Raw genomic sequence first — 56,953 nt, 5'->3', positions numbered from 1 at the left:
GGCCACAGTTTATGAATAGGGGGTAACAAACCCCGCGTCGGGGCTGGTCGAACCTTCCGCGACATTGGAGCTCCTGAAATCCACGGTCTCTCCCGAGACTGCGAGCTCCCGATGTGAAATCTGCAGGCTTGAGCGTCGATCCCAGGCAAGGGATCGCAGGCTCCGATGGTAAGTCCACGTCTGCGCGGTGGGGCTCAAAGTCAGTCCCGAGTGAGGGCTCCAGCTCCACCATGTTAGGCTGCAGAGCGACCGGAGATACGATCCTGAAATTAATCGCATCTCCATCAAGGTAAGAGATTGAACCCCTCCCCTAAACCCCCCCCCACATAAAACAAAAAAACGTTTCCTTTTAAAACCACAAAAAAATAACGACTGACAGACAGACTGTTGGCGAGGCTGCCATCGTGCCTGGTGTTTAATACAGTCACACACTATGGAAACAGACCCTTCGGCCCAACTTGTCCACACTGTCCAACATGCCCCTGCTATACCAGTCCCACTTACCTGCATTTGGCGAATATCCCTCCAAACCTGTCCTATCCATGTACCTGTTTCTTAAATGTTGCGATAGTCCCTGCTTCAAATACAATAGACAACAGGTGCAGGAGGAGGCCATTTGGCCCTTCGAGCCAGCACCGCCATTCAATGTGATCATGGCTGATCATCCTCAATCAGCACCACGTTCCTGCCTTCTCCCCATATTCCCTGACTCCGCTGTCTTTAAGAGCCCTATCGAGCTCTCTCTTGAAAGTATCCAGAGAACCGGCCTCCACCGCCCTATGAGGCAGAGAATTCCACAGACTCACAACTCTCTGTGAGAAAAAGTGTTTCCTCATCTCCGTTCTAAATGGCTTACCCCTTATTCTTACACTGTGTGGCCCCTGGTTCTGGACTCCCCCAATATCGGGAACATGTTTCCTGCCTCTAGCGTGTCCAAACCCTTAATAATCTTATATGCTTCAATAAGATTCCCTCCCATCCTTCTAAACTCCAGAGTATATAAGCCCAGCTGCTCCATTCTCTCAGCAGATGACAGTCCCACCATCCCGGGAATTAACCTGGTGAACCTACGCTGCACTCCCTCAATAGCAAGAATGACCTCCTCTGGCAGCTCATTCCACACACCCTTTAGTTTAGTGAAGACAGACATCTTTGTCATCATGCATGATTGATTTTTAATTTGTAGACTTTAAACCACAGCAGGTATTTTCAGAAATGCCCATCTCACAGGTCAGTGAGTTGCTGGGCACGTCCTCACGTTTTGCTGTGGTCTCTCGTGTACTGTCGTGTCAGGAAATTATTCAAATACATCAAGTGCCCAAGACCAGAGGAGCAAAGGGAGTGCTAGGACATGATTCCCGTAAAGTTAATTTGCAAGTCGTATCAGTAGTAAGGGAGGCAAACGCAATGCCAGTATTAATTTCAAGAGGGTTTGCATACAGAAGCAGTGATGTCATCTTGATGGTAAGGTTGCATTTGGAATATTGTGAGCAATTTTGGGCCCCCTTATCTGAGGCAGGATGCACTGGCTCTGGAGCGGGTCCAGAGGAGATTTACAAGAATGACCCCAGGAATGAGTGGGTTAACCTACGATGAGCATTTGGCAGCGCTGGGCCTGTACTCGCTTGATTTCAGAAGGATGAGGGGAAGAGGGACCTCACTGAAATGTACCAAATAGTGTAAGGCTTGGATAAAGTGGATGTGGAGAGAAGTTTCCACTAGTGGGAGAGTCTAGGACCAGAGGTCGCGGCCTCGGAATAGAAGGATGCGCCTTTAGAAAGGAGATGAAGAGGAATTTATTTGGTCAGAGGGTGGTGAAACTGTGGAATTCTTTGCCACAGAAGGCTGTGGAGGCCGTCAATGGATATTTTTACGGCAGAGACAGATGTATTCTTGATTAGTACAGGTATCAGGTGTTATGAGGAGAAAGCAGGAGAATGGGTTGAGAGGGAAAGATAGATCAGCCATGATTGAATGGCAGATTAGACTTGATGGGCCGAATGGTCTGATTATACTACAACATGAACTTGTGAACTTTGAAACACAGCAGGTATATTCAGAAATGCTCATCTCACTGGGAAGGGAGTTGCTGGGCAAGTCTTCATGCTTTGCTGTGGTCTCACATATTCTGTTGTGTCAGGAACTATGCAAATGCACTGAATGCCAAGACAAGGCTGGTGCACCCTTTATCCTCAGGATCCACTCTGCTGGACCACGGCTCCCGATGTCGGTGGCTTTTCCGGGAAGAATCCCTCATCCTCCGATGTGTTTACCAGATTGTACTTTTCATCTGCAAGTGTAAAGGATGTTTTTATTCACGGTACATCCCGAAACACGACAGAAGAATTCTCACTTGCAGCATTGCAACGGGTAGGTGAACATATGTGGAGGAAGGTGGTCACAAAGGCCAGGAAGCGAGCGGGCAAGATCATCTCTGACCCCTCTCACCCTGGCCACTAACTCTTTGAATCACTTCCCTCTGGAAGGCGACTTCGGACCGTCAAAGCTGCCACAGCCAGACATAAAAACTGTTTTTATCCACGAGCAGTAGCTCTACCCAACAGCCAAAAATCTGTAGCCTCCCTTTAATCTGGATTTTGTTGGTTCATCAATGGTGTTTTATCATTAATGTTTTATTATTATTATTAATGTTTAGTGTTTACTGAGTCACTCGTAACTGTCACTGTATGTCATGTTGTTACTTGTAGGCGGAGCACCAAGGCAAATTCCTTGCATGTGAATACTTGGCAAATAAACTTACTTACTTGCTTACATGCTGGAGTAACTCAGCAGGTGAGGCAGTGTCTATGAAAAGAAATAATGGGCGACGTTTGGGGTCGAGACCCTTCTTCAGACTGATGTCGGGGGAGGGGGTGGGACAGAGATAGAAAGTAGGCGGAGACAGTAAGACTGGTGGGAGAACCGGGAAGGGGGAGGGGATGGAGAGAGAGGAAAATCAAGGGCTAACTGAAGTTAGAGAAGTCAATGTTCATACCACTGGGGTGTAAACTACCCAAGTGAAATATGAGGTGCTGTTCCTCCAATTTGCGCTGGGCCTCACTCTGACAATAGAGGAGGCCCAGGACAGAAAGGTCGGATTGGGAATGGGAGGGGGAGTTGAAGTGCTGAACCACCGGGAGATCAGGTAGATTAAGATGGACTGAGCGGAGGTGTTCAGCGAAACGATCAGTCTGGCCATTGCTGATGCTATCTGCAGTATGAGTGGACGAGTTGGGCCAAAGGGCCTGTTTCCATGCCACGTGACTTAATTCCAATAGACAATAGACAATAGGCGCAGGAGGAGGCCATTTGGCTCTTCGAGCTAGCACCGCCATTCAATGTGATCATGGCTGATCATCCCATATCAGTACCCCGTTCCTGCCTTCTCCCCGTGAAGACGATTGAAAACGATTGGGGAATTCTCTGCCTCAGAGGGCGGTGGAGGACGGTTCTCTGGATGCTTTCAAGAGAGAGCTAGATAGGGCTCTTTAAAATAGTGGAGTCAGGGGATATGGGGAGGAGGCAGGAACGGGGTACTGATTGGGGATGATCAGCCATGATCACATTGAATGGCGGTGCTGGCTTGAAGGGCCGAATGGCCTCCTCCTGCACCTATTGTCTATTGCCTATTGACTAGTGCATGGATAGAATAGGTTTAGTTTTGTTTAGAGATAAAGCGCAAAAACTGGCCCTTCGGCCCACTGGGTCTACGCCAATCTGCGATCCCCACATATTAACACTATCCTACACACACTAGGGATAATTTACAGAGACACCAAGCCAACTAACTTACAAACCTGTACGTCTTTGGAGTGTGGGGGGAAACCGAAGATCTCGGAGAAAACCCACGCAGGTTACAGGGAGAACTTAAAAAATCCGTAGAGACAGAACCTGTAGTCGGTATGGAACCCGGCCCTCCAGCACAGCATTCGCTGTAAGGCAGCGACTCTACCGCTGTGCCACCGTGACCAAGATTCTAGGTGTTTCATTGCAGGAGGGTTTGTTATGGAATTCAGACCGAGGGTTGATATTCGCAGTACCATTGTGGTCAGCAATAATTGATTAATTAATTAATTAATTAGTGGGATTCATTGCCACAGAAGACTGTGGAGGCCATGTCAATGGATGTTTTTGGGGGGCAGAGATAGATTCTTGATTGGTACGGGTGTCAGGGTTTATGGGGAGAAGGCAGGAGGATGGGGTTAGGAGGGAGAGATAGATCAGCTGTGATTGAATGGTGGAAAAGACTTGCTGGGCCGAATGGCCTAGTTTTGCTGCCATCACTTATGAACCCAGTAACAGGCAAATAATCAAATCTAAAACGAGTGCATAGAACCCCTGCAATGAAGTCAATAGACTATGGATAATAGGTGCAGTAGACCCTTTGAGCCAGCACCGTCATTCAATGTGATCATGGCTGATCATCCACAATCAGTACCCCGTTCCTGCCTTCTCCCCATATCCCTTGACTCCGCTATCTTTAAGAGCTCTATCTAGCTCTCTCTTGAAAGCATCTAGAGAATTGGCCTGAGGCAGAGAATTCCACAGATTCACAACTCTGGGTGAAAATGTTTTCCTCAACTCTGTTCTAAATGGCCTATCACTTATTCTTAAACTGTGTGGCCCCTAGTTCTGGACTCCCCCAACATCGGGAACATGTTTCCTGCCTCTAGCGAGTCCTATTCCTTCAAAATCTTATATGTTTCAATATAAGGGAGATACTGACCTTGGACCTGGCTGCTTTGTGGCTCGGACATGCCAGAAGGTGGGCCTTCCTTTTTGTGAATAACACTGCCGATCTTGCTTGCCACATAGCTGCAGGCTGCAAAATAATTACCATTCAGAACATGCAATGCTTCAATGGTTCTTTGTGTTAACACATGTACCCAGGTACAGTGAATTTATTTTTGGCATACACATCAACAAGATTAATGCCATACATATGTACAATCCCCGATTTAGTTCAGAATACATAGATACAATCCACAAGCCCATTCCAATACCAGGTTTTGGTAGCATTAGATAAGAGATGTTCTTGCCATCATGTTCGGCACTGACATTGTGGGCTGATGGGTGGCCGATTGGGAAAGGGGGAGATGCAACGAGACCTGGGTGTCATGGTACACCAGGTATTGAAAGTAGGCATGCAGGTGCAGCAGGCAGTGAAGAAAGCGAATGGTATTTTAGCATTCATAGCAAAAGGATTTGAGTATAGGAGCAGGGAGGTTCTACTGCAGATGTACAGGGTCTTGGTGAGACCACACCCGGAGTATTGCGTACAGTTTTGGTCTCCTAATCTGAGAAAAGGCATTCTTGACATAGAGGGAGCACAGAGAAGGTTCACCAGACTGATTCTTGGAATGTCAGGACTTTCATATGAAGAAAGACTGGATAGACTCGGCTTGTATTCGCTAGAATGTAGAAGATTGAGGGGGGATCTTATAGAAACTTACAAAATTCTTAAGGGGTTGGACAGGCTAGATGCAGGAAAATTGTTCCCGATGTTGGGAAAGTCCAGATCAAGGGGTCACTGTTTAAGGATAAGGGTGAAGTCTTTTAGGACCGAGATGAGGAAAACATTTTTCACACAGAGAGTGGTGAATATCTGGAATTCTCTGCCACAGAAGGTAGTTGAGGCCAGTTCATTGGCTATATTTAACCATATAACAATTACAGCACGGAAACAGGCCATCTCGGCCCTACAAGTCCATGCCGAATACGGACTTAAGAGGGAGTTAGATCTGGCCCTTGTGGCTAAAGGGATCAGGGGGTATGGAGCGAAGGCAGGTACAGGATACTGAGTTGGATGATCAGCCATGATCATATTGAATGGCGGTGCAATCTCGAAGGGCCAAATGGCCTACTCCTGCACCTATTTTCTATGTTTCTATTTTTCTATGGGACTTTATGTATTGTACTGTTCAATATTCAGAAACAATCTTCAATAGACAATACACAATAGACAATAGGTGCAGGAGTAGGCCATTCGGCCCTTCGAGCCTGTACCGCCATTCAATGTGATCATGGCTGATCATCCACAATCAGTGCCTCGTTCCTGCCTTCTCCCCATATCCCCTGGCAATCAGAGAACCTGCCTCCACCACCCGCTGAGGCAGAGAATTCCACAGACTCACAACTCTCTGTGTGAAAAACTATTTCCTCGTCTCCGTTCTAAATGGCTTACCCCATATTCTTAAACTGTGGCCCCTGGTTCTGGACACCCCCAACATCGGGAACATGTGTCCTGCCTCTAGCCTGTCCAAACCCTTAATAATCAGATTTCTGATGTAGGATTTTGACCGCCCAAAGAAAATGGATTTATCTTTAAGTATAAATTTGCTGAGTTCAATCCCACCATTTTGTGGTGGAGAAAATGTAAATAGGAATCTGCAGCCACGCCTTGCAATTTTAAAATTCTGGTTAAACTGGTTACTTTTTTGAATTTACGATTGCTACTCACCCTTAATGATTAGTCAGACCATGTTTTTATTCCTGCTTTGCGAATCCTTCTCTCCAGAAAGGACAAATTTACAAGAATCGTGTCTGTCCCGCTGAGTTACTCCAGCGTTGTTGTGGCTGTCGACAAGAATCTGGTGTTTCAGCCAACGCTTCCGCGTTGAGCAGCTGAAGCTCATTGTTCGCCCGGCCTGATGGGAATTGTAGTCATCTCTGGGTGAACGCCAGCCACCGAGGCTTGCAAAGAACAACAACCCAGTTGCAAATGTTCAGCGGGGCGGTCACGGTGGCGCAGCGGTAGAGTTGCAGCGCCGGTGAACCGGGTTCGATCCCGAACACGGGCGCTGTCTGTGCCGAGTTTGCACGTTCTCTCCGTGACCTGCGTGGGTTTTCTCCGAAATCGTCGGTTTCCAAAGATGTACAGGTTTGTGGGTGAATTGTGTAAATGTAAATTGTCCCCGGTGTGTGTGTGTGTGTGTAGGGTGATGATATTCTTATAGAAACTTACAAAATTCTTAAGGGGTTGGACAGGCTAGATGCAGGAAGATTGTTCCCGATGTTAGGGAAGTCCAGGACAAGGGGTCACAGCTTAAGGATAAGGGGGAAATCCTTTAAAACCGAGATGAGAAGAACTTTTTTCACACAGAGAGTGGTGAATCTCTGGAACTCTCTGCCACAGAGGGTAGTTGAGGCCAGTTCATTGGCTATATTTAAGAGGGAGTTAGATGTGGCCCTTGTGGCTAAGGGGATCAGAGGGTATGGAGAGAAGGCAGGTACGGGATACTGAGTTGGATGATCAGCCATGATCATATTGAATGGCGGTGCAGGCTCGAAGGGCCGAATGGCCTACTCCTGCACCTAATTTCTATGTTTCTATGTTTCTATAATGTGCGAATTCGGTGGTAGGGCATGTTTCCGCGCTGTATCTCTAAACTGAACCACTCTGCATGGCAGAAAGGTAGGTCATTCAACATGCGCTGCCTGACCCGCTGCGTTACTCCAGCACTCTGTGTCTTTTTATGTTGTAAACCAACATCTGCAGTTCCTTGTTTCTGGGATTTGGTGGTGGGTAGCCACCCGCAGTGCTCAAAAACAGGAGCAACTTGGACAAACAATTTTGCCACTACAGTGTCACACTTTTACCAAACCTGCAGCATTGCATTTTACGGGGGACATATGTTGCTTTGAACCCAAACGTTTGTTATGCGTAAGTACAGGAAGTCTTCAGTAAGCGGTGCTGTTGCATTGAAAAAAACCATGTCTGATTCTTATGCAAGATAAGACAGAGTGTTGAAGTAATTCAGTGGGTCAAGCGATACCTCTGGAGATAAAGGATAGGTGACGATTCGGGTCACTAGACAATAGGTGCAGGAGAAGGCCATTGGGCCCTTCGAGCCAGCACTGCCATGCACTGTGATCATGGCTGATCATCCACAATCAGTACCCCGTTCCTGCCTTCTCCCCATAATCCATTGACTTATCCAACTCTCTCTTGAAAGCATCCAGAGAATTGGCCTACACGCTCTACTGAGGCAGAGAATTCCTCAGACTCACAACTCTCTGGGTGAAAACGTTTTTCCTCATCTCCTTTCTGAATGACCTACCCCTTATTCTTAAATAGTGCCCCTAGTTCTGGACTCCCCAACATCGGGAACATGTTTCTTGCCTCTAGCGTGTCCAATCTCTTAATAATCTGATACGTTTCAATGAGATCTCCTCTCATCCTTCTAAACTCCAGAGTATACAAGCCCAGCCGCTCCATTCTCTCGGCATATGATAGTCCCGTCAGTCCGGGAATTAACCTTGTGAACCTACGCTGGGCTACCTCAATAGCAAGAATGTTTTTCCTCAAATTAGGGGACCAAAACTGCACACAATACTCCTGGTGCGGTCTCACTAGGGCCCTGTATAACTGCAGAAGGACCACTTTGCTCCTATACTCGGGCCCCTTCTTCAGACTGAAAGCAGGGGGGAGGGAACAGGAGGTAAGAAAAGGCCAGAACAAAGTAGAACTGGCAGCAGATGATGAAGGAGAGAAGTTCATAATGACCCAAATGTTGGCTGGGGAAGAGGTGATAATGAACGGAAGCATGGATGTGACCAGTTGAACTAGTAGGTAGACAAAAATGCTGGAGAAACTCAGCCGGTGAGGCAGCATCTATGGAACGAAGGAATAGGTAACGTTTCGGGTCAAGACCCTACTTCGTACTAGTAGAACTAGCAGGATGCCGAAAGAAATTCCTCCTTATCTAATTTCTAAAGGTAGGTCATGTTATTATGAGGCAATGGCCCCTGGTCCTAGACTCCCCCACCAGTGGAAACATCCTATCCACATATAAGGCGGCCACGGTGGCGCAGCGGTAGAGTTGCTGCCTTACAGAGTATACAGCGCCGGAGCCCCGGGTTCGATCCCAACTACGGGTACTGTCTGTACGGGGTTTGTACGTATGTGTGTGTTTTCTCCGAGATCTTCGGTTTCTTCCCACACTCCAAAGCCGTGCATGTATGTAGGCTAATTGGATTGGTGTATGTGTAAAATTGTCCCTAGTGTGTGTGGGATAGTGTTAATATGCGGGGATCACTGGTCGGCGCGGACTCAGTTGGCCGAAGGGCCTGATTCCCCGCTGTATTTCTAACCTAAGAAAAACCTAAACATCCACTCTCTCCAGGCCTGTCACTAACTCTGGTTCCTATTAAATATTTCCTCTCTCCTTAAATGTTACCTTTATTGTAATAAGCAACCCATTATCTCCCCTTGCTCCAATCTATTGAAAGTTGGGTTGCGGTAAGTGTGACTTGTGGAAGGATAGATGCATAGAGTGAACCATATTATGTATGCAGATGATCTTGTGGTCTTTAGTCCATCTAGCGCTGGTCTCCAGCAGCTCCTTACTATATGTTCCGTGTATGGTGTGGAACATGACATTAAATATAATGCTAGTAAGAGTGCTGTTATGATCTGTAGAACCAAAGAGGATAAATGCCTAAAATATCCTGTTTTTAAATTGTCAGACAATAATCTTAGTGTCTCTAATAAGATAAAATATCTAGGGCATATTATTACAGAACAAATGACAGATGATGAGGATATTTATAGGCAAGGACGCATGCTGTATGTACAGGCAAATACCCTCTTGCGTAAATTTGGTGCGTGTGCAGATGTGGTGAAGATGTCGCTATTTAGAGCATATTGCACACCCCTCTACACTGCGCACCTGTGGTCGAACTATTCAAAGACAAGTATGCAGAGACTAAAGGTGGCATATAATGATGCCATGAGAACACTGCTAAGGCAACCTAGATGGTGTAGTGCCAGTAATATGTTTGTGGCTGCAGGAGTCAGTACTTTAGAAGCTATCCTAAGACACCACGTGTATAAATTCATTTGCAGGATAAATGACTCTAAAAATGTGCCTATTGTGGCCTTGTCAAACATAAGGGTTAGCACTACATGCTACGTATCCCAGTTGTGGAGACACTGGTATCGTTGTCTCATTGTAGGACATTGATCATCTTTCAATCTGGATTTTTAACTTAAGTTTTGTGGGTTTTTGTTAAATATAAATTATGATGTTTTTATGTGATATACCATGATTTTATATATATTTATGATATTTAATATGCAATGCATTTTTTAATGTTATGTTGCCCCTTGTCTGGACCTTGAGTCCGAAATAAAGTTTATTATTGTTATTATTATTATTATTATTATTATAGTGATACAGTGTGGAAACACAGGTGGGCTCCTCGGCCCACCTTGCCCAACATGTCCCAGTTACACTAGTCACACCTGCCTGCATTTGGTCCATATCCCTCCAAACCTATCCTATCCATGTACCTGTCTAACTGTTTCTTAAGTGTTGCCTCAACTACCTCCTCTGGCAGCTTGTTCCATACACCCACCACCCTTTGTGTGAAAAAGTTATCCCTCAAGGGCCTGTCCCACTTGGCGATTTTTTCGGCGACTGCCGGCATCATATCAGTGTCGCCAAAAGATTTTGAACATTTCAAAATCCAGCGGCGACAAAAAAATGTTGCGCCACGTGAAAAAACACCGTGTGTCAATAGGTCATCACATCGAGACTTTTTCAGTGACCTGATACGTCAGTCAATGATGCCGGCAGTCGCCAAAAAAATCGCCATGTGGGACAGGCGTTTACGATTCCTATTAATTGTTTTCCCCCTTCACGTTAAACCTATGTCCTCTGGTCACCGATTCCCCAACTCTAGGCAAAAGACTCTGTGCATCTATCCGATTTATCCCTCGCATGATTTTATACACATCTACAAGATCATCCCTCATCCTCCTGCACTCCATGGAATATAGTCCCCAGCCAACTCAACCTCTCCCTGTAGTTCAGACCCTCTAGTCCCGGCAACATCCTCGTAAGATATGGTGATATTAAACAGAACACAGGACAGATGGCATCGCGATGGCATCCTTCCATTCTCTCGTGTCAAGTCATGTTCTTGTCAACAAACCACATTACTTCCAAAATGCCGGGATATCAAGTATCTGCTAAGTGATCCATCTGGTGAGAGCGCTCCCCTGCTGGACTAACACCTGGACAAAGGTATCACGCACAGTCTAGAAGGCCTTTGTACCAAATACACATACAGATCACAATGCTACCAGAGGTGGTGGCGGAGGCAGTAGCAAGAGTAGCATTTACTATAGATCCTAATGACAGGTGCTGTCTGTGTGGAGTTTGCACCTTCTCCCTGTAATCTGCCTGGGTGTTCACTGGTTTGCTCCCATACTCCAAAAGACCTACATGTTTGAAGGTTAATTAGTTTAGTTTTGAGATACAGCGTGGAAACAGGCCCTTCGGCCCACCGAGTCCGCACCGACCAGCGATCCCGCACACTAACACTATCTTAAACACAATAGACAATAGGTACAGGAGGAGGCCATTCGGCCCTTCCAGCCAGCACCGCCATTCACTGTGATCATGGCTGATCATCCCCAATCAGTACCCCGTTCCTGCCTTCTCCCCATATCCCCTGACCCCGCTATCTTTACGAGCTCTACCTAGCTCTCTCTTGAAAGTATCCAGAGAACCGGCCTCCAAAAGACCTGTTCCTATGTTGCATTATCATGTGTTCAATGGTCTATTTAAGCACCTCATTTAAGATTCTTAACCTTTTGTCCAAATCTTATCACACTCCCAGTTTCTGTAATCCCCTTTAGATCGGGAAATTCTCTCAGGTATTTGAGTTCCATTTTACTGGTTTCCTGATCATCACCAAGTCTACACACCAGTCCCACAGCATCCATCTTACAGCAAGACGTACAGGTTTGTAAGTGAATTGGCTTGGTTAAATTGTCCCTAGTGTGTGTAGAGGCTGGTGTTAGTGTGCGGGGAATCCCTGGTCAGCCCAGACCTGGTGGGCCGAAGGGCCTGTTCCCGATCTTTATCTCCAAACTAAACTGCAGGATTTAGCATTTGGTGATTAGCAGACTTGGGTCGGTGAATGGCCAGTTTCTGTGCTGTGTGAGTTTTGAGATTCAGTGATTCGTTTAGAGAAACAGTGCGGGAAACAGGCCCTTCGGCCCACCAGGTCTGAACTGACCAGTGATCCGTACACTAACACTATCCTACACACACTAGGGACAATTTTCATTTTAACCAAAGCCAATGAACCTACAAACCTGTACGTCTTTGGAGTGAGTGGGAGGAAACCGAGGATCCCGGAGAAAACCCACGCGGGTCACGGGGAGAACGGACAAACTCGGTTCAGACAGCACCCGTGGTCAGGATCGAACCCGGGTCTCCGGCGCTGTGAGGCAGCTACTCTCAGCTTCGTTGTGTATCCCGTGTTCTTGTGGTTTAATGAAGCCATCAATTGCTGGCCCTCACCTTGCACATCACGATGCACAGAGGGTGCTTCACGCCTTTAAAAGCTGCTTTCACCAACCTGGGTGAATCTAGGACATGGACATCAGCTTTGCACAGCGGCCGTGCGAGTATTTGGTTGGCAGTCCGATCGCCGACTGTGCGGCTTTCAACAGAGCCACATGCGAGCGGAATTTGGGCCATAGATAGTGTTGCCGTGGGAACAGAGACTGACCCGGCCTCTGTGGCAAACATCCTCTGCACCACCCCCGCATTAACCTGCGAGTGGGGGGTGGATGGGGGGGAGGTGTGTGAGTGAAGTGCGAACATTGTTGCCATGGTTACCCAGTGTAAGAACCTGATAACAACTCATGGCACCAAGGTTAAAGATTAAAAGGCGGCTCAGTGACATGGAGTCCCTCACTAATTGCACAGTGGGTGTGCAAAGCAGTTCTCTGTCCTCTTAAGGCTTAACCTAAAGTGAACCCAGCCAGGATATTGACTGTGAGGTTATCCACTTTGGTAGCAAAAACAGGCAGGCAGATTACTATCCAAATGGTGTCATGATCACATTGAATGGCGGTGCTGACTCGAAGGGCCGAATGGCCTACTCCTGCACCTACTCCAGCGCCTATTGTCAATTATCTATTGTCTATTGTCTATTGTGTAAAGTTGGAAAGGGGCAAGTACAACGGGATCTGGGGGTCCTTGTTTATCAGTCAATGAAAGTAAGCAGGCTGTGAAGAAAGCGAATGGCATGTTGGCCTTTATAACAAGAGGAGTCGAGTATAGGAGCAATGAGGTCCTTCTGCAGTTGTACAAGGCCCTAGTGAGACCACACCTGGAGTATTGTGTGCAGTTTTGGTCCCCTAATTTTAGGAAGGACATTCTTGCCATTGAGGGAGCCCAGCGCAGGTTTACAAGGTTAATTCTCGGGATGGTGGGACTGTCATATGCTGAGAGAATGGAGCGGCTGGGCTTGTATACTCTGGAGTTTAGAAGGATGAGAGATCTTATTGAAACATATAAGATTATTAAGGGTTTGGACACGCTAGAGGCAGGAGAAACATGTTGGGGGAGTCCAGAACCAGGGGGGCACAGTTTAAAAACAAGGGGTAGGCCACATAGAACGGAGATGAGGACGAACCTTTTCACCCAGAGAGTTGTGAGTCTGAGGAATTCTCTGCCTCAGAAAGCAGTGGAGGCTAATTCTCTGGATGCTTTCATAGAAACATAGAAACATAGAAATTAGGTGCAGGAGTAGGCCATTCGGCCCTTCGAGCCTGCACCGCCATTCAATATGATCATGGCTGATCATCCAACTCAGTATCCCGTACCTGCCTTCTCTCCATACCCCCTGATCCCCTTAGCCACAAGGGCCGTATCTAACTCCCTCTTAAATATAGCCAATGAACTGGCCTCAACTACGCTCTGTGGCAGAGAGTTCCAGAGATTCGCCACTCTCTGTGTGAAAACAGTTCTTCTCATCTCGGTTTTAAAGGATTTTCCCCTTATCCTTAAGCTGTGACCCCTTGTCCTGGACTTCCCCAACATCGGGAACAATCCTGCATCTAGCCTGTCCAACCCCTTAAGAATTTTGTAAGTTTCTATAAGATCCCCTCTCAATCTCCTAAGTTCTAGAGAGTATAAACCAAGTCTATCCAGTCTTTCTTCATAAGACAGTCCTGACATCCCATGAATCAGTCTGGTGAACCTTCTCTGCACTCCCTCTATGGCAATAATGTCCTTCCTCAGATTTGGAGACCAAAACTGTACGCAATACTCCAGATGTGGTCTCACCAAGACCCTGTACAACTGCAGTAGAACCTCCCTGCTCCTGAACCTCTCCTGCTTCAAGAGACAGTTAGATGGAGCTCTTAAAGATAGCGGATATGGGGAGAAGGCAGGAACGGGGTACTGATTGTGGATGATCAGCCATGATCACAGTGAATGGCGGTGCTGGCTCGAAGGTCCAAATGCCCTACTCCTGCACCTATTGTCTATTGAGTTACTCTAGCGCTGTGTGTCCATCGGATTCTCAGGAGTAGATTTGAGATTCTGAATGGATTGGCCGCTGGCAAGTCCCAAGCTAAAACATGTCTCAAACAGCGACAGGTAAACTTTAACCCAGCGGTGCCAGTGATTGCACGCTTGTTTGGAGAGGTGAACAGTACTGGAGGCCATGAACTCCAGTGTGCTGCTGAACCTTTGCCGTGTTTGTAATAACCCCAATTTGATAGTTTGTGTATTTACCCAAAGACCTGCAGTCGAAGGAATAGACTGCGAGCCTGCTCAACCTCTCCCTATAGCTCAGGGCATCGGGTTTCAGGAGGCCGAGGGGTGATGTTATAGAGTTATACAAGATAATGAGAGCAACAGCTCGGGTAAATGCACAAAGCCACAGGTTTACGTGATCGGAGCAGATTTTGGCCATTCGGCCCATCATGTCTACTCTGCTGTTCACTGGTGGCTGATCGATCTTCCCTTCTTCACCCCATTCTCCTGCCTTCTCCCCATAACACCCCACACCCGCACTAATCAACAATCTATCTATTTCAATCTATTAAAAACATCCATTGACTTAGCCTCCACAGCCGTCTATGGCAATGAATTCCACAAGAGTCACCACCCTCTGGTTAAAGAAATGGTTTTATCCAGAGATGGGGAATCGAGAACCAGAGGACATCGGGGAGAAAAATTAAATAGGAATCTGATGGGCAACGTTTTGTAAACAAAGAGTGGTAGGTATATGAAACGAGCTGTGTTGATAGTTGAGGCAAGTACTATCACAACGTTAAAGAAATATTTGGACAGGTGCATGGATTGGATAGGTTTACAGGGATTCGGGTCCAATGCAGGCAGGTGGGACTAGTGTAGTCTAGCATAGACACAATATGCTGGAGTAACTCAGCGGGTCAGGCAGAATCTCTGGAGAAAAGGAATAGGTGACGTTTCGTGTCGAGACCCTTCTTCAGATTGAGAGTCAGGGGAGAGGGAAACTAGAGATATGAAAAGGTACAGAACAGGTCACAGGTGGCACTCATGGCCAAGGAACCCACAATGGTCAATAGTTGGCCACGGGGCTTGTTGGTCAGCGTGGCAGTCAGCCATGATCATATTGAATGGCGGTGCAGGCTCGAAGGGCCGAATGGCCTACTCCTGCACCTAATTTCTATGTTTCTATGTTTCTATGTAAGTTGGGCCGATGGGCCTGTTTCCTCATTGTGACTCTGATTAGACAATAGACAATAGGCAATAGGTGTAGGAGTTGGCCGTTCGGCCCTTCGAGCCTGCACCGCCATTCATTGTGATCATGGCTGATCATCTACAATCAGCACCCCGTTCCTGCCTTCTCCCCATATCCCCTGACTGCTATCTTGATCTGACCCTCTCTTGAAAGCATCCAGAGAATTGGCCTCCACTGCCTTCTGAGGCAGGGAATTCCACAAATTCACAAATATCTGGGTGAGAAAATGTTTCCTCATCTCCATTCTAAACGGCTTACCCCTTATTCTTAAACTGTGGCTCCTGGTTCTGGTGGCCAAAAAAAAAACGCCAAGTGGGCCAGGCCCTTGAGGGATAGCCTCTTCGCAAAAAGGGTGATCTGTGTATGGAACGAGCTGCCAGAGGAGGTAGTTGAGGCAGGGACCATCCCAACACTTAAGACAAATTTTCCTGATGTTGGGGGAGTCCAGAACCAGCGGCCACACAGTTTAAGAATAAGGAGTAGGCCATTTAGAACAGAGATGAGGAAACACTTTTTTCACACGGAGAGTTGTGAGTCTGTGGAATTCTCTGCCGGTGGAGGCCGGTTCTCTGGATACTTTCCAGAGAGAGCTAGATAAGGCTCTTAAAGGTAGGGGAGTCAGGGGATATGGGGAGAAGGCAGGAACAGGGTACTGATTGTGGATGATCAGCTATGACCACATTGAATGACGGTGCTGGCTCGAAGGGCTAAATGACCTACTACTGCAACTGTTGTCTATTGTCTATTGTCTCTATGGGTGCAAACTAGAATGTCAATGTTGAAACAGGAAAGGGGGAAATATAATGCATTATTTCCGCTTTCAGTCTCAATTACGCCAAACTAAGGCAATGGGAATCTTATTCGTCCACTTGAAAGTGGTACAAGGTTTACGATCTCATTCTGAAGCACAGATTCTTTGACAGTGCATCTTGCAGTATAACACTTGGAGAGACTGCCTGCAATTCTGTGCTCGAGTCCCCGGCCTGAAACTTTAATCAGAACTGGCAATTGCTGCTGATGTTATGGCACAGGAGATAATTGCCTGCGGGACACAGCACCTGAGATCTGTGTGTGTGTGCGCAGTGAATGTGTGTGCTCAGCTTGGTTCTTTAGTTAAGCCGTATTTGAAGGATAGCGTGCAATTTCAGTCGCCCCAATCCAGGAAGGATGTGGAGGCTTTGGGAAAGCGGTGCAGAAGCGGTGGCGCAGCGGTATAGTTGCTGCCTCGCAGCGCCGGAGACCCGGGTTCAATCTTGGCTACGGGTGCTGTCTGTTCGGAGATTGCACGCTCTCTCCCCGTGGGTTTCCTCCGACACTCCAAAGACATACAAGTTTGTTGGTTATTTGCCTTTCATAAATTGTCCCTTGTGTGAAAGGGTGTGTATTGTGTGGTCTTTTTAGGTGTATCGCTGCTGGCAAATTCATATCACTGCACCGTCGGGTGTAAGTGACGGATAAAATTGACATTGACATTGAATTTGACTTTGAAGGACAATAGACAATAGGTGCAGGAGTAGGCCATTCGGCCCTTCGAGCCAGCACCGACATTCAATGTGATCATGGCTCATCATCCCCAATCAGTAGCCCGTTCCTGCCTTCTCCCCATATACCCTGACTCCGCTATCTATAAGAGCCCTATCTAGCTCTCTCTTGAAAGTATCCAGATAACCGGCCTCCAACCGGCCTCCACTGAGGCAGAGAATTCCACAGACTCACCACTCTCTGTGAGAAAAAGTGTTTCCTCGTCTCCGTTCTAAATGGCTTACCCCTTATTCTTAAAATGTGGCCCCTGGTTCTGGACTCCCCCAACATCGGGAACATGTTTCCTGCCTCTAATGTGTCCAAATTCTTAACAACCTTATATGTTTCAATCAGATCGCCTCTCATCCTTCTAAACTCCAGAATATACAAGCCCAGCCGCTCCATTCTCTCAGCATATGACAGTCCAGCCACCCGGGAATTAACCTTGTAAACCTACGCTGCACTCCCTCAATAACAAGAATGTCCTTCCTCAATTTAGGGGACCAAAACTGCACACAACACTCCAGGTTTGGTCTCACTTGGGCCCTGTACAACTGCAGAAGCACCTCTTTGCGCCTATATTCGATTCCTCGTGTTATAAAGGCCAACATGCCATTCGCTTTCCTCACTGCCTGCTGTACCTGCATGCTTACTTTCATACATTGATGAATAAGGACCCCCTGATCCCGTTGTACTCCCCGTTTCCCCTTGACGCCATTTAGATAGTAGTGCTGTTGTACAGAGCAATTGCTGGTCAGTGCGGACTCGGTGAGCCGAAGGGCCTGTTTCCATGCTGATAGAGTCTGAAGACGACAAAGGATATATGACATTTCGGGTCTGAGGAAGGGTCCTGACCCGAAACGTCACGGATCCATTTTCTCCAGAGATGCTGCCTGACCCGCTGTGTTACTCCAGCACTCTGTGAAACGTCACCTATCCATTTTCTCCAGAGATGCTGCCTGACCCGCTGAGTTACTCCAGCACTCTGTGTCCATCGGATTCCAAGGAGAAGATTTGAGATTCTGAATGGATTGGCTGCTGGCAAGTACCTGGAAAAAACACGTCTCAAACAACGAGTGTGCATTTCGTTGTCTCTGTCAACTGACAATGACAATTAAAATTGAATCTGAATCTGAATCTGAATCTGAAACGTAAGCGTTAACCCTGCGTCATTGTATGCTGGTGCCTGTGATTGCACCTGTGTTCGGACAGGCAAACAATACTGGAGGCCATTAACTCCAATATGCTATCGAACCTTTGCCGTGTTTGGAATAACACCACTTCAATAGTTTGTGCATTTACTCAAAGACTACCCAAGTAGGTTTACAAAGTTACTCCCCGGGATGGCGGGACTGTCATATGCTGAGAGAATGGAGCGGCTGGGCTTGTACACTCTGGAGTTTAGAAGGATGAGAGGGAATCTTATTGAAACATATAAGATTGTTAAGGATTTGGACACGCTAGAGGGAGGAAACATATTCCTGATGTTGGGGGAGTCCAGAACCAGGGGTCACGCAGTTTAAGAATAAGGAGTAAGCCATTTAGAACGGAGATGAGGAAACACTTCTTTACACAGAGAGTTGTGAGTCTGTGGAATTATCTGCCTCAGACCGGTTCTCTGGATGTTTTCAAGAGAGAGCTTGATAGGGCTCTTAAAGATAGCGTAGTCAGAGGATATGGGAAGAAGGCAGAAATGGGGTACTGATTGTGGATGATCAGCCATGATTACATTGAATGGGGATGCTGGCTTAAAGGACCGAATGGCCTACTCCTGCACCTACTGTCTATTGTAAGGCAGGAACTGGATACTGATTAGGCATGATCAACCATGATCACGAATGGCGGTGCTGGCTCGAAGGGCTGAATGGCCTTCTCCTGCACCTATTGTCTATAGACCCTATCCATTTCTCTCCTGGTTTTGTGCACCTCCATGCGATCACCCCTCATCTTCCTGCAGTCGAAGGAACAGACTCCAAGCCTCCTCAATCTCTCCCTATAGCTCAGGCCCTCGAGGTGCAGAGGGCTGTGGGGTGATCTTGTAGAGGTGAACAAAATAATGAGAGGGACAGCTGAAGTAAATGCTCAGATCCTGCAGTATGGAGCGGGACAGTCGGCAACATTGACCCGATGGACATCTCTGTGTGTGTGTCACCGTGTGGCGTAACTGACCCGCTCTGAGCCAGGGGAGGGGCTGCGCCACATTCGCGGGTCAGAGTCCAACGAACCTCCTTCCGAAGAGGCAGAGAGATCGGAATCTGTGCTGGCAACATGTCACGGCTTTTATTCCCGGGAGTGTGACTGTTTGGGAAGAGACTTAACGAGCCAGTCGAGTATCGAACCTTGGGATATACTTGCAGGAGATTTTGTTACCTGCCCTGCGAGTTGGAATTAATAGATCAATTTGAGTAATCAACAAACAGTAACTTTAACTGCTTCCCACAATGGCTGTCTTTGATTTGCTTTCATCCAGTCTCGTCACCACACTGCTGGGTTATTCCCTTGTCGTGATCCTTCTGGTGTATCTCCTCATTGGATTGGGGAGCAACTCGCAGCTCAACTACCCTCCTGGGCCACGACCCCTGCCGATAATTGGGAACTTGCACCAGTTGGATCTGAAAAGACTCTACAAGTCTCTGGTGGAGGTAAGGGGAAACCTTTCATCTACACAAGAATCTGGAGTTACTCAGCGGGACAGGCAGGATCTCTGGAGAGAAGGAATGGGTGACGTTTCGGGTCGAGAAAGTGAAAGGGCTGGATAGAGTGAATGTGGGGAGGATGTTTCCACTAGTGGGAGAGTCCAGAACCAGAGCGCAGAGCCTTTGAATTAAAGTACATGAGGAGGATTTATTTCGGGTTGGTGAATCTGTGGAATTAATTGTCACGGGCAGCTGTGGAGGCCAAGACATTGGACATTTATAAAGCGGAGGTTGATAGGTCCTTGATTAGTTTAAGAGTGTCAAAGGTTTCGGAGAGAACACAGGAGACAAGAGTTTTTTTTGTCATATGTCCCTGAGACAGAACAATGTGATTCTTACTTATAGCAGCACAACAGAATATGCAAAAATAATATTATGCAGACAATATAATAAAATGAAAAAAAGTTTAGTGTATATATATATAAATGTGTGTGTGTGTATATATATATATATATATGTGTGTGTATAGATATGTGTGTATATATTTTTGTTTATATATATGTGTGTGTGTGTGTGTGTGTGTGTGTGTGTGTGTGTGTGTGTGTGTGTGTGTGTGTGTGTGTGTGTGTTGTGTGTGTATGTGTGTGTGTGTGTGTGTGTGTGTGTGTGTGTGTGTGTGTGTGTGTGTCTGTACATAAGAAAGAACTGCAGATGCTGGTTTAAATCGAGCATCTAAATGAAATTCTTCGTATGTTGCAAAACATACGTGGCAAATAAAGTCTGATTCTGATTCTGATTCACACACACACACACACACATACACACACACACACACACACACACACACACACACACACACACACACACACATATACACACACATACACACACACACACACAAACACACACACACACGCATACGCACACACACATACATACACATACACACACGTATATTCACACACATATGTATATACACACGCATGATGCTCCTCAGCTTCTTCCCACAGGCTATAAGACTGCTAAATGGACTTTGCCCCCTGCCAAGTATCGCGCACAAACCCCCAACCTGGACACACTGCAGCAGAGCCACTGTTGTGCCGCTGCCGATCGGAACGCCTGTTGAATGTTTAGTAGAGTGTTAAATTTGTTCATGATACATGTATTTTTTATTTCTATTTATTTTTTAATGGACACTGGTTGAGCAACGTTTTTTTGTTTCCTCTGGGTATGTGCATACTCAGGAAATGACAATAAAGATATACAATACAATACAATACAATACTCAAGGTAGACACACAATGCTGGAGTAGCTCAGCAGGTGATGCAACATCCCTGGAAAGAAGGAATGGGGAACGTTTTGGGTCGAGACCCTCCTTCAGACTGAGTGGGCGACGTTTCAGTTCGAGACCCTTCAGTCTGAAGAATGGTCTCGACCTGAAACGTCGCACATTCCTTCTCTCCAGAGATGCTACCTCACCCGTTGAGTTACTCCAGCATTGTGTGTCTAGCTTGAGTGCGTGTGTATATACTGTGTGTGTGTGTGTGTGTGTGTGTGTGTGTTCGTGTGTACGTGTATATATATATTTGTGTGTGTATGTACGCGTGTGTATATGTGTGTATGTGTATCTGTGTGTGTATGTATATGTGTGTGTGTGTGTGTGTGTGTATGTGTGTGTATATATGTGTGTGTGTGTGTGTGTATATATATATGTGTGTGTGTGTGTATATATGTGTGTGCGTGTGTATGTGTATGTGTGTGTGTGTGTGTGTGTGTGTGTGTGTGTGTGTGTGTGTGTGTGTGTGTGTGTGTGTGTGTGTGTGTGTGTGTATCAGAATAAGACTTTATTTGCCAAGTATGTTTTGCAACATACGAGGAATTTCATTGGCCAGGTCAGTCATACAATTAAAAGCAACAGATCACTCAAAAACACATTTTAACATGAACATCCACCACAGTGACTCCGACACATTCCTCACTGTGATGGAAGGCGAAATAAAGTTCAAGTCCCTTCCCTTTGTTCTTCCTCGGTCGGGGGCTTCGAGCCCTCCGTTGACGGGACGGTCTTGACTCCCGTAGCCGGCGATGTTGGGGCCCTCTGTGTCGAGGCGATCAGCTCCCGCATCGGGGGGATGTCAGCTCCCCCGCGCCGGTCAATCGAACTCGCTTCGGGGCTGGTCGAACCCATACACATAAAAACAAACAAGGTTGGGAGGAAGAGGTAGATGTAGATCAGCCACGATTGAATGGCGGGGTAGATTTGATGGGCCGAATGGCCTCATTCTGCTCCTATGACCTATGGCCTAATGCAAAGCGATGAACGCAGTCTGTTCCCCTTGACTTCCAGCTGTCCGAGAAGTATGGCACGGTGTACACAGTGAGACTTGGCCCCGAGAAGGTGGTGGTGTTGGCCGGCTACCAAACGGTGAAGAACGCCCTCATCAACCATGCTGATGAATTCCTCGGGAGACCCGATGTCCCAATCATGAACATTCTCAAGGAAGGATCTGGTAACTATCCGCCTTGTATTCCCGTGTGCCGGTCCACCATCGGTTATCCGGCCACGGAGAGTGCACTTGAAATGGGATCTGGAACTGTGACCCGGCCGGAGCCGGTGGATCCATTCCCATAGTCGACTCCCAAGGCCGATTTTGCGGGCCGTTATCTCGGCTCTTCGGCGGTTCAGGCAATAGACAACAGGTGCAGGAGGAGGCCATTCGGCCCTTCGAGCCAGCACCGCCATTCAATGTGATCATGGCTGATCATCCCCAATCAGTACCCCGTTCCTGCCTTCTCTCCATATCCCCTGACTCCGCTATCTTTAAGAGCTCTATCTTGTTCTCTTTAGAAAGTATCCATAGATCCGGCCCCCACCGCCCTCTGAGGCAGAGGATTCCACAGACTCACAACTCTGTGTGAAAAAAGTGATTCCTCATCTCCGTTCTAAATGGCTTACCCCTTATTTTTAAACTGTGGCCCCTGGTTCTGGACTCCCCCAACATCGGGAACATGTTTCCCCCCTCTAGCGTGTCCAAACTCTAAATAATCTTATGTTTCAATAAGATCCCCTCTCATTCTTCTAAACTCCAGAGTGTACAAGCCCAGCCGCTCCATTCTCTCAGCATATGACAGGGATGGGAGATTGCAACCTTCACGTGGTCCACCCTGTTTGGACGAATGCAATCAACCCGGCGTGCGCAATGAAATAAGACCAAATAGAACAAGTTGTCCTTCAACTTTAGGCTGTGCACGCCATATGCAAGAAGAAGAAGCATATGACAATCCCGCCATCCCGGGAATTAACCCTGGTGAACCTACGCTGCACTCCCTCAATAGCAAGAATGTCCTTCCTCAAATTTGGGGACCAAAACTGCACACAATACTCCAGGTCTCATTGTTGTGTAACGTTAGTACCTCCACTAATGTAAAGTACTTTGGCCAACGAGAGTTGGTTTTTAAATATGGTATAGAAATAAAATTAACTTGACTTGACTTGACTTTTGTTATAAAGGCCAACACGCCATTGGCTTTCTTCACTGCCTGTTGTACCTGCACACTTACTTTCATTGACTGATGAACTAGGACCCCCAGATCCCGTTGTACTTCCCCTTTTCCCAACTAGACACCACTTAGATAGTAATTTGCCTCCTGTTTTAGGTGTGGTCTGGTCGAACGGAGAGGCGTGGAAGCAGATGCGAAGGTTCATGCTGTCCACACTGCGAGACTTTGGGATGGGCAAGAGGTCCATCGAGGTGAAAATACTGGAGGAGGCCGGCTTCCTGGTGGAAAAGATTAGATCATACAAAGGTCAGTCTGCTGGCTTGCTGAATGTTGCTTTACAACATGCTATGGTGCAAAGTATCAGACAATTCTGTCTCAGTGGTTCCTCCTTAATGTACCAAACGCACCACCCACTATCGATCCACCCTCGCAGTTCTCTTCCCTTGTGTGGAGATTACAACTCCACATTGGGGCGGCACGGTGGCGCAGCGGTAGAGTTCCTGCCTCACAACGCCAGAGACCCGGGTTCGATCCTGACTACGGGTACTGTCTGTATGGAGTTTATAGATTACTATTATTATTATTATTTTTATTATTATATTATTATTATTATTTATTATTATTATTATTATTATTATTATTATTATTATTATTTTTATTATTATTATTATTATTATTATTATTATTATTATTATTTGTCCCCCCCCCCCCACAGCTGCAGCAAGTAAGAATGTCCTTGTTCTATCTGGGTCATTTGACGATAAAAAACTCTTGATTCTTGACCCCCCCGTGACCTGCGTGCGTTTACTCCGGTTTTCCTCCGACATTCCAAAGACGTGCAGCTTTGTAGATTGAAGGTCGACACAAAATGCTGGAGTAACTCAGCGGGACGGGCAGCATCTCTGGAGAGAAGGAATGGGTGACGTTTCGGGTCGAGACCCTTCTTCAGGCCTACATCGGGAGGGGGGGGGGGGGGGGGGGGGGTGATGGAGATAGATAGGTAAGGAGTAAGATAAGATAAGTTGGATAGTAAAGGGCAGGCTTGGCGATCGCTTCGCCCAACACCTCCGCTCAGATCGCAATAACCAACCTGATCTCCCGGTGGCTCAGCACTTCAACTCCCCCTCCCATTCCGAATACGACCTTTCTGTCCTGGGCCTCCTCCATGGTCAGAGTGAGTCCCACCGTAAATTGGAGGAGCAGCACCTCATACTTCGCTTGGGTAGTTTACACCCCAGCGGTATGAACATTGACCTCCAATTTCAGGTAGTCCCTGCTTTCTCCCTCCTTCCCCTCCCTTTCCCAGCTCTCCCACAGCCCACTGCCTCCGCCTCCTCTTTTCTTCTTCCTGCCTTCCCACCCCCACATCAGTCTGAAGAAGGGTCTCGACCCGAAACGTCACCTATTCCTTGACTCCGTAGATGCTGCCTCACCCGCTGAGTTTCTGCAGCATTTTTATCTACCTTAGATAAATAAGGAAGTGTAAGGTGTGAAAACAGGGCAAAGGGGAAGGAGCTCAAGGAGAATGTAGAATAGATCAGTGTTAGCTGGGAGAAGGTAACAGCAAAACAAACAGAGATAAAATGTAGTCGGAGAACGTTAGCCTGGCCAGATAGAGGGAAAGCAAGGGTTACTTGAAGTTAGAGAGGTCGATGTTAATACTGCTGGGGTGTAATTGGAATAATTGGCTTCTGTAAAAAGTAAATTGTCCCTAGTGTGTAGGATAGTGCTAGTGTACGTGGTGATCGCAGGTTGGTACGGACTCGGTGGGCCGAAGGGCCTGTTTCTTCGCTGTATCTCTAAAGTCGAAAGTAGTGAATTAAAAAAAATGACAGAAACTATTGAAAATGCTCAGCAGTCACTGAAAGAAAAATAGAAATGTAATGTTTCAGGGAGAAAAACCTTCTTCAGAAGTGAGAACGGGATGGCGGGACTGTCATATGCTGAGAGAATGGAGCTGCTGGGCTTGTACACTCTGGAGTTTAGATGAGAGGGTATCTTATTGAAACATACAAGATTGTTAAGGGATTGGACACACTAGAGGCAGGAAACATGTTCCCTATGTTGGGCGAGTCCAGAACCAGGGGCCACACAGTTTAAGAATAAGGAGTAAGCCATTTAGAACAGAGATGAGGAAACACCTTTTCACACACAGAGTTGTGAGTCTGTGGAATTCTCTGCCTCAGAGGGTGGTGGAGACCGGTTCTCTGGATTCTTTCAAGAGAGAGCTAGATAGGGCTCTTAAAGATTGCGGAGTCAGGGGATATGGGGAGAAGGCAGGAATGGGGTACTGATTGGGGATGATCAGCCATGATCACATTGAATGGCGGTGCTGGCTGGAAGGGCCGAATGGCCTACTCGTGCAACTATTGTCTATTGTCTATTATCTATTGTCTATTGTCTATTGTCTATTGGGAGAAAACAAATTGGTTTTAGGTTGCATCTTCCTGATGCAGGCTCGTTGATCTGGAAGATTAAACAAGCTTCCCCCTCCACAGTTGCCGCCTGGTCTGCAAACACACGAGTACCCGCGCCAACACAGGCGTCGGGCACCCACGCAGTCTGCCTGTCATCGAACCAGCAACTGGCACTGAGCCATTGGCCTGAACGGCCCGCTTCTGTGCTGCGATAACCTTGTAATATCACTTGCATCACTGCATGTAACACCTTTAAAACCATTACTATTGCCATGCATTTATATGCTCGGTGAAACCAAGCGCAGGCTTGGCGATCGCTTCGCCCAACACCTCAGCTCGGTTCGCAATAACCAACCTGATCTCCCGGTGGCTCAGCACTTCAACTCCCCCTCCCATTCCCAATCCGATCTTTCTGTCCTCGGCCTCCTCCTTGGCCAGAGTGAGGCCCACCACAAATTGGAGGAGCAGCACCTCATATTCCGCTTGGGTAGTTTACACCCCAGCGGTATGAACATTGACTTCTCCAATTTCAGGTAGTTCCTGCTTTCTCCAGCCTTCCCAGCTCTCCCACAGCCCACTGTCTCCGCCTCTTCCTTTCTTCTTCCCGCCCCCCACCCTCACATCAGTCTGAAGAAGGGTCTCGAGCCGAAACGTCGCCTATTCCTTCGCTCCATAGATGCTGCCTCACCCGCTGAGTTTTTTTCCAGCATTTTTGTCTGCTGTGGATTTCAATGTGTGTGTATGTGAGAGAGAGAGAGAGGAAGGGCAGAGGGAGTGGGAGACATGTGTCAGTGGAAAGACTATACATGATTACATTCAATCCGTCCACAGTGTACAGATACAGCACAAAGGGAATAACGTTTACTGCAAGATAAAATCTAGTAAAGTGCAATTACAGGTAGTTTGAAGATCTCCAAAGAGGTAGATGGTAGGTCAGGACTGCTCTCAAGTTGGCGATGGGATGGCTCAGTTGCCTGATAACACCTGGGAAGATGGGGAGACCAGTTTTTGTCTCCAACGTTGAGGAAGGACATTCTTGCTATTGAGGGAGTGCAGCGTAGGATCACCAGGTTAATTCTAGGGATGGCGTGACCGTCATATGCTGAGAGAATGGAGCGGCTGGGCTTGTACACTCTGGAATTTAGACTGATAAGAGGGGACATTATTGAAACATATAAGATTATTAAGGGTCGGACACGCTAGAAGCTGGAAACATGTTCCCGATGTTGGGGGAGTCCAGAACCAGGGGCCAAAGTTTAAGAATAAGGAGTAAGCCATTTAGAACGGAGACGAGGAAACACTTGTTCTCACAGAGAGTTGTGGGTCTGTGGTATTCTCTGCCTCAGTGGGCGGTGGAGGCCGATTCTCTGGATACGTTCAAGAGAGAGCTAGATAGGGCTCTTAAAGACAGCGGAGTCAAGGGATATGGGGAGAAGGCAGGAACGGGGTACTGATTGTGGATGATCAGCCATGATCATATCGACCCAAAACATTGCCTATTTCCTTCGCTCCATAGATGCTTCCTCACGCGCTGAGTTTCTCCAGCATTTTTGTCCATCTTCGCCTCTGTGTCTTTATGTTTTCAGAACAGCCGTTCAACACAGACATCATTACAAACTTTGCCACGGCCAACGTCATCTGTTCCATCGTGTTTGGGGAGAGGTTCGATTACGAAGACGAGGCCTTCCTCAACATAGGAAACCTGGTCCACGAAAGCTTTCGGCTGCTGGGTAGCCCCATGGTCCAGGTAACCTCTGCTGCATTCCTCCCCCGGTTGTGCTGGTTGGCAAGGTTCACTGAAAGGTCGGCACTGAGCCCCCCCCCCCTCCCTCTAACCCCCCGACGCCTCTACTCAGCATCTCCTCCATCGACGACTCTGTCCTGGGCCTCCTCCATGGCCATAGTGAGTCCCACCGCAAACTGGAGGAGCAGCAACTCAGCACCTTGGGCAGTTTACACCCCAGCGGTATGAACAATAACTTCTCCAATTTCAGGTAGTCCTTGCTTTCTCCCTCCTTTCCTCTCCACTTCCCAGCTCTCCCACAGCCTACTGTCTCCGACTCTTCCTTTCTTCTTCCCGCCTTTACCCCCCCCCCCCCCCCCCCCCCCCCCCCCCCACATCATTCTGAAGAAGGGTCTCGACCCGAAATGTCACCTATTCCTTCGCTCTATAGATGCTGGTGGGCCAATGGCCTGAGTTTCTCCACATTTTTGTATCCCTCTAAGTCGAAAGTAGCTTGAATTGAAAAAAATCCCCTAAAAACTAGCTTGACAAATGCACAGCAGTCATTTTGAAAGAATACATAGAAATGTAATGTTTTTGGGGAAAACCTTCTTCAGAAGTGGCAACGTATTGCTGGAATTATGTGCATGAAACCCAGCCCATCACATGGACGAACCTCCCTATTGACTCCATCTACACTCTGGAGGTTTAGCATAATCAAGGATGAATTTTATTGGCCACTACAAGATTGTTAAGGGATCAGGAAAGGCTAGAGGCAGGAAACATGTTCCCGGTGTTGGGGGAGTCCGGAACCAGGGGCCACAGTTTAAGAATAAGGTGTAAGCCATTTAGAACGGAGATGAGGAAACACTTTTTCACGCACAGAGTTGTGAGTCTATGGAATTCTCTGCCTCAGAGGGCGGTGGAGACCGGTTTTCCGGATACTTTCAAGAAAGAGCTAGATATGGCTCTTAAAGTTAGCGGAGTCAGGGGATATGGGGAGAAGGCAGGAACGGGGTACTGATTGGGGATGATCAGCCATGATCACTACGAATGGCGGTGCTGGCTTGAGGAACCGAATGGCCTCCTCCTGCACCTATTGTCTATTGTCTATTGTTGCTGATCCAGTTTAATACTTGGCAGGTATACAACGCCTACCCCTTTCTGAGGTTCCTACCCGGGAGCCACAAGGAGATCTGCACGCACTTCAAGAAGCTGAAGACCTGCCTGGAGGACATTATCAAAGCGAAACACCAGGAGCTGGACAAAAACGACATCAGGAGCTTCATCGACACCTACTTTATGAAGCAGCAAGAGGTAACGTTGCAATGGCGTAGACTAGGGGGTCGGCAACCTTATTCAGCATAGGGGGCCGGGACGCATGTCCGTGAGCGGGTGGCGGGCCACAGCTATAACGTGTGCACATGGATCCCATCCCCATCCCACCCGGGATGGCAGGCAATAAATCACGTGTCATCGACAATGGACAATAGACAACAGGTGCAGGAGGAGGCCATTCAGCCCTTCGAGCCAGCATTGCCATTCAATGTGAACATGGCTGAGGCAGGAAACATGTTCCCGACGTTGGGGGAGTCCAGAACCAGGGGCCACAGTTTAAGAATATAGGGTAAGCCATTTGGAACGGAGATGAGGAAACACTTTTACACCCAGAGAGTTGTGAGTCTGTGGAATTCTCTGTTCCAGAGGGCGGTGGAGGCTGGTTCTCTGGATACGTTCAAGATAGAGCTAGATAGGACTCTAAAATATAGCGGAGTGAGGGATATGGGGGAGAAGGCAGGAACGGGGTACTGATTGTGGATGATCAGCCATGATCACATTGAATGGCGGTGCTGGATCGAAGGGCCGAATGACCTCCTCCTGCACCTATTGTCTATTGTCTATGGTGTCCTTAATCCGTTACTTTTTTGCCTATCATTCATTCATTTGTTCTATATCTCTCTAATATCTCTCGTTCCCCTTTCCCCTAAGTCTGAAGAAGGGTCTTGACCCGAAACTTCACCTATTTCTTTTCTCCGGAGATGCTGTCCGACCTACTGAGTTACTCCGGCTTTTTGCGTCTATCTTCTGTTTAAACCAGCATCTGCATTTCCTTCCAACACAATTACAGATGTGGTTGGGGCAGCGTGGTGGCGCAGCGGTAGAGTTGTCGCCTCACAGGGCCGTAGACCCGGGTTCGATCCTGACTACGGGTGCTGCTTATCCGGAGTTTGCACGTTCTCACTGTGACCCCGTGACTGTTGTATGATTCTCTTTCCCCAAGGAGTCGGGAAACCCGGACACGTACTTCCATGAGAAGAATCTCCTGATCACCACGAGCGATCTCTTCATCGCTGGGATGGGTACCGCGGCGACCACCATACGATGGGCGATGTTCATCATGATGAAATACCCTGACATCCAGAGTAAGGGGAGACCTCATCCCTTCCCAGACCTCGACGGTTGTACTCTCATCTTGAGCTCTTAAGGTTTTGCGTTTTTTTTTCTATTTGCGCAAAAACGGTACCTGATAGCGCTACGAATTTTCGTCACCTTACTCGCCACTCTCCTGTACTGCAAGGGCTACAAGTTTTGTCCCAATCGATGGTATATTTTAAAAGTTATTAAGATTTAAAATATCTTAAAAACCGCGCAGGCGTTGTGGAGGGAGGGAGGGAGTGACTGAGGGTAGGGGAAAGGAGAGGGAGAGGGGAGGAGGAGAGGGAAACTATCCTGGGGAGGTGCGGAGGGAGAGTGGGGGGGGATTGAGGGAGTGGAGTTGGTAGGGAGGGAGAGGGGGAGGCGAGGAGGGAGGGTGGGGGAGGAGGGGGCATAAAGGGAGAGGAGTGGGGGAGATAGGGAGTGGGGAACAGAAGGAGAGGAGGGCAGTGATGGATAGAGAGATAGGAAGGGGATAGGGAGGGGAGAGGAATTATGGAGGGAGGGAGTTACTGAGGGTAGGGGAAAGAAGAAGGAGGGGGAGGTGAGGGATGGATTAGTGGAGGGGAAGGAAGAGGGAGGGTGAAGAGGAAGGGGAGGGAATGCTGTGGGATGAGGGAAAGTGAGTTGCGCTTGCAGTTGGGGGCTATGCGTAAGTGGTGGAATATTGCATTGGGGTAACGGGTTGTGTTGGGGGAATATTGTGTTGGGGGAGCAGCCACAACGGATCTGCACTTAGTCTAGTCTGTGTTAAACTCCTTTAACTATTCCTCAGCCCCTTGGCTAGCTTAGTTTAGTTTAGAGGTACAGCGCAGAAACAGACCCTTCGGCTCACTGAGTCTAGGCTGACAACACACACACACACACACACACACACACACACACACACACACACACACACACACACACACACACACACACACACACACACACACACACACACACACACACACACACACACACACACACACACACACACACACACACACACACACACACACACACACACACACACACACACACACACACACACACACACACACACACACACACACACACACACACACACACACACACACACACACACACACACACACACACACACACACACACACACACACACACACACACACACAATCGAAGGTGGACACAAAATGCTGGAGTAACTCAATGGGACAGGTAGTATCCCTGGAGAGAAGGAATGGGCGACGTTTCGGGTCGAGACCCTTCTTCAGACTGATGTCAGGGGAGGGGGCGGGACAAAGATAGAAAAATCAGATTGGGAATTAGATTGGGAACGCCCCCTCCCATTCCCAACCTGACCTTTCTGTCCTGGGCCTCCTCCATTGTCAGAGTGAGGCCCAGCACAAATTGGAGGAGCAGCCCCTCATATTTCGCTTGGGTAGTTTACACTCCAGCAGTATGAACATTGACTTCTCTAACTTTAGATAGCCCTTGCTTTCCCTCATTCCATCTCCTTCCCATTCCCAGTTCTCCCACTGGTTTACCGCCTTATTTTTAAATTGTGGCCCCTGGTTCTGGACTCCTCCAACATCGGGAGCATGTTTCCTGCATATAGCCTGTCCAAACCCTCAACAATCTTAAATGTTTCACCAAGATCCCCTCTCACCCTTCTAAATTCCAGAGTATACAAACCCAGCCGCTCCATTCTATCAACATATGACAGTCCCTCCATCCCGGGAATTAACCTGGTGAACCTACGCTGAGCACCCTCAATAGCAAGAATGTCCTTCCTCAAATTTGGAGACCAAAACTGCGCACAATACTCCAGACGTGGTCTCACGAGTGTGTAGTGTAGGGTAGCGTAGATTGCTGGTCGGCGCGGACTCGGTGGGCTGAAGGGCCAGTTTCTGCGCTGTATACCCTCAAACTAAAACTAACAAGCTTAAACACCTTTGCTCTTGTAGGGAAGGTTCAGGAAGAAATCGACCAAGTGATCGGGTCGGAGCGATCGCCCAGAATGGAAGACCGTAAACACATGCCCTATACGGACGCGGTCATTCACGAGGTCCAGCGGTTTGCCAACATCGCCCCGCTGGGCATCCCCAGGTCCACCACCGTTGACCTTAACTTCCAAGGCTACTTCTTCCCTAAGGTGGGCATCCAACACAGAGCCGTGGTGTAAATCTCTGTTGTGATTTAGCGTCATAGAGTTCCAACTACCTCCTTATTTTGGTTTTTAGTTTTAGAGACACAGCGCAGAAATAGGCACCGAGTTCGCACGGACCAGCGATCCGCACACATTATCACCCACTCGGGACATTTTATATTTATACCAAGCCAAATAACCGACAAACCTGTACGTCTTTCGAGTTTACTTTGATTTACTTCAACTCAAATATCACTGTACCTTAATTGGTGCATGTGGCAATAAGTTGGAACTTGAACTTGAGATAGAAACATAGAAAGGTTGGCGCAGGAGGAGGCCATTCGGCCCTTCGGGCCAGCACCGCCATTCAACATGATCATCATCTAAAATCAGTACCCCATTCCTGCTTTCTCCCCATATCCCTTGATTCCGTTAGCCCCAAGAGCAAAATCTAACTCTCTCTTGAAAACATCCAGTGAATTGGCCTCCACTGCCTTCTGTGGCAGAGGATTCCACAGATTCACAGCTCTCTGGGTGAAAACTTTTTTTCTCATCTCAGTCCTAAATGGCCTCCCCCTTATTCTTACACCGCAGATGCAGGCCCTTCGGCCCACCAAATCCGCACCGACTAGGGATACCCGCTCATCCTTCCAAATTCAATAAGAATCCCTCTCATCCTTCTAAACTCCAGAGTGTACAAGCCCAGCCGCCTCATTCTCTCAGCATATGACAATCCCGCCATCCCAGGAATTAACCTTGTAAACCTACGCTGCTCACAATACTCCATGTGTGGCCTCTCTTGGGCCCTGTACAACTGCAGAAGGACCTCTTTGCTCTTATACTCAACTCCTCTTGTTATAAAGGCCAACATGCCATTCGTTTTCTACACTGCCTGCTGTACCTGCATGCTTACTTTCATTGACGGATGAACAAGGATCCCCAGACCCCGTTGTACTTCCCCTTTTCCCAACTTGACACCATTTAGATAGTAATCTGCCTTCCTGTTTTGCTACCAACGTGATTAATACTTTATGTGAAATATTGTATTTGGTTTCCGGCCGAGACGGGCATCTTGGCAGCCAACAGGTGTGCCCCCAGGTTGCTGGGTGACTCCTGTGCGTTTTTCCGCAGGGAACCTACGTAATTCCTTTACTGGCCTCCGTGCTCTACGATAAATCCCAATGGGAGACGCCGGATGAGTTCAACCCAGGACACTTCTTGGATGCTGCGGGAAAGTTTGTGAAGAGGGACGCCTTCATCCCCTTCTCCACAGGTAACTCACCTGGGAAATTGACCACAAACAAGGATTGCAAAATTGTCATTGTGATGGAAGTAGATACAACTATGAAAGGCAGAGATAGAAGGTAGACAAAAATGCCGGAGAAACTCTGCGGGTCAGGCAGCATCTATGGAGCGAAGGAATAGGTGATGTTTCAGTTCGAGACCCTTCTTCAGACTGATGTCAGGGGAGGGGGCGGGTACAGAGATAGAATGTAGTCGGAGGCAGAAAGACTGGTGGGAGAAGTGGGAAGGGTGAGGCGATGGAGAGAGAGGGACATCAAGGGCTATCTGAAGTTGGAGAAGTCAATGTTCATACTGTTGGGGTGTAAACTATCCAGGCCAAATATGAGGTGCTGCTCCTCCAATTTGCGCTGGGCATCACTCTGGCCATGGAGGAGGTCCAGGACAGAAAGGTAAGATTGGGAATGGGAGGGGGAGTTGAAGTGTTGAGGGAGGGGGAGTGTCTAGGCGGACTGAGCGGAGGAGGTGTACAGCGAAACGCTCGGTCTCGCCGATATACAGGCGTCCACACCTGGAACAGAGGATACAGTTGATGAGATATCGCCATCCAACAGTTGATGAAAGTTGGAGGAGGTGTGAGTGAACCTCTGCCTCACCTGGAAAGTCTGTCGGGGTCCTTGGGCGGAGTCGAGAGGAGGAGGTAAATGGCCAGGTGCTGCATCTCCAGGGGGAAGGTACCTGGGTGGTTTGGGTGGGAAGGGACGAGTTGACCAGGAAGTTGCGGAGGGAACGGTCTCTGTGGAAAGGGGGTGGAGATGGGAAGATGTGGCCTGGGAAGAAGAAACGGGTGAGGATCCTTTAAGTGGATTTGAGTGCAGTTGAAGTCGTCCCACGAAACTTCCACCCCTTCGAGATATTGGCAATTCTTCCATTAGTCTTTCTGACTGCCAGCCCCTTACTTTGAAAGTTTTACGTTCAGCGGTTCCGAATACGTGGCTCTTCCACAGTGGATAATGGTCTATAAATACACGTGAAATGCGCTCAAACACTCCCTGCTGTTTGTTCTGCGTGTCTTGGAATACATTGTTCTCTCTGTCTGACACTTCGTTCCTGGGTTTTGTCTGTCTTCTCTTGATGGAGGCATTATGTTGAATTACATGGAGATTTCAGCTCAGAAACAGACTTGTCAGACAGGTAATCCGACGTTATTTACCATCTGTGCTGGATTCCTTTCACCAAATCCAGCGTATCTTTCCCTTCCTTTCTCCGCTGTGATCTTCCCGGCATGTCCCGAGCGCCTACGTTTGACTAAACATGTTAAAGTGTCCATAGAAACTGTACAGGAAGGAACTGCAGATGCTGGTTGGTTCCGGGGATAGACACAAAATGCTGGAGTACCTCGGCGGGACAGGCGGCATTCTGGGGAGAAGGAATGGGCCCGAGTGAGACCACAGCTGGAGTGTTGTGTGCAGTTTTGGTTCCCTAATTTGAGGAAGGACATTCTTGCTAATTTCAGTAACATCAGCAAATTTGCAGATGACACAAAGCTGGGTGGCAGTGCGAACTGTGAGGAGGATGCTAGGAGAATGCAAGGTGACTTGGACAGGTTGGGGGAGTGGGAAGATGCATGGCAGATGCAGTTTAATGCGGATAAATGTGAGGTTATCCACTTTGGTAGCAAAAACAGGAAGGCAGATTACTATCTAAATGGCATCAAGTTGGGAAAAGGGGAAGTACAGCGGGATCTGGGGATCCTTGTACATCAGCCTATGAAAGTAAGCATGTAGGTACAGCAGGCAGTGAAGAAAGTGAATGGCATGTTGGCCTTTATAACAAGAGGAATCGAATATAGGAGCAAAGAGGTCCTTCTGCAGTTGTACAGGGCCCTAGTGAGACCACACCTGGAGTATTGTGTGCAGATTGGGTCCCCTAATTTGAGGAAGGACATTCTTGCTATTGAGGGAGTGCAGCGTAGATTCACCAGGTTAATTCCCGGGATGGCGGGACTGGATTATATGCTGAGAGAATGGAGCGGATGGGCTTGTGCACACTGGAGTTTAGAAGGATGAGAGGGTATCTCATTGAAACATATAAGCTTGTTAAGGGCTTGGACACGCTAGAGGCAGGAAACATGTTCCCGATGTAGGGGGAGTCCAGAACCAGGGGCCACAGTTTAAGAATAAGCGGTAAGCCATTTAGAAGGGAGACGATGAAACACTTCTTCACACAGAGAGTTGTGAGTCTGTGGAATTTTCTGCTTCAGAGGGCGGTGGAGGCCGGTTCTCTGGATACTTTCAAGAGAGAGCTAGATTGGGCTCTTAAAGATAGTGAAGTCAGTGGATATGGGGAGAAGGCAGGAACGGGGTACTGATTGGGAATGATCTTATATGTTTCAATGAGATCTCCTATCATCCTTCTAAACTCCAGAGTGTACAAACCCAGCTGCTCCATTCTCTCAGCATATGATAGTCCCGTCATCCCGGGAATTAACCTGGTAAAACTACGCTGCACTCCCTCAATAGCAAGAATGTTCTACCTCAAATTAGGAGATCAAAACTGCACACAATACTCCAGAGACAGTTAGACAGGTGTATGGATAGGACAGGTTTGGAGGGATATGGACCAAGCGCAGGCAGGTGGGACCAGTGTAGCTGGGACATTGTTGGTCGGTGTGGGCAAGGGTGGTTCCACACTGTATCACTTTGTGACTCTTTAACTGTTGTGTTTCGCAGGTCGCAGAGTCTGCCCTGGGGAAACGTTGGCCAAGGTGGAGCTGTTCCTGTTCTTCGTTACTTTGCTCCAGAAGTTTGACTTGCTCGTTCCTCCCGGAGGAACCGAACTGGATCTCACGCCGGTGGTGGGCGGAATATTGAGCCCCAAACCGCACCAGTTGTGCGCCGTGCCTCACCAACAGCCTTGCTGACCGGATGCCAAGCCCCCTGGTGCTAAGACTATTGAGGTTTTAAGTGCGGTCGAAATGAGTTTTCTCCCCAGAGATGTGTCGCTGTCTGGATGCTGACTATAAACCTCTGTACCACTGACCCTGGTTTCTGTCACATTTACCCCAGTCGGTTCCATAGCCAGAGACAGAATAACATGGACAGTTGTTGATAAGTGATTGTGTTTTCCAGCGTCATCCTTAAATCCCACCTCCTTTTGGTAAAAAATATATTCGCGTGAAATTGTGGCGGTCACGGTAGCACAGCGGTAGAGTTGTTGCCTTGCAGCGAATGCAGCGCCGGAGACCCTGGTTCAATCCGACTACATGTGCTGTATGTACGAGCTCTCCCCGTGTTTTCTCCGAGATCTTCGCTTTTCGCCCACATTCCAAAGACAATAGACAACAGGTGCAGGAGGAGGCCATTCGGCCCTTCGAGCCAGCACCGCCATTCAATGTGATCATGGCTGATCATCTCCAATCAGTACCCCGTTCCTGCCTTCTCCCCATATCCCCTGACTCCGCTATCTTTAATAGCCCTATCTAGCTCTCTCCTGAAAATATCCAGAGAACACTTTTTCCACACAAAGAGTTGTCAGTCTGTGGAATTATCCGCCTCAGTTGAGGCAGGTTCTCTGGGTACTTTCAAGAGAGATAGGGCTCTTAAAGATAAAGACAGGCAGCATCACTGGAGAGAAGGAATGGGTGACGTTTCCGGGTCGAGACCCTTGTTCAGGCTGGTTCAGAGAGTTCAATATCATCCTCACTCGCCCACTCCCTCACGAGTTCAAGCCCAATGTGCCTTTTACCAGTTGCAACGCCTCTCTCCCATAGCTTCAACACCCACTGGAGCAGTGAGGGCAAGAAGGGCCCCGACCCGAAACGTCACCTATGCAATTTCTTTCCTGTCCCGCTGAGTTACTCCATCCAGCATTTTATGTCTATCTTCGGCCAAATTTACAATTTGAGTGCTGCTGGTCAGTGTGTGTGTATTTGCCTTGTGTGTCAGGCTTATCTCTGGTTACGTGGAGCCTCGACCTTATGTGTAGACAGTGGCTAATGAGTACGACTAATGGTGGACAAACATCTTTCAAAACCAGTCCAGCTCATGGTAATGAGGTTGACAGAGGGATAATGACCAATGTGTCCCAACTTTGGGAAGTCCCAATGCTAATTGCAAGGGTCAAGAGTGTTTAATTGTTAACCAGATTGCCTCCGATATACGGACATCAACAACATCTACCAACTGCCTGGCATCGCTACCCCAGACATCAGGAGAACTGTTGCAAGTTGGACAGAGCGTCTGAAACAACTGACAGATGATAGACACCCATTACACAACCTAGGCGGTTAAAATCCCGTAAGAGCTTAGAAACATAGAAACATAGATGCAGGAGGAGGCCATTCGGACCTTCGAGCCAGCACCGCCATTCATTGGGATCATGGCTGATCGTCCCCAATCAATAACCCTTCTCCCATATCCTTTGACTCCACTAGCCCCCAGAGCTCTATCTAACTCTCTCCTAAATCCATCCAGTGATTTGCCCTCCACTGCCCTCTGTGGCAGGGACAATGTTTACATTTACCAAACCAATTAACCTACAAACCTGCACGTCTTTGGAGTGTGGGAGGAAACCGAAGATCTCGGTGAAAACTCACGCAGGTCACGGGGACAACGTACAAACTCCGTACAGACAGCAACCGTGGTCGGGATCGAACCCGGGTCTCCGGCGCTGTAAGGCAGCAACTCTACCACTGCGCCACCTTTACTCTGAGCAAGAGACTCTGTGCATCTACCCGATCTATTCCTCTCATGGAAGGAGGGGCAGGACAAAGCGTGGCAGGTGAGAGGAGAACACACACGAGGGGGGGGGGGGGGGGGGGCACTTTGAGAGGCAGGCGGTTGGTTCAAAGGCCAGAGATTAAAACAGGTGTGAGACAGACGGGCTGAAGAGTAGCACCTCGTGAAACCAGATGATGGAAAGTAGAAGGAGGGAAAAGGGCGAAATAGGTGTGTGGGGGGGGGGGGGGGGGGGCGAAGGTGGGTGGGTGGGGGCAGGGCACAGAGGGAGAGGGGGGGGGGGGGCAGGGCAGAGAGGAGAGGGGGTGGGGGGTGGCGTGAAGGGGGGGGGGGGAGGGCGAAGGTGGGTGGGGGGGGGGGGGGGGTGGGTGGGGGGGGGGGGCAGCGCACAGAGGAGAGGGGGTGGGGTGAAGGTGGGGGGAGGGGTGGGAAGGAGCACAATCTTTCATTAGATCTTTATGAAACTCAACTACCCCATTTGTTCAAGAAGGAACTGCAAATGCTGGAAGATCGAAGGTACACAGAAAATGGTGGAGAAACTCAGCGGGTGCAGCAGCATCTATGGAGCGAAGGAAATAAGCGACGTTTCGGGCCGAAACCCTTCCTCAGACTGATCCCATTTATTTCTGGCTCAACGGCCCTCTCCTGTGGTGGAACTGCTCCCTGCTCACCTGCTGAGCTGCCCAGTTTTGGGATTGCAATGTGGGTGAAAGGTTGGCTTGATTCATTGATTAATTGAAACTGGTTCTGCATGGAATCAGGCCCTTCGGCCCACCGAGTCCATGCCGACCATCGATCATCCTGCGGTGGAAGATTGCAACGTTCATGTGGTCCGCCCTGTTTCGACGAATGCAATCAACCCGGCGTGCACAATCGAGTAAGATCAAATAGAACGAGATGTCCTACAACTTTAGGCTGTGCACGCCATACGCAAGAAGAAGATCGATCACCCGTTCCCACTAGTTATATGCTAGAATGGAGCAGCTAGGCTTGTATACTCTAGAGTTTAGAAGAATGAGAGGGTGATCTTATTGAGACATTAGATTATTAAGGGTTAGGACAGGCTAGAGGCAGGAAACATGTTCCCGATGTTGGGGGAGCCAGAACCAGGGGCCACAGTTTAAGAATAAGGGGTCAGCTATTTAGAACGGAGATGATGAAACACTTTTTCTCACAGGGAGTTGTGAGTCTGTGGAATTCTCTGCCTCGGAGGGTGGTGGAGGCCGGTTCTCTGGATGCTTTCAAGAGAGAGTTAGATAGGGCTCTTAAAGATAGCGGAGTCAGGGGATATGAGGAGAAGGCAGGAACGGGGTACTGATTGGGGATGATCAGCCATGATCACATTGAATGGCGGTGCTGGCTCGAAGGGCCGAATGGCCTCCTCCTGCACCTGTTGTCTATTGTCTGTTGTCTAAAACTACACTGAAGTCTACACTTTAGAGATAGGCCCACCGAGTCCGTACTGACCGGCGGTCACCCATACAGTGGGTCATCCTACACACTGGGACAATGTGGATAATTTGCACTAGGTCAAACCTAAATTCTGTCACCTTTGCTCTGACATATAGGCTGGGCATTTAACTGTGGAAGCATGACACCCAAGTGGGGCCAAATCATTTCCAACGTTATCTTCAATGAAAATTATAAAAGGACTGGACAAGCTAGATGCAGGAAATATGTTCCCAATGTTGGGCGAGTCCAGAACCAGGGGCCACAGTCTTTGAATAAAGGGGAGGCCATTTAAGACTGAGGTGTGAAAAATAACTTTTTCACCCAGAGAGTTGTGAATTTGTGGAATTCCCTGCCACAGAAGGCAGTGGAGGCCAAGTCACTGGATGGATTTAAGAGAGAGTTAGATAGAGCTCTAGGGGCTAGTGGAGTCAAGGGATGTGCGGAGAAGGCAGGCACGGGTTATTGATTGGGGATGATCAGCCATGATCACAATGAATGTGCGGTGCTGGCTCGAAGGGCCGAATGGCCTCCTCCTGCACCTCTGGTCTATGTTTCTATGTTTCTATGTTAAGATGGGGAATCTGCATTAATTTCGACCTCAAGCACCGCGATCTGCACCGTTGCCATAGCTACACCTGTTAAGATCCTTCCCACCTTGGCACTAGTCCCGAACCCTCTATCTCTGCTCATCTTTCAGCCGACACACACACACACACACACACACACACACACACACACACACACACACACACACACACACACACACACACACACACACACACACACACACACACACACACACACACACACACACACACACACACACACAGTGTACATGCAGCCAATAATACGCCAGGCATTTCTCGGTCTCATGCAAGAAAACAGCAGCGCTGTTACATTTTAATCGATACACACTAAGTGAAGTGAGCAGCGTTGAAATAATGGCTGCTACAGATACTGTTCGCCGCCGACATGTTGTTCCCCTTCTCGCCTACACATTGAGCCGGATTCCCCCAACACCGTCCATGGCAGGGGGGGGGGGGGGGCATTGTTCATTCCATCTTTGCTTGCCAAGTGCCAGAGGATCAAGAGGTTCCAGAGGATCCAGAGGATCCAGAGGGTCCAGAGGCTCCAGGGTCCAGAGGGTCTGGAGGGGCCAGAGGCGCCAGAGGGGATGATTACCCTCTGCAGTGCCAGTGTGAAGTCAAGCAGGAGTTGGGCCGGTGAAGAGTACAGGGCGAGTTTGCACCAATCTGACCCAGGCTAATGCTCGCACAGTCGGTCGGTGATCAGAGATACGTGACCTCCCCCCCCCCCCCCCCCCCCCCCCACCTTCCCACCCCATGCAGTCTATCAGCGTGGCATCTGACCAAGGTGCTGGAATCCGTCACGGGGGCCAAGGGGCTGACACCCACCAACGCCCTCCCCATCTAGGGGCCACCGGGCCAGGATGTGGCTGGGGGGCCGACCCTACAGCAGATGCGAGGTCCAGGTGAGGGAGAGGAGGTGCAGGGTGCAGATGAAGCCTCGGCAGTAGAGCTGGAGCGAGCAGGAAGTGGACCACACCGGCCAAAGTCTCTCCAGCACGAAGCCTGCCACCTGCAGTTAGACACAGGACGTCAGCATAGAGTCATAAAGACATACAGACATAATAATAATAATAATAGTAATAATAATAAACATAATAATCATAATAACAATAATAACCAGACTAAGCATCACACAGGGTTCGGCCCCCAACGCAATATTCCGCCCTCTCTACCAATATTGGTGGACAGTGGAGGGGGGGTGGGGGATGGGGGGGGGGGGGGGGGGTGCATTCTGCAGCGCTAGTATGGGTGTTGTGGGCTGAAGGGACTGGTTTCCAGAGGGCTAGTATGGACATTGTGGGCAGAATGGATTCTTGTGCTTGCGGCTCAGTCACTCAAGCCTGTTGTGCCGGCAGCTCACTCACTCACGGCTGGTGGGCTGGCAGTTGACTCACAGCTATTCCTTGAAATTTCACTTCAAGCAGGGTGCAAGGCCACCAAATTCAAGTGCAGTCTCATACCATTTCAAGCAGGGTGCAAGGCCACCAAATTCAAGTGCAGTTTCATACCATTTCAAGCAGGGTGCAAGGCCACTAAAGACAGCGAGTCGTAATTTCTCCCTCCTCCATCTTGCAGAGACTGAGCCACGCCCAACACTGCTGGGTTTTATAGTCCCTCCCCCTCCCACCAGAAGGGGAGTGGCCTCCATGGCGTGATTGACAGGAGAGGGAATCTCAACATTTTAAAAACACTAATAACTCTTTTATTTTTCATCGATGGGAAATATCCTCTTGTCCTGCGCAACGGAGGGGGACTCTGAGTAAGATGGCCAAAAATCACAGCCGTAAGTGGCAGCGTTTTTTCTAAAATCAATATACAGAACACCAGGAAGTGGTCAAGATCAGACTTTTAGTAACATAGATAATAATAATACAATTTATTGTCATTGGAAATATATACAACAACATTTCAGGCGCACTGCCCGAGCGGAACTCCAACGTAACTGATAAATAATAACGACAATGGAAATAACAAAAACGGCAAGAAAAACCAAGTCAAGTGAAGTTAAAATGTGGAATATTTCACGGTATGGAAGTACAGAATATGGGCTATGAGGGCTGTGTGTGCAGTGTAGAGTTGACAGTGGTGATGGACTTGGGGTAGAAACTGTTTGTTAATCTTGTGGTGCGTGATTTGATGGACCTGTAACACTTTCCTGAGGGCAGAAGGACAATCGAGTGATGTGCGGGATGAGATTAGTCCTTTAGGATGTGTGATGTCTTCCGCAGGCAACGAGAGCTATGGATCTCTTCCAGGGCGGGTAGGTGTGTGTTGTTGATCTTCTGGGCTGCATTGGTGACTCTCTCCAGACGGTCATAGAGTGTAAAGTCAGAGTCACAGAGAGACACAGTTATAGTCAGAGACACACAATAGACAATAGGTGTAGGAGTAGGCCATACGGCCCCTTCAAGCCAGCACCGTCATTCAATGTGACCATGGTTGATCATCCACAATCAGTTCCTGCCTTCTCCCCATATCCCCTGACTCCGCTATCTTTAAGAGCACTATCTAACTCTCTCTTGAAAGTATCCAGAGAACCGGCCTCCACCGCCCTCCGAGGCAGAGAATTCCACAGACTCACAACTCTCTGTGAGAAAAAGTGTTTCATCATCTCTGTTCTAAAAGGCTCCTGGTTTTGGACTCCCCCAACATCAGGAACATGTTTCCTGCCTCTAGCGTGTCCAAACCCTTAATAATCATATGTTTCAATGAGATCCCCCTCATATTTCTAAACTCCAGGCTGTACAAGCCCAGCCGCTCCATTCTCGCAGCATACGACAATCCTGCCATCCCGAGAATTAACCTTGTAAACCTACGCTGCACTCCCTCAATAGCAACAATTTCCTTCCTCAAATTTGAATGGTTAGTTTAGTTTAGTTTAGTTTATTTTCACGTGTACCAAGAAACAGTGATAGAGACACAGGAGGTCATGTTGCAGATGTATTAGACGTTAGTGAGACTGCATTTAAAATATTGCGATCAGCTCTGGGCACCATGATATAGGAAAGATATTGTCAAGCTTGAAAGGGTTCAGAAAAGACTTACGATGATGTTGCCAGGACTAGAGGGTGTGAGCTATAGGGAGCGGTTGAGTAGGCTGAGTCTTTATTCCATGGAGCGTGGAGGATGAGGGGAGACTCTTATAGAATCATGAGAGGAATATATGGGTTTTAGATGCACAGAGTTTCTTGCCCAAAGGAGGAGAATCGAGGACCAGAGGACATAGGTTCAAGGTGAAGGGGAAAAGATTGAATAGGAATCCGAGGGGTAACTTTTTCACACAGAAGGTGGGTGTATGGAACAAGCTGCCAGAGGAAGTAGTTGAGGCTGGGACTATGATCCCATCGTTTAAGAACCAGTTGGACAGGTACATGGATAGGACAGGTTTGGAGGGATATGGACCAAGCGTAGGCAAGTGGGACTTGTGCAGATGAGACATTGTTGGCCGGTGTGGGTAGGTTGGGCCGAAGGGCCTGTTTCCACACTGTATAACTCAATGACCCTATGACAAATGGTCATAGAGTGATAGTCAAAGTTATAGCTAGGCCAGAGACACAGGCAGAGAGTCACAGAGACATGGAGACCTAGAGGCATGGATACCTAGAGATATAGTCTATAGGAAAACCCTCTGTCTGACCAGTGACCTGATTTCGCTGGTCACTGTCTGCTAGGATGTATTCAGGTCTATGGCTTGACCCAGAGCTTTGGGCGAAGGCCCTTTAAATTCCCAACTGATTTGAGCAACGTGGAGACAGGTTTGGGGGGGGGGGGGGGGGGGGGGGGGGGGGGGGGGGTGGAGCTTACCCTCAGGGATAGGCACGAAGGCATCCTGGTTCACACGCGTACCCTCCAACGGACCGAAGCGCCTCCTGCCATTGGCTTGAGGGAGGAGACAGGCGGCAAGGGAAGGCAATGGGTAGGAGGATATGCGGCGGCGTTGCCAAGACAGTGACCTCACAGTCGATCTTCCCCGTTGCCGCGGCGACGAGGCAGGCCCCGCTGTCACATCTGCCTGCTGTAGATTTGCCGCCTCACAGCGCCAGAGACACAGGTTCGATCCTGACCACAGGGCGCTGCCTGTCCGGAGTTTGCAAGTTCTGCCGGTAGGTTTTCTCCAAGTGCCTGGGTTTCCAGCCATTCAATATGAGCAGCCCTCTCTTCCCTCTGAACCTTCTGAATCTTATAGTCGGCTGGGCAGTACTTTGCATATCGCCAACTTAGACATGTTTTACGTTTACCAAGCCAATTAACCTGCAAACCTGTACCTCGTTTGGAGTGTGGGAGGAAACCGAAGATCTCTGAGAAAACCCACGCAGATCACGGGGGGGGGGGGGGGGGGGGGGGGGGGCGTACAGACTCCATACAGTCAGCACCCGTAGTCGGGATCGAACCCGCTGCATCTCTGGCGCTGTATTTTGATGTAAGGCAGCAACTCTAAGACAATGGAGCGGCTGGGCTTGTACACTCTGGGGTTTAGAAGGATGAGAGGTGTTCTCGTTGAAACATATAAGATTGTTAAGGGTTTGGACACGCTAGAGGCAGGAAACATGTTCCCGATGTTGGGGGAGTCCAGAACTAGGGGCCACACAGTTCAAGAATAAGGGGTAAGCCATTTAGAACGGAGACGATGAAACACATTTTCTCACAGAGAGTTGTGAGTCTGTGGAATTCTCTGCCTCAGAGGGAGGTGGAGGCAGGTTCTTTGGATACTTTCAAGAGAGAGCTAGATAGGGCTCTTAAAAATAACAGGATATGGGGAGAAGGCTGGAACGGGCTAATGATTGTAGTTGATCAGCCATGATCACATTGAATGGCGGTGCTGCCTCGAAGGGCCGAATGGCCTCTTCCTGCACCTATTGTCTATTGTCTATTGTCTATTGTCTATTGTCTATTGTCTATTGTCTACCGCTGCGCCACCGTGACCGCCGACTTCTGTGTTAGTTCCCTCTCACCGTTCCGTACAAAATCACGAGAGGAATAGATCGGGTAGATGCACGGAGTCTCTTGTCCAGAGTAGGGGATTCGAGGACCAGAGGACATAGGTTTAAGGTGAAGGAGAAGAGATTTAATAGGATTCTGAGAGATCACCTTTTCACACAAATGATAGAAACATAGAAATATAGAAAATAGGTGCAAGATTAGGCCATTCGGCCCTTCGAGCCTGCACCGCCATTGAATATGATCATGACTGATCATCCAACTCAGTATCCTGTACCTGCCTTCTCTCCATATCCCCTGATCCCTTTAGCCACAGGGGCCAAATCTAACTCCCTCTTAAATATAGCCAATGAACTGGCCTCAACTACCTTCTGTTAGAGAGAGTTCCAGAGATTCACCACTCTCTGTGTGAAAAATGTTTTTCTCATCTCGGTCCTAAAGGATTTCCCCTTTATCTTTAAACTGTGACCCCTTGTCCTGGACTTCCCCAACATCGGGAACAATCTTCCTGCATCTAGCCTGTCCAATCCCTTAAGAATTTTGTAAATTTCTATAAGATCCTCCCTCAATCTTCTAAATTCTAGCGAGTACAAACCGAGTCTATCCAGTCTTTCTTCATATGAAAGTCCTGACATCCCTTCTCTGTACTCCCTATATGGCAAGAATGTCTTTCTTCAGATTTGAAGACCAAAACTGCACACAATACTCCAGTTGTGATCCCACCAAGGCCCTGTACAACTGCAGTAGAACCTCCCTGCTCCTATACTCAAATTCTATTGCTATGAATTCTAACATACCATTCGCTTTCTTCACTGCCTGCTGCACCTGCATGCCTACTTTCAATGACTGGTGTACCATGACACCCAGGTCTCGTTGCATCTCCCCTTTTCCTAATCGGCCACCATTTAGATAACAGTTTACTTTCCTGTTTTTGCCACCAAAATAGATAACCTCACATTTATCCACATTATACTGCATCTGCCAAACATTTGCCCACTCACCCAGCCTATCCAAGTCACCTTGCATCCTCCTAGCATCATCCTCACCGCTAACACTGCCCCCCAGCTTCGTGTCATCCGCAAACATGGAGATGTTGCATTCAATTCCCTTTTCCAAATCCTTAATATATATTGTAAATACCTGGGGTCCCAGCACTGAGCCTTGTGGTACCCCACTAGTCACTGCCTGCCATTCTGTAAAGGACCCGTTTACTCCTACTCTTTGCTTCCTGTCTGCCAGCCAGTTCTCTATCCACATCAATACTGAACCCCCAATACCGTGTGCTTTAAGTTTGTATACTAATCTCTTATGTGGGACCTTGTCGAAAGCCTTCTCAAAGTCCAGATATATCCACTCTACTAGTTACATCCTCGAAAAATTCTATAAGATTCGTCAGACATGATTTACCCTTCATAAATCCATGCGGACTTTGTCCAATGATTTCACCACTTTCCAAATGTGCTGCTATCCCATCTTTAATAACTGACTCTAGCAGTTTCCCCACTACCGACGTTAGACTAACTGGTCTGTAATTCCCCGTTTTCTCTCTCGCTACCTTTTTAAAAAGTGGGTTTACATTAGCTACCCTCCAATCCTCAGGAACGACTCCAGATTCTAAGGAGTTTTTAAAAATTATCACTAATGCATCCACTATTTCTGGGGCTACTTCCTTAAGTACTCTGGGTTGCAGCCTATCTGGCCCTGGGGATTTATCGGCCTTGAAACCATTCAATTTACCTAACACCACTTCCTGGCTAACCTGGATTTCACTCAGTTCATCCATTTCATTTGACCCCCGGTCCCCTGCTATTTCCGGCGGATTATTTATGTCTTCCTTACCTTACTGAAGACAGAACCAAAGCAGTTATTCAATTGGTCTGCCATGTACTTGTTCCCCATGATCAATTCACATGTTTCTGACTGCAAGAGACCTTCATTTGTTTTAACTAATCTCTTTCTCTTCACATATCTATAAAAACTTTTACAGTCAGTGTTTATGTTCCCTGCCAGTTTTCTTTCATAATCTATTTTCCCTTTCCTATTTAAGCCCTTTGTCCTCCTCTGCTGGACTCTGAATTTCTCCCAGTCCTCTGGTAGGCTGCTTTTTTGTGGCTAATTTGTACGTTTCATCTTTTGTTTTGATACTATCCCTGATTTCCCTTGTTATCCACGGATGCACTACCTTCCCTGATTTATTATTTTGCCAAACTGGGATGAATAATTGTTGTAGTTCATCCATGCAGTCTTTAAATGCCTTCCATTGCATATCCACCGTCAAACCTTTAAGAATCAATTGCCAGTCAATCTTGGCCAATTCACGTCTCATACCCTCAAAGTTACCTTTCTTTAAGTTCAGAACCATTGTTTCTGAATTAACAATGTCACTCTCCATCCTAATGAAGAACTCAACCATAATATGGTCACTCTTGCCCAAGGATCGAGGGGTGTATGGAACAAGCTGCCAGAAGAAGTTGTTTAGGCAGGGATACCCCAACATTTAAGAAACAGACATGAGCAGGTTTGGAGGGATGTGGACAAAACGTGGGCAGGTGGGACTAGTGTATCAGGGACATTGTTGGCCGGTGTGGGCAAGTTGGGCCGAATGGCCTGTTTCCATACTGCATCACTCTATGCCTATATGTCATTATTTATTTGCCATCTCTAGTCACATTTATAACGCTGCAACGTTGCTCCAACTTTTTTCACACAGAGGGTTATGAATCTGTGGCATTCTCTCCCTCAGAAGGCAATGGAGGCAAATTCTCTGGATGCTTTTAAGGGAGAGTTGGGTAGAGCTCTTAATGATGGCGGAGTCAAGGGATATTGGAGAAGGCAGGAACGGGGTACTGAATGGATGATCAGTCATGATCACAGTGTATGGCGGAGCAGGCTCGAAGGGCCGAATGGCCGACTCCTGCACCTATTGTCTTTTGTCCATTGTTTATAATCCCAGCCTCAACTATCTCCTCTGGCAGCTTGTTCCATACACCCACCACCCTCTGTGTGAAAAGGTGACCCCTCAGTTTCCTATTAAATCTTTCCCCCTTCACCTTAAACCTACAGTATGTCATCTATTTCCTGATTCCACTACATAGAGACCTGAATTCGATCCTGACTATGGGTGCTGTCTGTACGGAGTTTGCACGTTATCCCTGGCTGTGACCATGTGGGTTTCCTCTTGGGTGCTCCGGTTTCTTCTCACTCCAAAGACGTGTAGGTTTCGTGTAGTTAATTGTCCTCTGTAAAATCCCCCCAATCCTGTACCTCTAGATTACGTCCCTATAGACAATAGACAATAGGTGCAGGAGTAGGCCATTCGGCCCTTCGAGCCAACACCGCCATTCAATGTGATCATGGCTGATCATCCCCAAACAGTACCCCGTTCCTGCCTTCTCCCCATATCCCCTGACTCCGCTATCTTTAAGAGCCCTATCTAATTCTCTCTTGAAAGTGTCCAGATAAACGGCGTCCACTGAGGCAGAGAATTCCACAGACTCACAACTCTCCGTGTGAAAAAGTGTTTCCTCATCTCCGTTCTAAATGGCTTTAACCCCTTATTCTTAAACTATCTTTTACTGAAAGGGTTTAGGAGGGTTTCAATCGAAGTCACCCATTCCTACTCTCCAGAGACGCTGCCTGTCCCACTGAGTTACTCCAGCATTGTGTCTATATTCGGTGTAAACCAGCATTTGCAGTTCCTTCCTACACAGGGGTTAGTTTCCAAGAGTCAAGAGCGTTTTATTGTCAGATGTCTCGGATGGGACAATACAATTCTTACTTACGGCATGGAATATAGGGTTATACATCCTTGACACAGCTATATCTGTGACTAAAACAGATGCTCCCACACTAATGATCCATTCGCTTTTTTGCTTGGATTCCTTGATAATAGGTCTTCAATACTTAACCACCCCATGTGTCAATCCAATGCATCTTTCCTTTGAGGAATCTCGCTTTTGAGAAGCTGCAATGATATCAGCTGTCTTCCAAAACTCTTAACAATCTTCCTGTGCTGCTATCATCTCTGACGCTGACCTGACACTGTTCCACCCACATGTGGTCGCCATCACTTAAACAGTTCCCCAGCCTGTTGCACCTGGTTTCAATGCCTGATGATCATGCACCAAGCATATCATTGCATGATCATTCCTCTGTGAAATCGGGGTGTCGCGATGGCGCAGCGATAGACCTCACAGCGCCGGAGTCCCGGGTTCGATCCCGACTACGGGTGCTGTGTGCATATAGTTTGTACGCATTGTCTCCGTGACCCGCGTGGGTTTTCTCCGGGAGCCCCAGTTGCCTCTCACACTCCACAGACGTACAGGTTTGTAGATTACTTTGTCACGACGATTATAAGATGAGCATGTTATCCAATTCAAGATTTTCAAGATTCATAGGGTTGGGCTTAGTGTAGTTTAGAGATACAGCGCGGAAACAGGCCATTCGGCCCACCGACCAACGATCCACACACACTAGCATTATCACCACCGATGTTGGGGGAGTCCACAGCCAGGGGCACACACACACTTTAAGAATAAGGGGTAAGCCATTTGGAAATGAGATGAGGAAACACATTTTCACACAGTGAGTTGTGAGTCTGTGGAATTCTCTGCCTCAGAGGGCGGTGGAGGCCGGTTCTCTGGATACTTTCAAGAGAGAGCTAGATGGGGCTCTTAAAGATAGCGGAGTCGGGGGATATGGGGAGAAGGCAGAAACGGGGTACTGATTGTGGATGATCAGCCATGATCACATCGAATGGCGTTGCTGGCTCGAAGGGCCGAATGGCCTCCTCCTGCACCTATTGTCTATTGTATGTTGTAATTAAATAAATTATTTTTGATACAAAAAAAGAAAAAGTGACAAATAAAGTTCCATTGAGCCATTGAATACGAAGTATTTCTGTATATGTTCACTCATCTACAGGACTGATCGCAGAGACACTATGATGAGGAGGAATCGGAGGCATGCCAGAGGTGAAGCAATCTGCAGGGTAGTCTGCCTCGCAATATAGTGCGGGCTGTGGGAGATAGGGAGGAAATTAACGAGGCATGTGGGATTCCTGCAGTTGGGAATGTTTGACTGAGACATTCCCGAGACTCGGGACTCTGAGTGGCTCCCATCAAACTATGATCCCATCTTTGAAACATATAAAATTATTAAGGGTTTGGACACGCTGGAGGCAGGAAACATGTTCCCGATGTTGGGGGAGTCCACAACCAGAGGCCACACAGTTTAAGAATAAGGGGTAGGACCATTAGAACGGAGATGAGGAAAAACCTTTTCAACCAGAGAGTTAGGCTGTGGAATTCTCTGCCTCAGAAGGCAGCGGAGCCCAGTTCTCTGGATACTTTCAAGAGAGAGCTAGATAGAGCTCCTCAAGATAGTGGAGTCAGGGGATATGGGGAGAAGGCAGGAACGGGGTACTGAATGTGGATGCTTGCATACACTGGAATTTAGAAGGATGAAAGGGTATCTTATAGAAGATACATATAAGATTATTAAGGGATTGGACACACTAGAGGCAGGAAACAAGTTCCCGATGTTGGGGGAGTCTAGAACCGGGAGCCACAGTTTAGGAATATGGGGTAGGACAATTTAGAACGGAGATGAGGACATTATTTTTCACCCAGGCAGTTGTGAGTCTGTGGAATTCTCTGCCTCAAAACGCAGTGGAGGCAAATTCTCTGGATGCTTTCAAGGGAGAGCTAGATAGGGCTCCTCAAGATAGGGCAGTCAGGGGATATGTGGAGAAGGCAGGAACGAGATACTGAATGTGGATGATCAGCCATGATCACAGTGAATGGCGGTGCTGGCTCGAAGGGCCGAATGGCCTACTCCTGCACCTATTGTCATTGGGATCACCACAGTCTTTGCCTGGTGACGTTGGATATACAGCGAGTGTTTTTTGTACAGTGCTGGTCCAATTTCCAATCGGCCAAAATTAAAACCGACGGAGGAGGATTTTCTTGCCGAACGACTCGATGATTTTGAACTCGGAGAGAGAAAGTTTTATTTCCTGGAGGGGTGGTCGAGAGGGTAACGATGTCCAGGGCCACCTGCGCTTCGACCCTGCACCGGCTGTGGCTATGGTTCCCAGTCCGCGCCGCTGTGCTTGGCTTCGATTGCCACGACGATCACCAGGATGGCGCACAGGACCATGGCAGAGACCCCCACGGCCAGGCTGATGAAAGAGTAGTTCCGGGCCTGGCGGGAAGCAATCTGTGCCGAGAGGTGGTCGCCCTGTGACGCCGCCTGACGTGTCTGCAGAGGACAGAAGACCAACGTTACAGACTAAACATTCACAAGTTATCGGAGCAGACATATTAAGACCCTGTCCCACTTAGGAGACCTAAACGACAACTTAGAAACATAGAAGCATAAAAATTAGGTGCAGGAGTAGGCCATTCGGCCCTTCGAGCCTGCACCGCCATTCAACATGATCATGGCTGATCATCCAACTCAGTATCCCGTACCTGCCTTCTCTCCATACCCCCTGATCCCTTTAGCCACAAGAGCCACATCTAACTCCCTCTTAAATATAGCCAATGAACTGTGGCCTCAACTACCCCCTGTGGCAGAGAGTTCCAGAGATTCACCACTCTCTGTGTGAAAAAAGTTTTTCTCATCTCGGTTTTAATGGATTTCCCCCTTATCCTTAAGCTGTGACCCCTTGTCCTGGACTTCCCCAACATCGGGAGCAATCTTCCTGCATCTAGCCTGTCCAACCCCTTAAGAATTTTGTAAGTTTCTATAAGATCCCCTCTCAATCTCCTAAATTCTAGAGAGTATAAACCAAGTCTATCCAGTCTTTCTTCATAGGACAGTCCTGACATCTCAGGAATCAGTCTGGTGAACCTTCTCTGCACTCCCGCTATGGCAATAATGTCCTTCCTCAGATTTGGAGACCAGAACTGTACGCAATACTCCAGGTGTGGTCTCACCAAGACCCTGTGCAACTGCAGTAGAACCCCCCTGCTCCTATACTCAAATCCTTTTGCTATGAAAGCTAACATACCATTCGCTTTCTTCACTGCCTGCTGCACCTGCATGCCTACTTTGAATGACCGGGGTACCATGACACCCAGGTCTCGCTGCATCTCCCCTTTTCCTAATCGGCCACAATTTAGATAATAGTCTGCTTTCCTATTTTTGCCACCAAAATGGATAACCTCACATTTATCCACATTATACTGCATCTGCCACTTCTGGTGACCTTGCCCGCCACCCAAGGTTTCCATGAGGTCACCGGAGGTTTTGGTCACTCTCCCTAATGGTCAATAGACAATAGACAATAGGTGCAAGAGTAGGCCAATCGGTCCTTCGAGCCAGCACCGCCATTCAATGTGATCATGGCTAATCATCCCCAATCAGTACCCGTTCCTGCCTTTCCCCATATCCCCTGACTCCGCTATAAGAGCCCTATCTAGCTCTCTCTTGAAAGCATCCAGAGAACTGGCCTCTACCAGGCAGATAATGCCGCAGACTCTCCACTCTGTGTGAAAAAGTGTTTCCTCATCTCCGTTCTCAATGTCTTACCCCTTATTCTTAAACTGTGTGGCCCCTGGTTCTGGACTCCCCCAACATCGGGAACATGCTTCTCCGTCCCATCACTATTTATCCCATTACATCTGCATTGATTTGTGTTCGAGGTTAATCTGCCAAGCGAAACACGTATTGGTGACGGGGTCAATCACTTCTCATTAGCCTTCCACTCATTTACAACTATAAATAGAAACTCTGAGTCCGGTGCAAGTTCCTTGAAATCCCCTGTGACCTACTAAGCCACGGATGAGCGGTAGACATAATCACAGCTCAATATGTAACACCAGGTTTGTAAACAGAGGCAGCACGGTGGCGCAGCGGCGGGGTTGCTGCATTACAATGCCAGAGGCCTGACTCTGGGTGCTGTCTGTACCGAGTGTGTACATTCTCCCCGTTACCTGTCTGCTCCCGTTTACTCCCACTCTCCAAAGACGTACAGATTTATAGGTTAATTGGCTTGGTAACGTTCATAACAAGAGGAGTTGAGTATAGGAGCAAAGAGGTCCTTCTGCAGTTGTACAGGGCCCGCGTGAGATCACGCCTGGAGTATTGTGTGCAGTTTTTGTCTCCAAATTTGAGGAAGGACATTCTTGCTATTGAGGGAGTGCAGCGTAGGTTCACCAGGTTAATTCCCGAGTTGACGGGACTGTCATATGCTGATAGAATGGAGCGAATTGGCTTGTACACTCTGGAGTTTAGAAGGATGAGAGGGGATCTTATTGAAACATATAAGATTATTAAAGGTTTTGACACGCTAGAGGCAGGAAACATGTTCCTGATGTTGTGGGAGTCCAGAACCAGGGGTTAAAAAGACGTGGTCAGCCATTTAGAACGGAGATGGGGAAACACGTTTTCACACAGAGAGTTGTTAGTCTGTGGAATTCGGTGGAGGCTGGTTCTCTGGATGCTTTCAAGAGAGAGCTAGATAGGGCTCTTAAAAATGGCAAGTCAGGGGATATGGGGAGAAGGCAGGAACGGGGTACTGATTGGGGTTGATCAGCCATGATCACATTGAATGACGGTGCTGGCTCGAAGGGCTGATTGGCCTCCTCCTGCACCTATTGCCTATTCTCTAGTGTAAATTGTTCCTAGTGTGTGCAGGATAATGCTAAACTGCGGGGATTGCTGGTCGGCGCAGACTCGGTTAGCTGAAGGGCCTATTTCCATGCTGTATCTCTGAACTAGACCTGTACATTGTGTCCTGCGGCACCACCATATCACCACATGACAACTACAGAGGAAGTGCTGATAAAAAAAATGTGCAGGAGTCACAATGAGGTAGGTCGGAAGATTGGGAGCACACCCTAACTTATGATAGGTCCGTTCATTAGTCTGATAACAGCAGGGGCTTTACGGTTGCAGCTCCTAGACTGTGGAACAGCATCCCTCTTCCCATCAGAACTTCCCCCTCCATCGACTCCTTTAATTCTAGACTCAAAACTTATTTCTACTCACAAGCGTTTCTTGAGGTCCCATGAGGGAGCACTGTATGTGTGTATCTATGCATGTATTGTTAGATCTATGTGCCACTGTATGTAGCATGTTAGTACCTGCACTGATGTTAAGCACTTTGGTCAACGAGAGTTGTTTTTCAATGTGCTAGAGAAATAAAATTGACTTGACTTGACTCATCCTTTAAAGTTCCAGCGTGTACAGGCCCATTGCCATCAAATGTTAACCCAATCAATCCTGGAATCACTCTGGCAAACCTCCTCTGGACCCTCCCCAGAGCCAGTACATCGTTTACCTCCAGTGCCTTGATGATGGCGATGATCCCCGTCGGCCAGAAGCAGCAGATAGTGGTCAACACCGCGATGGGCAGGTAGTCGTGAGGCCACCTCTCCGGCTCCGTGACTCCGAATGCCGACGGAATCCGGGACTGTGGCCCATTCGTAGCGATCCCGGGATATCCCGGCAGGTACGGCTGAGGAGGCTGGAATGAGAATGGAAAGAGAAGGGTCCCATGTTAAACACTGGCTCCTAATCCGAGATCTATCCGTGATCGAACTATGTTGGCTTAAACTTGCACTAAACGTTATTCCCTTTTTATGTATCAATACACTCGAATAGCTCGATTATAATCGAGTAATGTCTCTCTGCAGACTGGATAGCAAAGGTTTTCCACTGCACATCATCAGTAAACCTGAGAATAAACGAAATTGAACTGCATTTCGCAACTGATTAAGGGCCGAATGGCCTACTCCTGCACCTATTGTCTATTGTCTATGGTCTATTGTGTCATTTGGCACTGCTCCTGCCTCCGATCCAGGGGTTTTATAGACAACAGACAACAGACAATAGACAAAAAGGTGCAGGAGGAGGCCATTCGGCCCTTCGAGCCAGCACCGCCATTCAATGTGATCATGGCTGATCATCCCCAATCAGTACCCCGTTCCTGCCTTCTCCCCATATCCCCTGACTCTGCTATCTTTAAGAGCACTATCTAACTCTCTCTTGAAAGCATCCAGAGAACCGGCCTCTACCGCCCTCCGAGGCAGAGAATTCCACAGACTGTTTTTTCACACTCTCTGTGTGAAAAAGTGTTTCCTCATCTCAGTTCTCAATGGCATACCCCTTATTCTTAAACTGCGTTTAAGGCCCCTACGCTGCACTCCCTCAATAGCAAGAATGGCCTTCCTCAAATTAGGGGAGCAAAACTGCACACAATATCTGTATCTGTATAGAATTTGTACGCCTCCCTGTGATCTGGTGGGTTTACTCCGGGATCTCAGGTTTCCTCCCACTGTCCAAAGACGTACAGGTTTGTAGGTTATTTGGCTTCAATAAAGATTGTAAATTGTCCCTAGTGTGTAGGATAGTGCTAGTGTGCGGGGATGGCTGGTCGGTGCAGACTCGGTGGGCCGAAGGGCCTGTTGCTGCACTGTATCAATGGATCAATGTCCCTCCTGGGATAAATAAAGTTCTATCGTATCGTATTGTGGAAACCCTTTTTCACCCAGAGAGTTGTGAGTCTGTGGAATTCGCTGCCTCAGAGGGCGGTGGAGGCCGGTTCTCTGGATACTTTCAAGAGAGAGCTAGATAGGGCTCTTAAAGATAGCGGATTCAGGGGGAACGGAGAGAAGGCAGGAACGGGGTACTGATTGTGAATGATCAGCCATGATCACATTGAATGGCGGTGCTGGCTCGAAGGGCCGAATGGCCTACCTATTGTCTATTGTCTATTGTCAAAGGGTGGTGGGTGTGTGGAACGAGCTGCCAGAGGAGGTAGTTAAGGCTGGGACTATCCCAACGTTTAAGGAACAGTTAGACAGGTACATGGATAGGACAGGTTTGGATGGATATGGACCAAATGCAGGCAGGTGGGCCGAATAGCCTAATCCTGTACCTATTGTCTATTGTCTATTGTCTATTGTATCGTTAAACTATTTCTAGCTGATTATCCACCGCGAGCCCGTCTCCGGCCAGGAATATCGGACAGTACTTACATTCCCGATGGGATAGATGGGAATGAGCGTCGTGTAGGGCTGGAGTTGAACGGCGTAGCCGGGAGGAGGGGGTGGCGGGGCGATGTAGCGGGCGGGGCCCAGCGGCCCCTGGTGCAGGAGGGTGTTATACCCCGGGGGTCCGCCCTGGAACTGCGTCTCCTGAACGTAGCCCCCCACCCCGACAGGGGGAGGTGGTGGACGCGTCTGCACTGGGTAGCCCACGGACAAGGCAGCGTGTCGCCCCTGCATCACTTGGCTGTAGGGGGGAGGCGATGATGTCTGCAGCGATGCATCGGATTGACCTGAAACGTACAGAACAAGAGGACAGTTTAGGGTTAACGCTCGGAAGACTGGCCTTGACCCGAAACGTCACCTATCCATGTTCTCCACAGATGCTGCCTGACCCGCTGAGTTACTCCAGCACTGTGTGAAACATCACCTATCCATGTTCTCCACAGATGCTGCCTGACCCGCTGAGTTACTCCTGCACTCTGTGAAACGTCACGTATTCATGTTCTCCACAGATGCTGCCTGACCCGCTGAGTTACTCCAGCACTCTGTGAAACGTCACCTATCCATGTTCTCCACAGATGCTGCCTGACCCGCTGAGTTACTCCAGCATTTTGTGCCTATTATCATTTTAAAAGATCATTCTGCCCACGCGTAGACGCCAAATGCTGGAGTAACTCAGTGGGACAGGCAGCATCTCCGGAGAGAAGGTATGGGTGACGTTTCGGTTCTTGACCCTTCTTCAGACCTGTCTCGACCCAAAGCGCCACCCATTCCTTCTGAGGGGAGTCACCTCAGCATTTTAGACGATAGTCAATAGACGATAGGTGCAGGAGTAGGCCATTCGGCCCTTCGAGCCAGTACCGCCATTCAATGTGATCATGGCTGATCATCCCCAATCAGTACCCCGTTCCTGCCTATACCACTATTCCTTGACTCAACTATCTTTAAGAGCCCTATCCAACTCTCTATTGAAAGAGTCAGGAGAAAATGGGAGAAGGCAGGAACTGGATACTGACTGGGGATGATCAGCCACGATCACAGTGAATCGAAGGGCCGAATGGCCGACTCCTGCACCTATTGCGTATTGTCTATTGTGTCTCCATCAAG

The 56,953-nt window shown here is 48.2% G+C and overlaps 2 protein-coding genes and 1 long non-coding RNA gene across 4 annotated transcripts; 1 reads left to right on the top strand and 2 right to left on the bottom strand.

The window, feature by feature from the left end:
• Positions 1-1,151: 1,151 nt before the first annotated feature.
• Positions 1,152-6,611, bottom strand: LOC129694594 (uncharacterized). The gene is made up of 3 exons (XR_008723019.1): positions 6,461-6,611; positions 4,727-4,822; positions 1,152-2,290 (listed from the first exon to the last, which is right to left on the bottom strand). It is a non-coding gene; the product is annotated as an uncharacterized LOC129694594 (long non-coding RNA).
• Positions 6,612-6,730: 119 nt separating this feature from the next.
• Positions 6,731-36,168, top strand: LOC129694593 (cytochrome P450 2K6-like). Of its 2 annotated transcripts, XM_055631321.1 has the most exons (10): positions 6,731-6,880; positions 19,532-19,703; positions 22,046-22,208; positions 23,356-23,505; positions 27,203-27,363; positions 28,483-28,656; positions 29,621-29,762; positions 31,704-31,891; positions 33,017-33,158; positions 35,860-36,168. In XM_055631321.1, the coding sequence occupies exons 1-10, from the start codon at positions 6,873-6,875 to the stop codon at positions 36,048-36,050; spliced, it is 1,491 nt and encodes a 496-aa protein (XP_055487296.1). In that variant the 5' UTR covers positions 6,731-6,872; the 3' UTR covers positions 36,051-36,168. The 2 variants fall into 2 exon arrangements, with proteins under 2 accessions (XP_055487296.1, XP_055487295.1); XM_055631320.1 differs by lacking the exon at positions 6,731-6,880 and having other exon boundaries at positions 19,285-19,703.
• A 12,395-nt stretch (positions 36,169-48,563) lies between these two features.
• prrt1 (proline-rich transmembrane protein 1) lies at positions 48,564-56,158 on the bottom strand. Its single transcript, XM_055631313.1, has 3 exons — positions 55,835-56,158; positions 54,136-54,321; positions 48,564-51,107 (listed from the first exon to the last, which is right to left on the bottom strand). Exons 1-3 carry the CDS (start codon positions 56,081-56,083, stop codon positions 50,931-50,933), a joined length of 612 nt encoding a protein of 203 aa, XP_055487288.1. The 5' UTR covers positions 56,084-56,158; the 3' UTR covers positions 48,564-50,930.
• Between the last annotated feature and the right edge of the window lie 795 nt (positions 56,159-56,953).

Source organism: Leucoraja erinacea, unplaced genomic scaffold, assembly GCF_028641065.1.
Source record: "Leucoraja erinacea ecotype New England unplaced genomic scaffold, Leri_hhj_1 Leri_71S, whole genome shotgun sequence".
Lineage (NCBI taxonomy): Eukaryota > Metazoa > Chordata > Chondrichthyes > Rajiformes > Rajidae > Leucoraja > Leucoraja erinaceus.
The sequence above is the reverse complement of the archived record's forward strand: the minus strand, read 5'-3'. Positions and strand labels throughout refer to the sequence as shown.

Excerpts from the sequence above, each read along its gene's own strand:
- LOC129694593 (XM_055631320.1), top strand. The coding sequence starts at position 19,503 with ATGGCTGTCTTTGATTTGCTTTCATCCAGTCTCGTCACCACACTGCTG. Across the intron at positions 22,209-23,355 it reads CATTCTCAAGGAAGGATCTG|GTGTGGTCTGGTCGAACGGA; the intron begins GTAACTATCCGC and ends CTCCTGTTTTAG. Across the intron at positions 27,364-28,482 it reads TGGGTAGCCCCATGGTCCAG|GTATACAACGCCTACCCCTT; the intron begins GTAACCTCTGCT and ends AATACTTGGCAG.
- prrt1 (XM_055631313.1), bottom strand. The coding sequence starts at position 56,083 with ATGCAGGGGCGACACGCTGCCTTGTCCGTGGGCTACCCAGTGCAGACG. Across the intron at positions 54,322-55,834 it reads CCATCTATCCCATCGGGAAT|CCTCCTCAGCCGTACCTGCC; the intron begins GTAAGTACTGTC and ends TTCTCATTCCAG. Across the intron at positions 51,108-54,135 it reads CCATCATCAAGGCACTGGAG|ACACGTCAGGCGGCGTCACA; the intron begins GTAAACGATGTA and ends TGTCCTCTGCAG.